This window comes from Syngnathus leptorhynchus, chromosome 6, assembly GCF_054491065.1.
Source record: "Syngnathus leptorhynchus isolate UIUO chromosome 6, UIUO_Slep, whole genome shotgun sequence".
Taxonomy (NCBI): Eukaryota; Metazoa; Chordata; class Actinopteri; order Syngnathiformes; family Syngnathidae; genus Syngnathus; species Syngnathus leptorhynchus.
In genome coordinates, this window is record NC_141200.1 from 7,486,499 (window position 1) to 7,548,493 (window position 61,995).

General features: G+C 39.8%; 1 protein-coding gene across 6 annotated transcripts; it reads right to left on the reverse strand.

Annotated features, from left to right (window-relative positions):
- Nucleotides 1-4,447: 4,447 nt before the first annotated feature.
- Nucleotides 4,448-60,625, reverse strand: LOC147055718 (voltage-dependent calcium channel subunit alpha-2/delta-1). Of its 6 annotated transcripts, none has more exons than XM_085914257.1 (38): nt 60,501-60,625; nt 53,204-53,285; nt 52,516-52,632; nt 40,792-40,851; nt 39,944-39,979; nt 38,944-39,073; nt 32,585-32,716; nt 31,418-31,487; nt 31,039-31,089; nt 30,779-30,878; nt 26,760-26,918; nt 26,053-26,157; nt 25,585-25,663; nt 25,464-25,513; nt 25,287-25,376; nt 24,969-25,043; nt 24,806-24,886; nt 24,470-24,544; nt 22,658-22,729; nt 22,509-22,580; nt 22,369-22,430; nt 22,220-22,296; nt 19,645-19,705; nt 19,439-19,530; nt 18,473-18,554; nt 17,350-17,412; nt 16,121-16,224; nt 15,587-15,682; nt 14,952-15,019; nt 14,820-14,858; nt 14,677-14,748; nt 13,140-13,292; nt 13,004-13,056; nt 12,490-12,545; nt 12,069-12,195; nt 10,426-10,538; nt 9,239-9,321; nt 4,448-7,124 (listed from the first exon to the last, which is right to left on the reverse strand). In XM_085914257.1, exons 1-38 carry the CDS (start codon nt 60,587-60,589, stop codon nt 7,011-7,013), a joined length of 3,240 nt encoding a protein of 1,079 aa, XP_085770383.1. In that variant the 5' UTR covers nt 60,590-60,625; the 3' UTR covers nt 4,448-7,010. The 6 variants fall into 6 exon arrangements, with proteins under 6 accessions (XP_085770383.1, XP_085770382.1, XP_085770381.1 ...); XM_085914256.1 differs by having other exon boundaries at nt 12,069-12,198; XM_085914255.1 differs by lacking the exon at nt 4,448-7,124 and adding an exon at nt 8,767-9,162.
- Between the last annotated feature and the right edge of the window lie 1,370 nt (nt 60,626-61,995).

Below are 61,995 nucleotides of genomic sequence, written 5' to 3' on the forward strand. Positions count from 1 at the left end.
AAACAGTCGCTGGCCAGTAGGTCTTAAATGTCCAACCAAAACCCCTGGCAGTGACTTAAAACAAAGACAAACAACATCCTTACCCTGAAACTGGGCTGCAACTGAGTGTGTGAGCGCGTGTGTGTGAGCGCGCATGTGTGCGTTCAAAAGATTCGAAAGATAGGCAGGATCAGAAAAGCAGCCCAAGGACATGAGCGCCACGATGAAAACAGTGAGCGCTAACCTGCGCTTCCTCATTTCTCGTACATCTGCAAACAGTCAAGTTGTGTTGTCTGCCACTCGCTGCTAATTCGCCCCGTATGACTCACGACTGTGAGAGGCCCTTGAGGCATCATTCAGGGTTACTTCACTATATCAAGCTTGTCATACACACTACTGAAAATCGCTCTCACACACTGCTAAAATGCTCTCATACATTCTGCTGAAATACTCACACATTCACTGTTGGATCATGTTCGTACGCCTTACTGAAACACTCCAGTATGTATGACTGAGCTGCTCAATACATGCTACTAAAGCGTTCTCACAGAACTAAAATGTTGTCATACTGATAATCTCTCACGCACACTATGCTCTCATTTGCATTACTGGAAATGCTCTCATACACCACGAAAATACTTTCATGCACATAAATAAAATGCTCATACCCATGCTACTGAAATACTCTCACACACTACTGAAATGCTCTCACACTAATGAAATGCTCTCACACATACTACTCAAATGCTTTTGCACAGGCTGCTCTCACATTTACGACTGAAATGCTCTCATGCTCAGTCTTAAAATGCTGCTCTTGGACATACTACTAAAATGCTAACCCACACATACCCACACACACACCACAAAAACACTTTCACATACACTCTATGAAAACGATTGCCATTCACACAACTTTAACATTCGCTGACTGCTGAAACTTTCTAACACACACGACGTGATTTTTCTCACGCTTAAATTGAATCACACTCTCACTCATAGTTTGGTTTCGTATTATTCACCTTTGAAACACTTTCACACACAAGCGAAAATTGTTTCGTACATCATGACACACTCATATGACAGTATACAAAAACATGTGTTTCAATAGTGAGTGTGTAAGCATTTTAGCAGTACATGCAAGCAATTTTTTAAGAGCATCAGTGTTTCAGACCTGTGTGAGGGCAAAAACGGTCAGATGTGTAAGAGCATTCAGTGTTTGAGTGTTTCCACTAGGTGCATGAGAGCGGTTCAGTTGCATGAGTGAAAGGTAATCCTGAGTTTTGTCCCTGAGGGCCCTCATACACGGCGGGCTGCACGCACATGAAAAAAAAATTCTGCAAGTATGCTTCATCCAACGTGTGTCCATGTCAGAACTCATACTTTTAATGAACCTGTTGATGGCCAAATTGGCTTAGTGACTTTGGAGCACAGCTGAGTGATTTGCCAGACATCCAGGAACATAAAACATGAATAAACACACACTCACAGACAAACACTCAGAAAATCTTTTTAACCAAACTGTCTTGATGAATTAGGTTGAGTTTTCTGTTGACAAGGTCCCATTGTTAAACCCTGCTGAATACATAGAAACACCCTCGTGTTACCTCATAACCAAGTCAAGACTGAAACAATAAAAACTGAAACCAAACAAAAGAAAAGAAAACAAATCCCAAATCAATTCCCATGATATATTCACTTTCCACCATATTTCATACAGCCTGTCACAATGATCAAATATTCTCTTATGCAAACATAATTAACAAAGTCAAATTTGTGATTCTAAACATAAACATTTATTCGATTCTGCATAAGTGTTACTATCATGCAGCGATACAATTGAATTGGCTTATTTTGTTTGTTTGTCAAGCATCAGTATACCTTTTCGATTTAACTGCTGTGATGGTGTCCACTTTCAAACCATCAAGGGCATCTGGTCTAATACCCATCAAAATAAGTTTTAAAAAAAGAAGTCAAACAAACACACATACTCGCTTACCACATATTACAGGAAAGAGCAAAGGCTTTGATTCTCAAACCATAAACATGACTACAATATTGTGTGGCGTCTTCTTGCAGTGTGTGAGTATATGTTGCGTAATTGCTAACACTTCCAGGTGAATTTTCTCAAAGCAACACAGTCCTGCCTTCCACGTGGTCTTAATTTGTGGATTTAGTGTGGAGCCTGAGACATATTAAGGCATTGGTTCTCAAACTGAGGTCAGCTAATGTAGCCCTGCTGTTAGTGGAAGCAGTGCAGGTCACCTAGAATTAACGGGCAAATATTTCCTACAACATACAAATATTTCAGTAGAAATGTGGCGCTTAGTGGTACACAAAGTGTTTCAAGCACATACTATCCCTTGGCTTTACAAGTAAATATATAAAACTGCACTCCTAATGAATAAAACAACAAGCGCATTCAAGATGCCTTGAGTTAAGCGGCCACTGAAGTCATCAACATTTCCGACTCAATCTTCTTTAACGATTATTGTTTTTCTGTCCCATCAGTAACCCTATTGAGTTTCCAGACTGATCTGAGGAAGATAATGGAGGAACTTGAGGTCAAAGGTGAGATCCATGGGCCGGGTGGCCTATTTGATTTGTCAGTGCTTTGCCAGAAGACAGCGCCCAAAATGATCTGTTAACGTAGGAACTTGATTGATTTTTCATGATACCAAACTTAGAGTTCTTGTAGTCTCAGAACTGAATAATGGAATTGAACATGACAAGTACTTGCATGCAACATCCGGCAGTGTTAATAATACAAAATATGTCGTTGTGAATTTGAACGCAGTGAGAGTAGTCTGCTGCACTGAAGAAGAAACAAAACAAAGCATGCCAATTAAAGTTTTCATGCGCTCTCTTGTGAGCAGATTTCAGGGAAGTTTATCCACACTCGGGTTGATTGCCCCCGGGCGGGGTCACAAGGCCAAGGCCACTGAGAGCGTTGCTGCTAAATTTAGACTCGCACCATCCCTGTGTTGCACTGCAGATAGCGTTTGTTAGTGTAATCTCCAGCGAGGCATATTTTATTACAAAATAGTGCTGATGAACTTTTCAAAGTTGGGGGTTAAGCATGGCGTGTGTTTATCCTCGCCCATTTCGCTGGAATCAGCATCAGTCGCGTGTGTCACTTCCGGCAATTAGCGGAACAGACTCAGAAAAAAAGACGCTTTTTTTGACCTATGCGGCAGTGAGTCACGCGGCTTCAGCCTCTGAGTGAAGTGTTCTCATTTGAGCGGGCCAACATTGTGCTAAATTAAGGACAGCGCAGAAAGAGAGCAAAAAAAGAAGTTACTGATGCAGAGGAACATAAAACTCTATTAGGCTGTTTTTGACATTGAAAAAATAAAATGGCTTGCACTGCATGAGTCACAGCACCACTGGCCTAATTTGTCCATTACGTGTCATTGTTGATGAGTTCCTGCTGTTGTGTAGCCATCAATTATTACTCCACATCAGGTCAATAGTGTCAAAGTTTGGCTTTGAATCTGAGCTGTGGACATCATGTATGGCGTTTGCGTGTTCTTCCCCTGCTTGCGAAGGTTTCTCCAGATATTTCCTCCCATATTGCCAAAACTTGCACGTTAGGCTTGTGAAGAATAAATTGTCCATAGGTGCCAAATTTAGAGTGACATTTTATTTTAGTTTGTTTTTAATTTGTCTTGACTTGTTTGCTATGTAAACATGTGGTCGGCATGACGTCAACTATGGTTGAAGTTGAGTTTGTTTTTTTCAACAATAATTAAGAACATTTCCTGACATTTGTGCAGCCTACTAGAATTATGTTGAAACGAAAAATGATTTTTTTCCGTCATCATCCCCATGCTCAATCAAGGAAATGCAGTCCACTGCCAGGCTTTATTGTGTTTTTGAGCGAATTAAAACTTCCATATATTTGTGTGTTATCAGTCAGATTTTGGGATGTTGCACTGCACCCATCTTTGAGCCATGAGACCGCTTTCCCCGCGTCTGTAACTCCTTAAGTCAGGCATGTTAAAGGCTTTGACCTCATCCCCCGTTTACAAGGGTATCACCTTACGAGATGCCTTCAAGGTGATCACAACGTACAGAGACCTCCCTGTCTGACACGTCTCCAAAAGAAACAAACTCAGGGACAACAGCCGTTGATGCTCTTTTCTCCGGCAATGCATAGATTGGCACGGCAGTAAACACAAATGGCCTCAAACACAAATGCGGTGGTGGCAAATGACAGGATTAGAGTGCAGACTTCCGCTAAAGTTGGAAATTGTGGTCTAATGATCTATCGTACTGAGGATCTGAGGATGTAAAATCCGCAGATATTATATGGCACGCCAAAGGGAGTAAAAAAGAGCCAGTATAACTGCAGTTCAAAAATGTTTAACAGAAATACTTAAGACAGTTACATTGTTATTTTAAGACATAGAGATGCATTTCCTTAATTTTCACAAAACATTTCCCTGGTGTCCTCATAAATTTCCCTCTTTTTAATCGTTTGATTAACTGTCTTGATGCATTAAGGTAATGACGAACAGATTCCCGTCTGTGTCGTTTTATCACTTTGGATTTGACTCCACGGCTTTTGAGTAGAGGATCAAGATGAGAAAAAATATGCCCGCTTTCAAGGGTGTTTATGAAATAAGAACATCAACAACACTAAAATGTGATGTAATGTGAGGTGCTTTCAACAATTAAAAAAGGCCAGACAAGGCCATAACAACACAACACTTTTATTGTGAATATATTTGCACAATAATTAACACCATGTTATAAATATTTTCAATCCTTTCTGTTATCTTTCTCTTTTATACAGTAAATAGTGTACAAATGTATACAAAAAGTTATTCGGGCTAAAGTCAAGTTCCACAAAAAGAGTAAATAATGTACAGTATTAAAGCACAATCAGATATGGAGGAGGGGAGAAGGGGAATCTGCCCCCCCCCCACCTCCCCGTATAAACACACATCAACACTTTGATAAACAGGCATCAGCTGCACACCTAGCACCGGCAGCGCAACACGAAGGCAAGGTGGAGAGAACTTGAACCTCAGAAGGCATGCACGTGGTGACCATGATGCTGATTAAAACGAAGAGGTAAGGCAATGCTGGATGATCACTGATTCTTTGTCCTCTCGTGTTCTCTCCAGCAGGCCCTGATGCCGACCGCGGGGGCGCTCAAAACACAACAAACAAAAAAGCTCAACCCGGGAACTTTGCAGCATTTTCGACGCGCAGGCCTGAAGCCAGCGTCTGCTTCACAGCACTTTTAAGAGAGCGACAACAAAGAGGAAACAAGCAGGAAGAGGGCAGGGAAAACAAAGACAGTCATGTTTGATGTTGAGCTCATTCACAAGTCATCTTGGCTCCTGAGTCAGGTGTTGCAGAGAGAAAGCAAAAAGCAAATTCAGCAAAATGTTGGAGCGTGAATTAGAGTCTGCTTTTGGCTGAGGTGGATGCAAGGACGAAAGTGCATTCTCATCAATCCTTCATGTTTTGGCCCCAACGCGCTTTCACAAGAATTTAGTAGGAAATTGCACATAAGCACTGTTCAACTACGTGCCAGCAAAATGAACGTCACAAAATAATTTGTTGCAACCTTGACATTGTGCTATGAAATCACCCCAAAAAAAGTTTTGGTTTCATAATTGTTTCAGTGCAGAATTTACACAATAAAAAATGAGAAGGTTTTCGTAAAAATGTATTCATTTCACTCCAGTCCTGTAGGTGGCAGTGGTGCACGTTACAGAGCAGGTTCCATCTGGGATGGATAGCACACTTTGCCTCGAGGCTGACAAATCTAATTTCAGAGGAGATTGTGGGCAGAAAACTGGAGACTGAGGAGTATAACGGCACAGTCTCCAAAACTAGGGCACAGCAACAGGGTAAGTTTTTTTTATTTTATTTAGAGATTATGCATATACTTGTAACCTCAACTGAGCAGGGACTAGAGGTAGAACATTGTTTGTGTCAATGTCGAGTGTGCACCGGGAAAAGGGGAATCTGAGTTCAGATGCAGGCACTGGGAATCCAGTGCATCAAAAATAAAATATATGAAGAAAGACCAAATATAGTAAATGTTTGATTTTACTATCACTTGGAGCTTTGGTGTCATGGTACGGTAATTCCTTGGCAATTCTAAAAAGTATTTTTAAATTCACACATACATCTTTTCAGATGGCAAAAGCTCCAAGAATTTCCCGTGCCACCATGGGAAAACAAACCTACTCTGCCAAAAGGCTGTCCGGCGATATTAATCAACTGAGAGATTAACATTTTTGTATTTCTGAAGCTAAATGTAGCCTGGATTGTAAGTGAAACTCAAGAGAGTGCACACTTCAGGTGAACATTTTCCAAATCATCAATAAACCGTCAGGTTTATTTTTGGAGGCAATGTTGTAAAATAAATATTAAATTGGGGATCATAGTTTGCGGAATATTTATGGTTTAAAAATCAACATTTTGGGACAGCGTGTTCATTTTTTTTCATGATAGGGCTTAGATTACTATATTGTCTTTTGCTTGATATAGAGCACACTGCGCTACAATACAACACTGAGCTAGTATCAAAATGTCTGTTGAGCAAGTACAGTACATTTTTTTAAATACTCGACAACAAAAAGAATGACGGGATGCGGGGTTACTCGGGCTTGTTACGCCATCAATACAAACAATAGCAACAACCACACAAATCAACGCTGTCAGTGAGCACACAATCTTGAAAACAAAACAGAATTAAAGGGTTTGGTTTGCGCTTACCCTTGCACCCCTCAGGTAAATCTTTTGGGGCACAGCATGAAAAGGGGAACTGGGTAAGGATTGAGAATGAAATGAGCAAGAAACCTTTGGCATCAGAAAACAAAGACGCCGAGACTGCCCATGGAACAAAATAACACCACATTTGTAAAATCAGCATACCATCCGGGAGGGCATCCCTCCGGCCTCCTCGTGTGACATGAGACCTTTGCTCATTGAGAACGTTTTGGCTGCTTAGTTTCCTCTACATACACTGACAGTCATGCTAGTCGTGTCGGTTTAGACGTTTCTAGGCGTCACGAGCTTGACGAAGGAAAGCCGAGCAATAGCAACAGAAGCAGCTGGAGAGTGAACATGGTCCCAAGGCTCGGGCTCAGGCCGGTTCCTCCGCCACAATCAGAGTCGTCTTCCTGCGGGGCAAATCCTTCGTGAGTTAAAAACACGGACACTGACAATAAACTCAACACTGATGGAAATTGTTTGGCTAAAAATTGTGTTGAATGCAGGGAAATTAAATTGCAATACAATTGAGCACGATGATGCAATACAAATCATGGTTACTTTCGCTAAGGCCATTATCTGCCAAAGTGCTTATTGTTATGTTTGCTGAGTCAATAGAAGCTCATCATTGTACATCTGAAAAATTGCAATCCATTCTGAATGAGCAAATTTAGGGATTCGACGTTACCGACATTGATCAATGGACTAGTTTGCACGGCGGCATAACAATATGCTGTGATGTTCCAAAATGCGTAACCTCAATTGTATTTTCTAAAGTGAGATGAACTATTTAGATTATTTTTTCATGCTGAATGGCTTTACGTTATTGCCATCAATTGTGGCAGCACGAGAGTGTTTACCGTGGTGACGTGGTTTTTGTGACCGCTTTCTTTAATGCTACACTCATTCCTCTAGTAAAGAGGTTGAAGTTCACCACAACCAGATGTTCTATCTAAAACCAAGAGCATTCATGCATGCGGCCTCGGGTTTTGTTTCAAAAGCAGGTTGGGAAATACGCTGCCATGAACCCTTTAAACCCTACAATGACCACTTGCAATTTTAATACATACTGCACCCTGTTAATAATATATCGCTGGTATGGGGAGGGCTTTTATTTGTATAAAAAAAAATCCATTGACAAATTCTTCTTACTAGGTGCTGCTGTTTTGGTTACCACAGCATTTAGTACTAGCCTTACTACAGTTCACGTCTGTGAATGTATGTTAGGAGTACTCAGGAAGCTCGAGCATGCCAGCAGTAGGGTTTGAAAAGGTTTCGGAGTGGCCTGGATTCAAAAGGCAGGAAAGCCGAGCGGGGCTTCCTCTGTTTACCTCAGTGACACAATCTGTCTCTCTATGAGGAGCGCAGCCAAAAGTGAGGAAGGCAAAGATGGAAAGATGAGAAAGGCCCACTTCCTATTTCCTCTTTCGGCATTCCAGGACACATTCACAGACATCAAGTGTCCTGATCTAAGACGCTATTAAAAAACAATGAAAGGCATGGCTAACAGAAATGAGACCATTTTTTAAGACCAAATATTTAGACAGCTTATAAACGCTGGAACGTTGGCTGGTCGGGAACAATATTTTATTCACAGTCCTCCTTTGATTTAGTCAATTTATGCTGATTTATGCAGCACATGAACCGCATCACCCCTTTTTTTTCTTTGGTGGAATCCATGTAATGAATTGAATGCTAATGGGTGTGAACAAAGCAGCTGAAATATTGTTTCCTGGAATGACGTCCTATGCAAAGCACTTTATTATTCGTGACGCAAATGCAACGGGTAAATATTGAAGTATTTTATTTAGAAATAAATATAACAATATAATTATAACAATTATTTAAAAATATTTTCAATTCATAAAAAAACTAACATTTCCATTTTAACCATGCATAATAATAATAATAATAATGATAATAATTTCCAGTTTATAAAAGTAATACGCATAACAATTACTTTTTTGTTCAAGCCTCTTGCTTTTAATGGTTTATTCTCATTTGATGTCCTCAAAAGAGTATATGGTTTAAAATTCTTAGAGTGGCAAAAAACAAACCTGACCCAAAGCATAGTCATTGAAATATAGATACAAATCGGCATAAAATATGTGATATTATTCTGGACCCTTCTACACTACAAAGGCACACTAACCCAAAAGGTGAGCAGCAGCAACAGAAACAAGAAGCGAGTAGCTCAATGAGGACCCTCTGCTGATTGGACACAAGGGCTCATCCTAGCGTGACGGATGAGAGCCGATGCCAATGGAAGGCAGAGACAAATAATACGAGAAGATGAATACAGAAATCATGAAGAAACAACAGGAACACAGGAAAACAGGAAGCAATGCATGAAAAATGGTTGAAAATTGCAAATGTGGATACAATAGATGAGTTGATGGAGTGAGCAGACAGATGACATTGCACCCAAAGGCCAAAATTGATCAGAATCTGACAACGAATGGCAGATGAATTGAAGCTATTGTAAATCTTATGTCTGAACACACATACGGAATCCGGATCTTACATTTTCGTTGTTGTCGAAGCATACGTCTGGCCCCTTGCGGTACCTCGGGTTCTGGGCCAGCTCGCACGGATCTGGACCTTCAGCTGAAAACCCAGTTTTCAGGAAAACTTCTACATTGTGCTGATAATCCAGAATAATATTTATAAACCAAAGTACCTACCATTGCACATGTTATTTTGGTGTCTGCTTAGTCTGAAAAAGTTTGATCAGTATCACGCATGAAGCTATTGCATTTATGAGTATCATACAAAGTGCCAGTGAGCACAATTCAAAAGGCTACAAAATTACATTAATAATTGGAATAATATACATTTTATACATACAAAAACAACAAATGATCCTACGAAATGAATGATCCTTATGCTCTTCTCGGAAAAACATGGATTTACTTGGGTTGTGTATGGAACTAATGATTTCATCACAGGCAAAAAAAATGATTTCAAAAACATAAGAAGAAAAAAAAAATACTGATTGTTATGTCCTCAGAAAAATCAAAACCTGACTGGGTAAGGAACTGATTAAATCGACACAGAAGGCGTAAAACAAAACGAACAAGACACAAATTTGACAGCGTGCAAGTGAAACACATGTCGAGGAGCAAACCGCAGACGCGCAAGACACCGAATCACATCAGGAAACAATAAAGCCGACTTAACACCGAGTAAGACAATAAAAACAATCACAGCTAAAAGCCCAATTGAGACCAAAAGCCAACAAATAGTTCTAAACAGAACTATTTGTCCGCCCGTGTTTAACTGCGCAGGCACCATTACCTTAGTGGCATCAAGTGCGCCCTGCAGTGACCTCGCGGCAAACGCCCGCGATGACACCTTTACGGTTGGAGCAGCAAGAAGCCAAATTTCAGCCACATCTGTCAAACAGATATCCTGCCGACATTTCACCACACAAGTGCACCTCTGCTCTTAACCTTAATTCAACATGATGGCGGCGCACAAGCCAGAAACAAAGAAAAGCCAATCTGGTAGTAATGTGAGAGCACCTTTCATACGCGCCGCATCTGGTTTACTGATCACCCACGGACCTGCTGAAAAGTGCTTTGGTGTGTCCTTGGATGCCCACTTTAAAGCTCTCTGGTCACAACGGCTGATGGATGGAAGAACCCGGGAGTAAACAAAAAAAAAATGTCACCTTCATGTTGACTATTTACGACTTGAGTGAAAGGATACAGGGTTGTTCAGCCTGTCGCAGCGGTCTGGGGTCACATGACAAACACGTGTCCTTGGCGTCGGTGATCAGGAACACAAGGTTGGTGTTTGGCAGCTTCTCCGCTCGATACATCCTAAAAGGCACACGGAGATGATGCAGCATGAATTTAGTTGGCAATCATACAAGAGTTTTATGGTTTGAGGACAATGTTTCTCACTAAATAAGATTGAAAAAACTAACAAAAAAAACTGTGACCGACTTCAATGTGATGACACTCAACAATGGTGACCCCCATGGAGACACAGACCGTGAATGGCTAAACATTGTTTACAAGACCATACACATACATACACACACATATTCATCTTTATTTATTTATGATTACGTTATTCAAAATAACCAGATAACTATTTTGTATAGACGGTGTAAAATTATGCCATTATATCCCTTTATGAATTTGGTGATATGAATGAATTGCTTTGAACATAAGATATTCCTTTATTTATGCACTCAAATTAAAGTTTGTTGGAGGCCAAAATCCATTTTGAAGAACCAGAAGAACAAACAATTTATCGAAATCATCCATCTTTGTTGTTTACATTCGCCTCGAGCGCTTTGAACTGGGACAATCCCAGTGGGGTATATCTGATGACCCACCTTTCTTGAAAGCTGCATAAGTAATGTAGGAGTTTATTTCAAGCCAAAAAATAATATACTATTTCCTTTAGAAAGTGGTATTTCCATCCATCTATAAATTCCATGTCTATCGATCTATGCATATGATCTGTCAAGCTATCAATGCATCCAACTATTTCCCATTATAATCCAACCATGTGCTATCCTTCTATCACATTTATTTAGTCATCATTTACTCTCGCCTGTCCACCCGTTCATTTATCTTTTTCTACAACCACATATGTATCCATTCATCCAACAAACCCTCCATAAATCTATCTATTCAATCTTGTCATCCCCGAAACAGGATTAATTTAAGGTAGGTAAGCTTTTATCCAAGGAGTGGATATTCTTAGTAGTTCAGCTAAAATTACAGTGATTTACTTTATGAGCTGATATGTAATATAAGCAGTCCCATTTGATACATACTGCTTGGACCAATGCAGGTGTGCATGTGGCCAAGCTGTTCTCTTATTGGACTTTTTATGGCCACCATGAGGCTTTGTGTGTGTGCAGCGGTTAACATTGGGAACCAGACATGCGGGACCCATAACATCGGGTAATTACAGCCATATTTAACCTCCAAATTGACACAAAAGAAGGTTAGAGCAAAGTAAATGTGCAGAGGCCCGTGAAGATTGGCAAAATTGAAGAAAAGCCAGAGACTGGGAGAAGTCGAATAGATAAAAGAACATTTGTGCTTTCCCCTGCAATTCCTGTTAGTGACGGATCAAGGTCAAATGGGCCTGATTAGAACTCGTAAGAGAAGCTGCCTGAAGTAAAAACCGAAAAAGGCCCTTCAGGAAGGCAACACGATTCCTAACCTATCCCCACGGATCATGAAACAGAAAAATCATCTGAGGAAGGGAGGGACAACTTTATAGTGTCATATACACTACATACACATTTAGAGGTGAAAATCCACTTTGTGGGGGTGCATGAAAAATGAATATACGCAGAGCATACTCAAAGGAATTAACAGACATACCTCGAACAGTTTCCACAATCCAGGACCCCCGAGTAGGATCTTTCATCGTTGTCAAAGAAGTATTGCGTCTGCTCTGTGATGCAGCTTTCTTTAAACATGGCGTCAGGAATGTCGTCATCGGCTGACTCTGCTAAATGAGGTTTACACAAGTCGTAAATATAGCGCCGCTTTTCCAACTCACATTACCGCAGCAATGACAAAACAGCTTGACATAAAAATCATGACAATGACGACAGCGCTTTACATCACCTTTTTCTTTTCTACTCAACAAGCTTGAACAACATGGTTGGAATAGTTGATCCTAACACTAAGCAATACTTGATGATTAATCGCTGGTGATATGCAAAGCCATTTTGAGCAAGTCGTGGAAGAAAAGCAAAGAGTGGGAACAATAGTACATATAAACAGTTGTGTTGCTCACCTGCCTCCAGTAGATTGGGGAACATGAGGCCATAAAAGAGTTGCTGTAGTACGGACCTACAAAAGGAAAATAATGTAGAGGTTAGGCTGATATTTTAGGGTAAAGGTTGGTTTTAGTTTAACAGAGAAAGACATTTTTACCTTTCAGGCAAAATACTTACTGTATTTCATGTGATCGTTCTATATTTATGGACTATAAGTGTTTTTCAGACCATTATTTATTGCAACTATTGACTTAAGTATTGCTCAGAATATACCCCCAAATCAATCATCTCGCCTGGGTGGTCCAAACATGTTCCAGCGGGGCGGGAAGCAGTGCCCCCAGACCCTGCCAGTGACCATACATACTAATAATCATACTACCTTTAAAGGAATGAAATTGAATCCAACTGCACCAAACAACTTTAGGATTGCACACTAACCCAGCTAGCTTATGAATCTGTTCATTCCCACCAATGGAAATGATTACCATAAAACATGGATATATGCAGAATCTATTGTACAAATGCACTCACCAGGCAGCAGCGGAAGCCCACCAGGCAATACTGAGCAAATCTGCTATGGTTGGCTACAAAAGAAAAATCAGATATAGAGTTTAAAACCCTTTAAAATCCCCCCCACATGGCAAAGCAAATCCAAGAAGCAACCAACCACATAAACAGAGCGGGGACCCGCCGCAGCCTTGCTGTCTTTCTCCGGGTCGCACACAGACTGATAATCGTAGGTCTTGTTGAAGGAATACAAAGAGGTGTTGACCAGGTTGATCATCAGCACGGGATCCACCTCGCCAAAGAACTGACCTATCTGGACACATGAAAGGGACACTCAATTGGGAAAAACTTTTTAAGTGACTGAATTGGGGCTTTACATTGCTGTGGATCAGTTCTGAAGAAACTGGCATCTGCTTTCAACTAATTTGCATGCAGAGTTCAGTCACATGCAGACAATCCTTTTAAGCAGGCAGCTGTCAACACATCTTGTGGAGTGAGATATTGCAATGTCCTTTTCCGCTCTGCTCACTTCTGAAATGTCAAATGTTATGCAACAGTGTTATATTTCTACCATGGCCATATGGCCATTGAGGAATTTATTTCTTTTGCTTTCCAAGTGGTGTAAAAAGTTACTCCAATAAAGTATTTCCATTTTCTGTATTGACAAACGTAGACTAAAGATAAAAAATATATATATCATAGGATTCATTACTTTTTCACAGGCAGCCTTCAGGCATACAAAAAATATTTCAGAACCACTGGCATTTGTTTATTTTGTTCTATTCATGATCCAACCAATATAGGCCTGATCAGAAACAAAATTCAAGCAGATGGTCTGAATTAAGGTGCAAGACAGTTCACAACTGTCTGTTTGAATTGGTTAAGCTGGCGCCAAAGAATCAGAATTTGATTTCTATGTGTGGTCAAGAGCTGATGTTTTTTTTAAACCACAGACTATGAAAACGAAAAGGCACGGACTCAATCTCATGATCCAGCTGAAAATAACAACAGATCACAATGATAATATTCTGTGTATTTTGACATAAGCAATTTATTAAGACACTTTTGGTACAATTTAAAGATACTTTCCCGTGGTAAGACAGAGGCGAGTCTGTTCACCTGCTTAACAGCACAATGTCTCCTTTAAAATCAGGAACATAGAGTATGTCCTATCACGACTGACAAGAAGCATTCCTCAAACCACTACATATCGTACTAACATTGGACCATAGGGACCTGCAGCAGTCTACAGTCAGTATCTCACTGTGAGAGGCTCACACCCACAAGAGACTCACTTCAATAAAGCATCCCCGACTGACAGAACCTGAACTTTGATCATCCTCCTGTGTCTGATGTTGTACTTTAGTAGGGGCACGGATGAACCTACATCCTGGAGGAGCTTTGAAAGAGCTCAGAGCAAGCAAGTAAGCCATCTTTGTAACTCAGACATGAGTCCTTTGCCTGACCTTGGTAGGAGACTGATGCGGTCCCACGAGACGCAATAGTTGACTTATAAAGTTTCTGATGTTATCTTTCCGAACGATATGGCTGAATGATTCATCCTGGGATATTATTTTATAAAATTCCAGTGGTAAATGTGTTTTTCTACCTTCGCACAGTATGTATCGTCTCAGTTGATGCATTTTTTTTAGACATTAAACTACATTGACATGTGTCTTTAATATAAAGGTTCTCACCAAGCTGATGTAATCATCCTGATTGGACATGAGCAGAAAGCCACCATCATCTAGGATCACGCAGTCGACATGCTGTAAAGGGTAAAATAGTTTAGATTCAAATCACATGTGATGTGTGTTTTTTTAAACATGCATTGGTTTACCTTGTCATTCCTCATACAGCCGCAGATCTCATCTTTGCACTGAAAGAATGAATAAAGTGAATCGGGTGCTAACGTCTAAATGTGTGAAAATGAATGATAATAAATACTTAGGATCATATGAACATCACTTACATTCTCTTTAAGTGTAGCATTCATGAAACTGTTCATCCAGTAAGTGACATCGAGTTTCACTCCCACCACTACAAACCAGACCAGCAGCAAAAATACATCAACAATGTTGTGATTTGTTTTGTTTTTCCCTTCAATTTTCAAATGACTCAATTTGGTGGATAGGCACTTGTCGATTCTCAAAATTCAATTCAGAGCAGAACGTGGACTAGTGATTAGCACGTCTGCTTCATATTTAGAGGTTCTATAGGTTTGAATCTTGGCTGAGTGGAGTTTGCATTTGCTTGCGTGGGTGTGCTCTGGCTTATTCCTACATTCCAAAAACATGTTTGGTAGGTCAATTGATGAATGGAAAATTTGATTAGTGTAACATGTGACTTAACATTTGAAGAAATTGACAATAAAGCAGACTTTGACTTTGACATGTGTGATAAAGCCATAATACAGTGATTGGGATATACAATAAACCCTTGCCTTTGAGTCACTCCCTAAATTACTTGTTTGTATTTGTTTTGTTTTTTTAATGTACTTGAATTGAAAGCCTTTTTACAATGAATATTGATTTTGGCAACTGAACCAGGTTTCGTTTGAAGTCTTTGACACAAGCAGCAATCCATGTGGGATTAAACACGACTGACCTGCCGGCTTAAGCGTGACTTCATTGATGGTGAGATCTACGGCTTTGCTGACGAGGATACCAGATTCGGAGACGCTCTCTCTGCCTTCTGCTGCGACTGAGTGAAGGACAGACGAGGGAACGTTGAATGCAATCATTCTACATTTGGCAGAAGCGAGCATTTCAGAACCACACTTCAAATGGGAATAATTGTTATCCATGATGAAGAACGCTTGTAATTCACATTAAGCCTGGTGGAACTCACGAACTCCCCATGTGTTAATCCAGTCAACTGTTAACCCGACTGCTTTACACACATTGTTTGCCTCCCCTGAAGTCTGCCAGAGAGATTAGCAAAGATAAACTCGAGAGGAAACTCAAAAGTGAGACAGAGAATGAGTGCCGACAGACATACTGTAAGGGACAGAGGATAAAAGTCATGATGTCATCAGCGTACAAGTGTAATCTTCGCCTAGAGGGTTTGAGCTGAAGGCCGCTAATGCTCAATGCCAGACCACACTGAACAGACGAAAGTACAGCCATACATGATTCTTACTGTTAAAAGTCGGAGCGGTGAAAATGTACATGTCGTTGTCCAGGGCTCTCTTGTAGAAGCTTGACTCGTACGGCTCTGGGTTCTCCATCCAATCTTCTCCAGTGCTAAAAACAAAAATTGTAGAAATATTAATTGTTAAAACATGTCATTAATGCTTCTGTTATGCTGTGGGTGGAATTGATCTGTTTTAAAAGTTACGTCTTCTGCTGGCATAGTCGTGTTTCATTTGATTATTTAAGAATTTACACTGTGAATTAAAATAAGACCCAGCAGTAACACAAAGGGCTGAATGGTGACAGAAACGTCCAATTTATACACACTATGGGAATTGGAATATCTCTGTGTTCCGATTTAACCAATAACATCCAAATTTATGTTAAATAGGAGTCAGAACACACATGCCATTATTTAAAGCATCTCTGGTTAACCCCAAACAAATTTCAGCTGTTCTAGTAGGCATCTACCGATTTTTTTTCTTTTTTTCTAGCGGCAGCCTGAATATTAAGTGCTAACGTTGACTGTAACTTTTTTTTTTTTTTTTGCTGGAACTTGGCCTTTAGACAAGGTGGAAGAAATTATGAACAGCGGGGTTTCTATTATAATATAGTCTCAAATCGTCGTTGTGCTTTGAATTATTTCAAAGTACGAGCATAGAACAATGTATTTTAAATAACCTTCAAAGAACAAGCGATTTTTTTTAAATTTAGAAAACCCAAACTTGGACCCGAACCCTAATATTGTTACAGATTATTATGAATACTCCCTAAAAATACTTTTTCAGTTTATAAATCAAAATAGCTGAAATATTCCTTTTGAGCATATTACAAAAAATATCAATGCTTGATATGTGTATGTGTCATAAGAAGTGACTTGAAGATGCATCGCTGTCTATATTTGACATATGGAAATGAGCAGGAAGTGATTATGACTAATGTTAAACTCACTTGTGGAAAAATTAGACCGCCCATGCATAGCAAAGATGAAGAAATAGAGGAAAATAAAATGCATGTGGTTCCTGCACGCACACATGGAGTGACCCATGTGCTGCATGGGCCTAATCCTTCATCTTCAAGAGTCAATGGAGCAGCCAGAAAGAGCTCTAACTAAATGTATCACAGCCCCTTTCAATTTTCACAGCACACATTTGCACAGCTCGTAGCTCGCAGGCTAGTTTGGCCGCGTCGGAGAAGAACAACATCAACGACGAGCGGGGAGGGGGGGGGGGGTACCTTCTCGGGAAGACTCTTGTGATTCCCCCATCTGTGGCTACAAACCTGGCCACTGTCCCATTCCTGAGAGGATGGAAAAACACAGTCAAGCTTCAAAGTGGATCATGCTGACAAATACTGCATCTGTGAGTCCCAGCTGGGGAAAAAGACACTCTTGAATTTCACAACCAGAGTCACTTGTCAATGTAGAGGGGACCATTGGAATTCACTACCAAAATGTGGTCAAAATGTCAAAACAGAATCCAGAACCCAACGGAAACTGGAATCAACTCATCTCCCTTGCCTTCCAAAATGTTTTACTGTATTTTCCTTGACTCTTTCCTTGTATGCGTAATGCCAAGCCGCTATTGGAGAGAAGAAAATAAAATAATAATAATTGTCACCCCTCCAGCACATTTTAACTACAGATGTTTATAGTCTTCAAATTTATAAAGCAAACACTCAATAAGAGTTTGTATCTGTATGGTGCATATGTATAACTATTGCTTTCTTAGCTTTACATCTGCAAATAAATTATTCGCCTACAAAAGCTCTCACTCGGTCTTGGTTGCCTGGTTTCATAGTTTGAAGTGTCACCAAAAAAAGCGTCAAAGTCATCGTTTCTTTTCAATCACAAAAAAAAAATCTCTCCACTTTTTAAGCCAGAAACTGATTTTAGTAAAACGACTTTTGTTTTTGTTCCGTATCTCCTCAATAGTGGGCTACACTGAATTGGTTTCAAGGCAGCATGCCTGCCATGCTTATGGAGTATGAGCCTCATCGTGCAAAGGTCTAAGGAGCCTCAACTTGGTAGAAAACAGTCCCAATTGGAACCCGATATAGTATTTAAATTTGTGCACACACACTCCTAATTTATTTTTGTTGAGTGGTTACATGGTATTGAATGTGGAACATTTTTACACATGTTTTGAAAGGATTCCTGGCAGCACTACTTGTGTCTGGTAGCAATAAGCCTTGTTTGTTTTTCAGTTAAGCTGGGTACACAACACACACGCTGACTCTTGGGCCAAATTTGAGCCTTTTTTTACAAAACCAGTCCGCGTGTAACGACCAAAACACAATGAAGCATAGTCCAGTGTCGACGTTTGTAGTATGCAGAAAAATTTAGATGAGTTCTACTCACACTTTCTGATCTTTCCACAAGTCAACCAGCTCAGCTGTCAGGCCTGCATCCAAGATGAGTCGACTCACAAGGGATACATTGCCTGTGATTGGAGACAGATGCAGTCCACATATCATGCATGTCACAACTTCAAGTGCAAGGCTTGCAAACAAACATGAATGGAAGAAAAACCAGCAACACTGTCATTGAAATTAAATGGTTAAAATATTTCTTACTCTAATAATTTAGACCAGGGATGTCCAAACTCCTTTAATTGGGGGCCATATAAAAATGTGATTGGAGATACCGGTACTTTGAGGGATCATGGGATAATTTAAACTTGTATTTCAAGGCAGTGTACAGAATGCTACGTGTAGATCAAAAAGTATATCTTGTAACGTTCAATGTTTTGTCAGTTTTATTTTTGATTGCGTTGTTTTTCAGCAATGTAATTTTTTTTCTCATCACTTTATGATGTGGGCCCTGATTTCTTCTATAGAATATAAAGAATAAACAGGTAACACCTCAGCTGGCCCCCTGTCAGACTTTGGACACTCCTGGTTTGGACACCAAACTTTCCAAAGTCAGCAGCCGAGTGTGACCTTGGCTCCAAATGGATCGGGGATAGCTGCCTCCATTAGCAGGGGGATAATGGCAGTAAGCTATCCCATCCGATGAGATCCATTAGATGACGACCAATCAAACCCGATGAATCACCAAGGAGAATGACAACACTGGGCTTCTAGGAAGCTCAGTCGATCGGGCCTGATGTCACCCTGCTCAGACCTGACTCATCAAATGAGCTGCTCTGCCCTTCAGACAGTCAGCACAAGAGGGAAGATTGTACATCCTTAAAAGTGAAAATTGACTGTGACGCATGCACACTCACATTGAAATGACTGCACGCAGTGTACATTGAGGCTGAAACACCATCAGTGAGAGTATTTATGGGGAGAACCAAAACACTGAGGGAGATGCATGACTCACATGCATCTGGAGTGTTCCTATCAATGTACTGGTTGAAATCGAGGAGAAACTGGGTGTTGTTGAGTGACAACGTCAGCTCTTTGCAGTATTCCCTGAAGAAACAGCAACCGTCAGTTTCACTCTCTGCACCACGTTTGATCCGGCATGCGCAACGTTACGTTCAGAGTCGGGGAAAGTGGGCAGGGGGCGGGGTTTAACCCACTCACCGTGGAGCAATGAAGGTGTGACCAAAGTTGTCAAAGTTCTCCAACTGGAGGGTTTCCATCACTTTGGGAAAAACACACACACACACATGCACGCACACACACACACGTACGCACACACGCACGCCGATCTTAATCTAGATCACTGGACTAGTACTACTTTACATTAGTAAAGTTTTACATTAGTAAATTTTAGGAACTTTTGGTTCCTAAATATTGCTTGCATAGTAAATTAAAATCATATGAAGGGGACCGTTTGACTTGAAATGGACGAATTGAACACGCACCCGCACAGACATGACATATTGGACAGATATGAAGTGTTGGATAATGAGAATGAAGCAAAATACTTGCCTATTTGCCCTGTGACCCCAATGAAGAAGAGGGAGAAGAGGAGTAAAGTCAGAAAGCAAGAAAGTATTAAAAAATATCTATCATACTAGAATATCAGAGCATGCATTGAAACAACACAGTTGTAAACATGAAAAAAACGTTGCTGACGAGCATTCCAAATCTCGTAAATGACAAGACAGGCGTCATTCACGATTGACTTTTTAGCGTGCTGGCGTGGTGGCGCTGTCTGCAAAAGCCATCATTGAATGTCCCACTTTGAACATTGTCATGGAAATGTGCCATGGGATGAAACGACATCCTTCGCATAAAAAGATGACAGGCAGATTTATTGGCTGGCTCCACCGCACCGTATATAGCACCCCTGGGTATAAGAGCGCATGTTTATGCACTTCTACTTGGGGGGGCAGTTTTTCCTCATGAGATGTTATGGTGGTCCGGTTCAGGTGTGAAACGTAAAGGACATATAATGCAAATTGAATTTTGAATAGCTTGTATACAAAATAGTGGAGTGCCTGCCAATCAGTGGAGGCTGGCCAATAGAGAGCGCTGTCTCCCCACTGCAGACCTTGAAAACAAAAGTTAAATAAAATATTCATGATAAAATGATGTATTTTTCTATCAGAAGAAAAAATAGTATATACTAGGTATTGATGAGTAAAGGTCCGTCATTTATGTCTAATTTGGTGATACATTTACGGTATGGATATTGTCAAGATTAAAGACTTGAACAATTACGGGCGCAACATTCCAAATATTTCCAAATTTCGGCCGCCATCATTATGCTATGATAGCTGAAAGATGACGGGGCGATGGCTGTCAAGCCCAAAACCTTTTTGTTGATGGAAAGACTGGAATAGGACAGCTGGAAATACACCTATCGGGAAAATAAAATTTTCCCAACATTCCAGATGGCCAACACAACCATTATTGTCTTCGCAGTCCAACAGGTACAACCCTGGTTGTCATAGTAACAAAAGTGAGAATCTCTATTGGCCCAGCAGTAGAATATAAAGGACCAGTGTCCATGTGCCACATGCACATATAGATTTTTAAATCCTTGGGGTGTTTTGTCACCGACATCAGTGTTATTAAAACAATTGGCAAAAGTTTTAAATTGTCGAGAATAAAAAGCAAAATGTCTCTTTTAAGATTGCTGGACACCAAATTTTAGAGCAGCACGGCAGATCTTTTAACAGCCCCGTAAACGTCGGCAGGCTCTTTACGGCGGCAAGGGAGTGACACAAGAGCCAAAGTACTCTGTCAAAATCTCATCTACTGGGATAACTGCACCATTAGCCAAACGGCTTTGTAGAGACACATCAAAGTGATGAAAATGCACTAGAGGCAGATGTTTTTTTTATGCTGAACTCGCTGTTTTTTTGCCACTAATAATACCCTACGAGGCATCCATAAGCTGTATCCTAAGTAATCGTCAACAGAGGGCTAAATTTAATAATCACGCAAACGTGTGGAAGATAAAAGCATGCAAGAAGCGGAAGGAACATAGCATTAAAAATAAAAAAGGACAGAAGAATGACTACTTGCCCCAAGACGATGCTGTAAATGTCCAGCAGAGAAAACACACAGAGAGGTAGAAGAGAATTAAATAGAAAATTGGACGGAAAGGATTTTGAATTTAATGTGGAAGTCAAAAGTAAGATTAGGACACGTGAAGCCATTGTAGCTTTTATAATACTACTTATTTTTATTAAATAAATTAATATGCAAAACAGCAGGGTTTTTTTTGTGTGCACACTTTAATATTAAAAGTGGTACTCAAAACTAATTGTATGGCCACTTATCATACAACTTATTTATAGCAGAAAAAGAATCACCAACTAAATAATTGGGTTCCTTGAAAAGCTGCAGAAAAATATTCTAAGGTTATTAATATTACTATTAATATGAACGCAGGAAGGCAAAAGTGACAGAAGCCTAAAGAAAAGGAGGAAGGCAAAAACGTTTAGGGAGGATCAAAAGACCTTCAGCACTCGGGCTGGGTCACCGACAATGAGTTCATGTGTTTGACTAGGCCCGGGAGTGCGCGGCTGCTAACCAGCAGGTTACACTACAAAACAAAAATCATGGCAGGGATGCAGCACAAAAAGGAGCGGCCTGTGTTTCCAGCTGGGGAAAAAAAGTGGTGACCTAATGAAGTGTTGATATTGATATTGTTGAGTTGATAGTAAAGGGCCAATAAAAGGTTGGTAGGTGTTGCACTCACACATTGCTTGCTTGATGTCATCTCCCAGTTTGGCTTGTATGAAGTGCTCGCTGTATTTTGGCAGAACCAGAGCCAGGCTGCACAGGAAAGACAAACGACAATCATTGTTTGTTTATTGTTGAAGTGGTCGGTTAGCTCAAATGACTCACCTGTAATCGGTTCCATTGACTGGTGCCCAAGTGTATGTTCTTATTCCTCTATCAATATATCTCTGCAAAGTATCAAAGTGTAATTTAGCTGCATAAAATTGAAAATCTGGTTTCGTCCATTTCAAATCAAAATCTCTGACCTCATCCTGACTTTTCACCAGGGTCTGAATTGTGCGCTCACCCGTCTCGCCATCGATCATCATTCTCCTGATCTGTGGGGTGACAGGTACGCCTTACTTACTTAACCCAACACAAAGAACCACATCAAGGTGCGACTCCACCAAGGTACCTCCACTTTAATGTCATTCTCCAGCTCGGCATCCAGGAAGTCGAGGGTAACAGGCTCCTGAAATTTAGGATTCTACAAGAAAGAATTTTTAAAAAAGACCATGGAGGTGGGATTTTTATTGTGAAACTGAATTTAATGCCTGACACAATGAATATAATCCATATGTGTGCACTTAAATCCAGCATTATTTGGACAACAGATGAGTGTCAATTAAAATGTACATGGAAATAGAATATCCGATACGGAACAGTGCAGATATCAAATTAGGCACTTTGACCATCCCGGTATAGAAAACCATTTAAGTCACAGTTCATTCCAAGTAACGTTAAGGCCTAATCCCAAAAGTCACGATACAATTCATTATTTTTCCATTTTGTTTCAGGTGTCATTTGAAATGATATGAAGACATCAACGTTGCAAAATCACCGCAGCTCTCGAGAATGACATTCCCTGGAAGTTTGGTGTTTTCATCAGTGGTGGTCATAGCAAATTTGTCTTGCCAGATGACAATTTGCAATGTCAATTGGTCAGCGTCTGAGCAAGGGAATGATCGACTTACAAAAACTGCAAAACCTAAGATGCAAAATGTTGATGGCCTAATATTTGAATGACACCTGAAACAAAATAGAACAAAGGAAGGTTATAGTGACTTTTGGGACAGCCTGTAATGAGCTGTGTTTAAAACAAAAAAAGACATCTGTGTGCTTTTATGGTGGTATAAAATGAAATGTGAGCAGAATGACGGTGCTATTCTAGTGCCTGTATATGTGCCAGATGAGACAGTGCCAATGGGTTGAAGGGATATTAATATCTTGAAAAAAATATCAAACAGTTCACTTACATCACATTAAATGCACAGTTAAGACATGTGTGAAATATTCAATGAGACATTGAAATTGTATGAGTTCCTTACGTTTGTCGGTAAGTAAAATAAAAAAAAGTGCAATGAAAGACGATGGACCTCAGCATTAAAATGAGAGAAGGGAGAAAAAAAAAGAATAAATGATCAAGGGCAAGCAACGATGCATGAGACAGAATAAGACATCAAACTTTGAAGTAATGCAGGGAAGGATATAAAACAAACTAATGAAAGAAATTCAAAGAAAAAGAAGAGTGAATATGTTGGAAACAGAAAATATATTTTACACATTAGAGGGGCCTATTTTGTCCTAATTGTCTAATAATAACACCACCATCCTAAAAAGTCACATTGGGAATAACAACTATGAAGCAAACGCTAATGCTAACAAGGGGATGCAAAAAAAAAAAAAAAAAAAAAAAAAAAAATATATATATATATATATATATATATATATATATGTATAAAATACTGTATGCATACTCATCTATGGCTACTAAATCGAATGACTAAGTGCAAAACGCTGCAAGATCTCACCTCATGAAAAGTGACAGCAAACTTATTATATAGCCTTAGATTCCTGTTATGGATCCTTTTCTGGGAAAATCATGATAAAGTGTTTGGTAAAATCGCTTTCAAATATGTATGACGTTTGGTGGGGTATTCAAAATACAAAAGTGGCATAAAAAATAAGGGATAGGGATTCTGGTAATAATATAATACTTGTGTTTATTCCTCAGCTAAAAGCCCATAAAACTTGATACCCTTATGAATTCAATGGCCAGTTGAATTTTTGAAATGTCTGTCTAAAATGTTAGGATATAACTGCAAAGCTAACCTCAAGAGTAGAATGCTGCAAAACATTAATGTAAGGTAATGGTTATGTATAGAGCAACGTCAAATATTTATCTGAAGCTTACCTTAAGTGGACAGTATAATTTGGTGACACCTACCTTGGGCTGAAGATTGGGATGCAACAAAACATAGCCATTTGGATCGATGGCAAAATAGTATCCATTTGGACCAATCTGATGAAGCAAACATAGCGTATGGGAAATTTAACAGTCAGTAAATTACCATGAATAAATCCCCAAAATATATCACAGATATGAATCAAGTCATATGACTTGACTTGCTTGAAATTTGGTGGCAACTCAACTTTCTTGATTATATTCCCCAGTAACTTGCAATTTGCTTGCCGTTCGCACATATGTGACTTACTCCCATTTGTGATGACTCTTTCCTATACTGGATTTCATGCAACCTCAAAAAAATGCACTTCAACTTACTGTGAAACGTGGCGTGAGCTTCTTGATGTCATTCAGTGACACGTCGATGCCCATTACGCCGAGAATGAGTTGATTTTGATGCTGAAATATAGAAAATAAGAAGAAAAACATCAGCTACTGTTGACTCCTGCACATCTGTGATTATGTGTCAATTTCAACACACCTCGCCGTTCCTGTCGTCTTTGCTTTTGGTCTTATTGAAGACAGGAAGAGTCCCGGTAATAACCAGACCGAGTTCCTGAGTGAGGCACAAATACAACACATTGCCGTATATTACGCTAAATGTACTTGTTCATATTTTGTGCCTGCCCACGCATCATGTCTAAGTGATAACTAAATTTAATGGAAATATTGACTGTTCTCTGGACTGTTTCATACTTCCTGTTGAGCAATATGACTACAGTTTCAAGATTCCCATCATTGCCACCTTTGCGTTTGATCATGTGCATTCAGACATTAGAGCACAATAGTAATGTCACACCAGTGCATCGAGGTACACGTTGGTCCACTGCACTTGTTTGGCCTGCTTGTCCGCCAATACCATGGGTCTGCCCAGGACATCCAAGTATTCCTAAAGTGGGGAAAAAAAAAAAAAAAAACACTGACTCATGTCTGCAAATAGATTAGGATGATAGTATCAAGTATGAACTAAAATAACCTGTGTGTTAATTCGTATGGCTCCAATGGAGGGGATCTCATAGAAGTAACCTGGAGTAAATTAAGAAAATCAGAAGGAAGATGGCATATTGGAGACATTTTGAATGTGCACAGCGCTGCACCTTTGTTGGAACAGGCCATCCACTGAATGGGTCCTTTATCATAGTTGTGCTGTCCCACGGAGAAGGTGAAGATCCTCACCTACAGAAAACATCATGATGTGCAGTTTACTTATCAACTTGTTTTAAATAGTGGCAAGTATGCTCAAAAGCTGGGTCTCATTATGCGCACAATCTTGCTACCTTTTCAGTTATCTTGAGGAAGGGAAAAGCTAAAGAACTCAACAGAAATGACATCAAGCTAATTGCTCTTTAGGCCATTTTTGTTGTGTTAGAGTACAAATAATAAATCAACATATGATTTGTATCATTCAGCACAGCCATCAACAGTAGATTATGTTAATGGGATATTTTATAGTTTGCTGTTTAAATGGATATTTTATTCAATTCTGGAATGATCCCTAAAGGCAAACATTACGCACTTTATGACGACAAGAAAATATATCATTTGTTGTCATGTGTGTGACCAACTTTTTTGTCGGCGTTGTATCTCTCCAGTATGGTCCGTGCTCGCTCTTCTCCTCCATCAGTAAACAGCATGATGATCTTATTACAGTTTGCTCTGCTTATATTTGTCTGTTCACACACAAAAACAGGACGTTTCTTAGACTTTGGACTACGCTGTGTTCATTTGTTTTATGTCTTTTGCTTTTTATATTGTTAAAACCATTCTGAGTGATATAATAAGTTAGTCAAATGTCATGCTGAAACCACAGGATGATATCATCGGTGCTAGTTGAAATGCATCCAGCAGATGGTAGCAAATATCAGGACAATACTACAGCTGTCATTTACCACCTTTTTCATGAGCATGTAGTAATACAGCATCATTGCATTTGGAAAATGAATAAAAAATGAATAAAAAACAAGACCCACATCAAAATTAATGCAAGAACTGACTGCATCTAAAAAAGTTCAATTGCAACTCAGAGTAAAAAAAAAACAACAACTTTTTTAACCAGTGTAATTCTAAATAAGATGAAGTTGTGTATGATTAAATACACTGAAATAAATTAAACAAGTGTTTATGCAATATATACCAAAGCAATAAATACCAATATTTTCCATTGGTGAATTTATTTTATTTAGTCCCTGAAGAAAAAGAAAGATTGAAATGCTAAATTGAAAAGCTATTCAAATGACGAAAAATTAAATACCGAAAGGCGGTTAAACATTACCGTGGCGAGTTGCTCAAATGCAAATTCGAATCCCTTAGTGTAGTTGGTGATGCCCTTGGCGGTGATGTTTTGCACAGCATCCTTGAGCAGTTTCTTGTTCCTCACGTTGGCTTGAACCAGATGGTCGAAGCATGCCGTCTTCTTCACCATAGTGTTGAACTGTGAAACAAAAGCTAGGAATTAATAAATGACGCAGACCCGAAAGACACGCTGCTGTAATCAGAGAGAAACACTAGGTCTTATGTGCCAGTTTGGCTCGGTGCAATTTAGAATACATTTTCACGTGTGCAACATATGAAACACACACATGCACGAACACACATTCCGCTCCCACCTGGCTTTGGTTGCAGGAGCCAGTGGAAAAACAGACACATTCATCAAGCCTCACTAATTGCTTCACATCCTTGGAGCGCCACGACTTGGTACCCATGGCAACAAGATCGCAGCTACATTATAGAATAATGGTTATGCAGCAACATTGTCTTGATTTTGTTTTGATTGTTGGTGAATAAAAAATTGACGAAGCCTCATTTCCATACAGCTCAAGAACATCGACACCAGTCATTGGTAAGTGTGGTACCTAAGGGATCAGCGAGCCCTGGTTTGGAAGTGAGCCAAATAATGTGCATGGAGTTGTCGTAGGATGTTTTTTTTGTGTGCATATATATGTGCAAGTTTAGTCCAGCATGTTTGGGGTCGTGTTGTGCTCATGCCAGCGCACAAAGCAGCCTTGCAGGGCATTATCGCAAGTCGTTTCTGCCTTACCCACTTGGGTGGTTTTTGTTTCCATTATGTCAGGCAAAATGTACTTTGGTTTGCGCTAGGTGGCCGGCCTTCCCTTAACTTAATGCAAATGAGGGATGCCACGAGGGTTGGCCGTGAAAAGTCTACTCCCATCCCACAACAGCGCACAAAGGCGCAAATGTCTCGTTATGGCCAGTTTTACCAGCAAAATACTAAAACTACAGATTTGATAGTTTCTGTGCCACAAAACGCAATTAATATTCAGAGATTCTTGAAAATCAATCGGAATGCTGTAAAATTGTTTCGCCTTCGAGAGATTCTCTTTTTTTTAAAAATGGCTGGCAGTGAAAGACGTAATATCATAATATTACGACCTTATCTTGGAGAAAGACAAAGTAATAAACTTTGTTATGACAAAACAAGTCTTTTATCTGTTAAACATGATGGCTTCATTCCTTTATTTTTTTTCAAAACATTCCAACTGATGTCTCAGAGATATGTATAGTGTGATTCAAATGCCATTCAGACGTTGTTTTGTTTAATTAGTTTTAGTTTTTTTTTTTTTTTACCTAGATCCACAAACCCTGTTTAATATTTTCATGCATTTGATGCCATGCAGAAACAATCCAAAATACAGTGTTTGTGTGTGTGTGCGTGCGTGTGTTCGCCTGCGTGGGTGTGCGCGTGAGTTTGTGCATGCACTTGTCCAACGGGAAGCCTTGAAGCAGCATCTCCTTTGACAAATACAGACAAACACATTTCTATTGGACTGAAAGGCCATGATCACATTGTCTGACAAAACACACACACATACAGGCACACACGCACCAAATCAAGAAGACAGCAAATAGATGAAGACAAACAAAACAGAGTTAGGCATAATGGCCCATGTTGCCGCAATCTATTAAAAGGAGGAGGAGGAAAGGGTGCGTGGGTAGTAAATATGGGGCAATTGGGAGGGTGTCATAGTGTGCCGAAATAAATGAGATTATGTTATGAGATATGTCATGTTTACACAGATGGTGACTATGCAGTCAGGGGTGCAGGGAGGGGTGGTGTGTTTTAGTTTAAATGCAAAAGCAACCATCAGAGACCTCATCAGTGGTTTGTCAAGCATGACACAACAGTTCTAAAAAACTAAATGTCAGTGTGTTGGACTCAAACATTTATTAAAACTAAACTGATTAAGATAATGTGTCGGATTTGAAGAAAATGTATCTACAAGCCCAACATCCTGACACTGGTCGACTGAGTTTTAAGTGGCAATTTGAAGGGAGCTATGGTATATTTTGATAGGAGATGTTTGGTTATTTATGATCTGATAATTATTTTATGTTTTGTCTTCAGTGCTTTGTTACAGCAGCACTCTATAAACTATATAAATAAAGTTGAGTTAATTTGAAACTGACAATGTTTTCCAAGTGGATCCAGGTACCTTTTTATCAAGCAGCTGTGTTTTTTTTCATGATGTGTCACTAATGTGTGGATGGTACATATGAATCTTCCGGGACTATATAATGTATTTAACTACTTTGACTAGATTTGAAAGAGTTTAGGAAATCAGGTTTCAAATGAACAGACGGTATCAAAAGTGCGAAGAGAAAACGTGTGAAAAAGAAAAAAAAATGAGCACAAGAACAGGAAGGAGTAGCCAACAGGCGTTCCTCTGACCTACAACAGCTGTCGAGGGAGTGCATACGTGCATATGTGTGTGCGCGAGTGTCTTCATTGACCAAATGCCAACTTGGTCCCTTGGCTGCTGTTAATGAGAGAGAATTCATTGCTACCATTCGAAATTAATGACGGCATGTCAAGTCCCGACACCTCCAGGTGGCACACACCAGTATTAAAGGTTTTCGAGTAACCCCGTGAATGAAAACACAGACGCACTAAGGACGGTAACTTACAGACAAAATGATGACTTCTGATGTGTGTGACCTTAGTTAATTTGCTGTTTTCTAATAGAATTTGTTGAGGGGGAGTGGGCAAGGGCAAAATATCATTTATGCGTTGCGTAGCGGGGATGTTGGGTAATTTTATGACTAATTGTCTTTATTTTAGGTTGAGTTTCACAGGAACTCAAGAGTGCCATTCAACAGATTTTGGAAGATATGTTCACTGTGCCAACTTACTGGGGCGACTTGCGGCTCATATCAAGATAAACTTGGAAATGCAGTCACTTATATCTTGAGTCATTACTACTTGGAGAGCTCAGTATTTTTTACTTGGTGTCAGAAGTTAAAGAACTACTGATTTAACATGAATAGTTTCCTTACTAAATAAACTCAAACATCTGCGAGAGAGCTCAGATGAAACTTTGTCTGCTCAATTCTTAGAAACACAAAGAACAGCAAAATGGACGATAAAGGTCTTCACAGAATCAACGTCCACTAAGAAGCACGACATGTTTTCAGAACAGCAAAGCTTCCCAGTGGGGGAACAAAGTTCCAATCTGCAGGCTTCATCACAACAAGCACCTCATCTATGGCAGCCCACCACTATTGACAAACCACTCAGGCTCCTGATTGGTTCTTTGGCTGCTTAATCGCAAGCCTGGAAGGTTCCGTGAAATGAAAATACAGCGAGTCGTGGGAGTGATTGCTCGATGACAAAAGAAGTGAATGGATATAATGGCAAAACATGAAAAAGGGAAAGTGGCAGAACGGTACATGTGCACAGTGCACATACATACATATATTGATGCAAAGAGATAAATGTGCAGACATATTTGAGATGACAAATAAATTGCTCCAAATTGAGGTTTAATGAGTTTAGTAGAACGCAAAGGTGGCAGGGAAAGTTGGCTAGATGTCACAATACTTTTGTACATGCAGTAAATAAAAAGAAGGGGTGGCGAAAAGAGTGCCAAGTTTCATCCAGTACACCAAATAGAGCAGCAGGACTGTTTCATTAAAGGCCTGCTTGAAGGTGGCCAGACGTGGCAAAAATCTATACTTCATTACAACTCATCCATCTCTGGCAACCACTTGCGTGTGTGTGTGTGTGTGTGTGTGTGTGTGTGTGTGTGTGTGTGTGTGTGTGTGTGTGTGTGTGTGTGTGTGTGAGACAAACCAATAGTGGGGTGGAGTGGCTTTGCTTGCGCGTAAGCTTAACCCTTAAGAACCCTTAAGACAAGACCATTCTGAAAAATATCAGCATTCCATCTTGTACAAACAGCACCTTTTTTTCCATTCAATTTAGCATAAATCGGAAAAAAAAATAAATGACAAAAAAAATTGTCCCCGTGAATTCAAAGCATCTGAATCAGAACTCACATAAACCACGTTGACGTAGTCGTCGTCCGACAGAGTCTCCAGCATCTCGCTAACGGACGTCCGGATCAGTTTGAGTGTCAGGCCGGAAACGCTGCCGCTCCTGCAAAAGTCACAAGACAACATCAGTCTGCTGCACTTGTCAGATAAGAGCGATGGAAGGCAAGAGGGTAGCCTAGAGGGCATGGAGAAGTCGAGAAATGAAATATGATCAGGGTAAATCATAAGGGGACAGACAGATCAATGACATCAGCGTAACTCACGCGTCAACCAGGATGAGCATGTCTTTGGGTGAGGCGGCTCCTTGGATGTACCTGCACACACACTTAACCAGTCAGCAAAGTGGTAACTTGATTTACGAGATTAATTCACTTCCTAGCATGCCCGTAGCACAAATCACACCTATCACCAATCCTCTTTCCTCAGTGCAATGAATGGAAATGCTATTAAGCGCTCCAGCTACCAACATATTGGGTAATGTTTTTTTTAAACACAACAAATGGCACATTAGTTTTTTTCCAATTCCACTGAACTTTGTCTTTTTTGTTATTGTGTGAATGCTGGAATCAATCACATAGACAGAACATTTTATTTGAAATTTGAAATCATAACGAAGCACAATGAAGTTGTGCGATCCCTTACCACGGTCTCCTGCGTACATCATACAGGTCAATTTTACTGGGTGTCTTGCGAGCATCCATCCATGGAGATGCTGCAGAACATGAAAAGTGTCTTGATTACACCTGTCTCGCAGCATTAGATAAAACCACTAATTGCTCATTTTATTTAAAACAATCTTCATGTCAAGATGTGCCATGGTTACAAAAAAATGGCAGATTTCTGGATGCCCTCTCGCATATCATTAATTTGTAGAACCCAGAATATAAATCATGACAGGACGTGGAGACTTCATTTAATTGCTTTGACAATCACCAGTTAGTTTAGTATTAGTGTGGGGAAGCATGGAAAATGAGCACGCATGAGAGAGTGAACCCGCTCTTCATGCATGCAAAGTAGTATTTAAAAACACAGGGTAATAAAGTAGTCAAAGCCGGTGATCATTCCAGAATATTGCACATCAACCTCTCTCGTGAGGCCGCACAGACGATGTCATGAATAGAAATCACTATGAAGCTTAAGCATGCATGATTGTTTCAGATTGAACTGTGTTTTATAAGGGATTCTCCGTTGAGCCTTTGTGAGCAGTAATATGAGCATATTGCAGACATGGTGACTGGAGGGTCAAGGTCATCTGAATATAAAAACAAACACTCAAAATGTCAGTTGATTTGGTGTCGGGAAAGAAAATCAGAGTAGACCCGTTTCCCGTCTGAATGGAACAGAGCCATATCGAGTAGGTCAGGCATATGGCTACAATCCTGAAAGATTTTGAGTTGTATTTGGTACAATGGTCTCCACCATGTTGGGAATGAAAATTTGGTACCAGGAGGTGCGATTTAAATCTTATGCTTGCTTAGACCAAGTTGAGTATCTGTGCAGGGTTGACAGCTGGTCTAGCACATATTTCATGACCAAATATGTCAACAGTGGGCATAGGAATCACTGGATAATAATTTTTAAGTCATCTCACTGGGCAGCACACAACTTTGCCAAAGTCATCCTAAATTGAATGTAAAGAGCCAGTTTGATTGGCTAAGACTGAAGTCGACTGTGGCCGCTCCCACAGCACCGCAGCCCTCCCTTCTCGTAGATTTGCCGGACTGTGCTCATCAGCAAACCTAACAATCCTCAATACCTACCACATTGCTCTTAATTTAAAGACCTCTCAATAAATTTTTTTTTGCCTACCTGGGTAGTATCGGGCCAGACCGGTCGCGCTTCCAAACACCTGCCAAAGAAGTGTGGGATCATCCTCTCTGTTTTTCTTAAACACGTCCTCCAGTGCCTCGGTCCAGTTCAACTCGTTCAGGACAATGGTTGCTAAAATCAAAGGAGACATTGTCATGGACACTTTGTTTGTAAACAGACACCAGGATACTTCCATGACTTGAAATGAAAAGAATGAAAAGAAGGTCTCCAACGAACAAACGTGTCAGTAAGGACAATAACCCAAAAATATGTCGTAAATAATTGGACAGAGAAGATCCAAGACTGCCTCCAGGGACAGAACTTGATGCAAACCTTCCACAGGATTGCGAAAGACAATTCCTTACAGATGTACATAATGTAATAACGTAAAGTTGTAAAATAACTTATTTTTGAGTAATTTAGCAAAACAGTGGCTAGCCTGCTTTCTAGCGTCAGAAGTGTGCTTTTCATTTTCCGTATGACTATAAAATCTTTTAAATGGAGATTTAAGGTATTTGACATCATCATTCAAGTCCTTCACTGTTTTCTCAATTTTTCCACTTTGGTCAAAAACGATGTACTATATATATAACTATATTTTTTTTTTATATTTGTGGTGCAATTGAAGAACAATTGAGCTCTTGGGTATGTCATGTTGAAAATCTCAGTAAAAATACACATTGTTTGATGAACACATTTGTATTCCCACTCAAAAATGAACCTGTTCATTTCCCACCTTGAAATAACTTATAACCTGTGTGTGAGTGGGTGTGCATGTGTGTGTGTGTGTGTGTGTGTGTGTGTGTGTGTGTGTGTGTGTGTGTGTGTGTGTGTGTGTGTGTGTGTGTGTGTGTGTGTGTGTGATAGCGGCTGATTGATCGTGTGTGTTGTGGGAGGCAACAGGCATTATGGATGCAGTGACACAGCACTTGGACAGCCCAGAGCCACGTAACACTCACAATGATGGATGAAGGGGGCCGCAACACTGGGCACCCCCAAAATGGATCAGCCGCTCACTACACCCCCCCCCCCCTTCCATTCGTCTTCATTTTTAGTCTCCTTACTGCCACTGAGGATATGATATTTGCACATGTGCCTCATTTGCCTGACAATAGGGATTACGTTAAACATTGCATTGTTATAACCAACACTTCCTCGCAGAATCTCAGACAAGAGCTGTATCAAACTCTGTGCCTTTACAACTATGATAGGTAATAATCAGCATTGTTCATTTTCAAAATAATATTCAGTTTCTGTGATTCATTTCTTGATGTTGTTGAGATGCATGGATGGAAAACATGAAAAGAAAACATTTTCTGTGTTTTTGTTGTTGCCAAAATTAAACCAATATGAAGGAAAATAAATGAATAATCTAATTTCAATGAATTCAAATATAATATAATAAATTAGATTGTCCATTAATGAAGCAAAAGTGATGTTAAATATTTAATCCCATTTTTTTTTTTTTACTAATTCAATGTAATTTGATAATGGTCCTTTTTTTAATGATGATGTGACGTATTGACAAATGTCATTAAGGACACTCTCAGATGTTATACCGTATGCGTATATCTTTTTATTCTTAATTTTGCCGCGGACAGCAATCTCCATACAGTAAAATGTTATTTTATTCCTTCTCGGTTTTAAATTAAAATTTTAAAGTGTACGTGAGTGAAATTGATGGGTATTTATTGTATTGATTGTGACGTGGCTCATTGATGTGGCAAACAGCAACATTTGCATGCACGCCTCACAAAACAAAAGTTAATGAAGCCTCGCTTTGCCAAGAGTGGCAATTGCATTGTTTTTAAATTGAAACATACGTGTGTGTGTGTGTGGGGGGGGGGGGGGTCTGTGTGCGCATCAGTGTGTGCATGCGAATGTGCACATTATGCATTTACCTCATTAAGTCCGGAATTTTAAATGGGGTGAGATAAAATATCACTACAGCCAGCAGTGCATAATGAGAAAATTTCAAATTGCATGAGGCTAAAAGTAACAATGGGGCAATAGAATAAAAAACCTTGGCATATAATCAGGATAACACGTACTCATTATAATGCATGGATTTTGCATTGAAGCCAGGTATTAATTCAAACCATAAGTGACTATAATAACATGAATTTAATGACTAAATGACTGAACGTGGTTAATAACTATGACGGTGTCTGCCAAATATCTCTGTGGAGCCCACCTCCCACTTTAACCAGAAAATCCAATTTCACCCCCCTGGCTGAGAAAAGCCTATTCCTGGAACATTTATGGGGTGGAGATCAAATTGAAGCCTCAACAGAGTACAAATGTCTTCTTTTTCCTTCAGAGGGCTCACAAAAATGCATTCTGTGGTGAAGGTGAATGTTTGGTGCAAAAAAAGAGAAAAAAATATATGCAAGGACAGCAGCCAGACTGCATGCAGACTAATGTGTGGCTACAATTTGTTTTCATCACAAGTGCCAAACGCCGCACCTGTAGCCTTGGGCTCCTATAAAAATATTTACAGAGTAAGAAAAAATGCAGTTGATAACAAAAAATTCCACCCACGAACACAAAATCTTCTAAACTCCCATGGGAATCCACCAATGAGGCAGAATCTCCGAGCAAAACGAGTTTTAGACATGGAAAAACACACTGCATATAGTACATTCAGAATATATTCTACATTTATATCAATGCATTTCTCTGATTCATAAAATAGTGTTTACTATTTATGTCGTGATTTTTTTATCCCCACACTGAAAGTGGGTCCCACGATGTAGACATGTAAACCACCGGTGTAAAACTCAAGGCCCGGGGGCCAGATACAGCCCGCCACATCATTTTATGTGGCCGGCGAAGACAAATTGTGCATCACATTCGTATGTCATTACTAGAATTGCAAATTGTCTTCACTTTTAATGATATCTTTTTTTAAAATATATTTGACCAGTTTTTACTCATCTGATTTGAAAATGAGTTAGTTATCAGTTTGTTTTGTAGCTTTTACTGTATATAATATGAGGTGCTCATACATTTATTTGGGTTGACAGTCATAATGGCCCGACGAAAGAAGCTATGACTACAATGCGGCCCGCGAAACTAAAGAGTTTGACACCCCTGCTGTAAACAATTCGCCAACCAAAAGTATTAATAACAGTAGGTACAAGGTATCCTTCAACTTCACAATGGGATTTAAATTGAACAGTGATTTTAAACTGTGTGAGAAAATTGGCGCAACGGTTAAGAAAAGCTTTTTTTCCGTCTCAGGCAGCTGGCAAAGTTGAAGCTTTGCCTTAAGCTCGCTTCAAACCAAAGGCGAAATATCGCTTCAGCTCACATGTATTTGTGGTTACCAGAAGGAGATTTGCTTCGTGCTGAGAAGAAGAAGGGGCTTCTCATTCTTCTCTGACAGAAAGAAAAACAAAGTTTGCACAAATCTATGCGGCTGGTGGGGTTGCTAAAACTTTGGCTGAGGCAAAATGCTACATTGGCTACCAGTTCAACAGCTCTAAACAAGTCAATACTCTCACAAGAGGGTACCCAGCTGCAGTTTGAAACAGTAATCCATGCCCTGGATTATTTAATGTTTGTTTTCTTTATCTTGTTATTGTTTTAGTGCATTTACATTGTTGTTTTCAATGTTATGTTTTCATGTTTTATTCATATACAGTGCTGTTGTGATTCTTCAAGCACAAGCCACATGGTGCATTACCCAAAAATGTTCTACAGGGAATCTCATGCATCCATATCATTCAGTTCCCCTGATTCAGAATATCAGATGAATTCATGTTATGTAGTGTCCTTGAGTTTTTTTGGTCCCCACACTAAAAAAAAATCTCATGATGTGACCATGTAAACAGACTTTTGTCCCCATTAAGCTCGGCACATTCCTCAGTCCTGGATGGATTCCAGCAGCTCTGATATTCATTACTCGCAAGCAATGCATGGTATCTTTGCGTGTGAAGTATTATGGCACCTAGCACGGAATAGAACCAGGGATTTGACACAGAAATGAAAAAAGAAACTACAAGGTCAAGACAGGTTCAAGTCCGGGCTAACACACAAGGCCTCTAAATTCCAAAACGCACAATGAAAGATACGTGCCTCCATATTTCCTACTAAGTGTGAAGTCTAACAAAAAAGGTCAGGGCTCTAACCTCGGGGCCAGATGCATCCACAGCAAGACGGTCCCCTTCCTTCGTGTGAATGCTGACACATCGCAATTAACAGAAAACTCATTCATGAATGCTGTAAATCCCAGTGCCGCAAAGGTCGCTCACACGTACATTAGGTCACATGCGCCAAGAAAAATGAATTTCCTCCAACATGCTCCAAAGGTTTTTACAGGTTTGGTGACACTCCCGACAGAGTGCTGTTCGACAATGAGGACATGACTCAGATGTCAAATGTTCCCAAAATAATAGACCTTTTTCAACCTGACGTCACACGCAAGGTTATTTCAGTAAACAAAAACTAACAAAATAACAAAAAGTAAAGTAAAAAAAACAATTGCGTTACTGAAAACGGAAATGTATTACGTTTCCATAACTAAAACTAGTATTATAGCGAAAATGTCCTTTGTTCGGCAATCAATCTTCTATGACATAAGGCCTATGTAAACCCCAAACGCCAGTTACTCCTTTGTCAGGTCGTCCCCTTATGCCCCCCGTTTGCTCCATGTACTTGTTCTCCTGTGCTTGCTTCCAGTTGCCGACCGTGTTTCAGCCCAAACTGACCAACCACGTCTGAACACCGCCTGCCCCAATCGACCGCCCGCCGCCAACAACGTCCGAACCCCGCCTGTCCCAACTGTCCCGTGATAACACGTGGCTTTGGGAATGGGTTTAGATGTATTTATTTTGATATACGTGCATGGCCACTAGCCAGTAGAAGTGAAGGTCAAACAGTCGTCTCTGAGTTGTCGCCTTCTTAATGTGTAGTAACGTTATCGAGCAGCCGACAGTAAATAAAGAGCCACCTCAAGACATTGTTCCTCAAAGACGAGTTTGCGTGAACTTTACAAGTTTGCCAGGTAAACTGATCATCCGCAAATGCTGATGATTTAATAACAACATAAACACTTGGACGCACTCCTGCTTCTGACTTTAAAGCTGCAGTGTATGTAGCTGAAAAATTCATTTTTGCTCTTCTTTTACTTTGGTGAAAATATTGACGGGTGGTGTGTGTAACCTTGATACACCACGAAACTCAAAACAGATGGGGTGGAGAAATAAAAGATGATAACAAAGAACTACTCTACAGTGTAAAGAAAACAGAGAGAGAATATAAGAAAGCATCAGACCGGAGCCTTCCCATACCCAGTGAGCTACTAAACATTGAAATAGTCGTCATAATAGGAGATATGCCGACAGTAGCTCACCCGAAAGACTGCTCAGAGGCCTGAATGTAGTGTGTCATTCACTAAGGATGATAGGTGCACCTATTGTGTTAAATTATTAAACGCAATGTGATTTGCCCTTGGACATTATGAATTGTGATTATTGTTGATTTTCTTTGTATATTTTCTACAATTGTTGAATTCTATTGAAGCTTTTAAATTAGAAATGGATTCGGTTACAGCTAAAAATATAGTTTTGTCAAAGTTTTATCTTTCTTTTAATGTACACATTATATTGATAGATAAATTCTTAAGCAAGTCATGAACTGATCTTGTTGACTTTTTAAAAAAATTAGAATTACCGTGATTTCCGAACCATAAACACTATTTTTTGCACAAGCTTTGAATCCTGTGGCTTATACTCCGGTCCGGCTTATCAGTGGATCTTTCATAATTTTTATGATATTGTAAAATTATTTGTTTGTTTAATACAGGTAATAGAAATGAGGACATTATATTTAAAACATCTGTGGCTTATAGTCCAGTGCGTCCTATATATGAATAAAAGTCCAAATTTTAGGATGAATGGATGGACCTACTTGTTTTTTTTCCACCTGTTCTCGTCATCCATCGTCTGCATGTATGTCTGCCTGTATTCTCTTGTTTCTGACAGTCTATGTCGAGTCATTGTTGGTCATCATGTTGAGCTGGTCCTGTTTCCTTTGGTTCAAAATGTATTCCCTGAGTTTCTATGTTACTTTGAATTTTGCTTTTTTGTTGGACTTGAATTCACACACTGATATCAATAGTAAGAACGAAATAACCCCAAATAAGGTGACTAAAAATCCACAAACAAAACTCAAAAAACCCAGTATCATTATCTCCAGCTTTGGATAATTGTCATCTATGAAGCCAAAAGCAAATTTGGCACAGGCATAACCTGCAATAACATCTTTGAAAGCAGTTTTTGCCTGTGTCAGCTGTATCCATGGTTACACTGCGTGCGTGTACGTACGTGTATGTGTGTGTGTGTGCGTGCACTCACAGCCATCATAGATGTCGGTGGGGATGTGCACGGCCGTGTGGCTGTGGTCTGTGAGGCGTCGAAACGACGGATCCTCCTTAAAGTCCGGACGGAGACGGGATTTGCGTCCCTCGGTTTCATTTGAATCCAGCTATTGAAGAAAAACACGAAAGATTAAAGGATTGTATTTTCCTTTATTGGCTGGGTATGGTTTATGTTTGTATGACTTTGCTTAAGATGAGGAGACAAGATGCGGTATTGCATCAATGACAGCCTGCATTGAGATGTGGAGGACGGCTTATAAGACGGGAGGAAAAAAGAGGGAGTGCGGGAGTATGAGTGTGAACACTTGCTTCCTAATAAAGCAACAATACAGCTGCCTCATCTATCTCATCTGTCAATTAGAGGGGAACCATGGCAGGAACCTCTTCACCTGTAAAATAGAAAGGGTGCAGGCGGGGGGGTGAAGAGGGATGAATTAGAGGCAACAAAAGACAAAAAGAAGAAAGCCTTGAAGGAGAGGATGGTACATGAAAGTGGTGCAAGACGAGTGAAAAGCGCAAAGATGAAGGGGAGAGATGGAGGATACCAATGTGAAAGGTTGTTCAACCTCTTGACTGGCTCGCATCAGGATTGCTTGAAAGAATGACCACTTATTGATATCATGGTGGGATTGTTTGTTTTCTTTTTTGAATGAGTCTTTGCATTGCTTGTGTTCTGATTTAACACTATATTTCTTCTTTTCCCCATTATTTTGCTGATGTTACGATTGATACTAAAATATAAGTGATTGTGTAAAGGTTTTTGAAAACCTTGCCCACTCAGCGCCGTCACTTGTCTCTATTTAAAATATGTGTGTGTTTCTTTTTTTTTTTTTTTTTTTGTAAATCATATTTTTGGGTCATTTGAGTAGAGAACAAACTCCCACTGTCCAACATTCTTTAGAAGGTCTTCCCTGAAGAGTTGTCTTAATATTTTAGTCCTTGTACAGTGTTGATCGAAGGAAAAAAAAATCACTTACGTTGTCCTTGGAATTGTAGTATGCAATTTCATCCTCCTGCAAACAAGCACAAGAGAAAAACAAAAAAGGTCACCATAATTTGCCAAGAACAAAATGATGGCCTCAGTTATCGTAACGTTGCACACGGACGCGAGAGCGCTCAGAACGAGCGTCCTAATGCGTCGTTATGTGCAATATTTACTGACGGGGCTGCAATCACTGTGTAAGGCACACACTTAGGCTGCCATATTAAAGCAACTGAGATGATGAAATAGAGTCCATCCGTAGCGGTATACGAACTGGGTCTTTTTTCTTTGGTGTGCGTCTTTCTTTTGAGATATTTGGTTGTTTGAATGTTTATTTTGAACATGAAAACAGAAATTAAAAAGAATTGTTAGGTGCAATAGATAATAAAACACGTCATTTCTCTATTCTGCTTTGGTGATGACTAATGTTAATAGTAATTGAAATGATTTCTGGGATTCCGCAAGATTACATTTTTGGACCCATGCCTTTCTTGGATTTGCTGTCTATGGGTTCCATCTCCAACCATGGGATTTCTTATGCTGATGACAATGGTGTGTTTGTTTCACTAACAAAATATTACTTCTTTTTAAAACCACTTTTATCATGTTTTGAAGATATTAAAGCATGAATGGCCTAAATTCTTTAAATGAAAAGGAGGCATAAGTGATGGTGGTTCTTTCCAGTAGTCTTTGTATATTCTTTGTATATTGTACTTACATTTACTTTTTCTGTAAATATTAGTGAAATGACTGAACTTTTGAAGTTTTTGCCACAAATCTCTACACATTCTCTATGCATGCACAAATTCTAATCATACAAAAACTGCCACAATTTTTCCTCACCTCATACTCATCCTTCCACTGATGTTTCCTCTGGAAGTTTTCGGCAGCTGTAGCCAGTTTCTAAAAGAGAAGGTGGGGTGGGGGGGTGAAGGATGACAAGGACTTCAGTCTGGGGAACTACACTGACATTGGTTTGCGTAAATATTGGAAAAGTGCACAAAAAGCTGCAGACACAGACATATTACTACCATCCCTTTCTTGCACAACTGTCCACGCTATCAAGGTCTTACAGGAGTGTGGGGCAAAAGGCCACGTCGCATAGCATAATAATGTCAGTGTGAAAAGGTTTTACGTGCGTGCGTTGCAGCCTATAAAATGGCACGTCGCTGAATCACGTCACAGGTGAGTGAATTACTGACTGAGCGCTTGTCACTCAAGTGGGGCACTGCTAAATAAAGGCTGGGAGTGCCACTCCTGTTACCCATCCATTTTCCACTTATCCTCACTATCGGGTCTCAGGTGAGCTAGAGGATATCCCAGCTGACTTAAAACTGGAGGCAGGGTATACAATAGGCTGGTTGCCAGCCAGTTACAGGGCACGTGGACAGAAGAACTCCCATCTGTATTCACACCTTGAGAATTCAGTTTTTATTTAATCCAGCCCTTCTCAAATATAGTGGAGCGACCCCCACTCAAAGGGGGGGCTTGCGTGACCCCAGGGAACATGTTAATTAGAACACAATGTTATGCAGTGTGTGGAACTGTGTAGGACTGGTTAGCACGTTCGCCTCACAGTTCAGAGGTGCAGGGTTCGATTCTGGGTGGGTTTCCTTCCACATTCCAAAAACATATACGTACGTACATGGTAGGCCGATTGATCAGTCTAAAGTGTCCGTGAGCGTAAATGGTTGTTTGCCTTTGTGTGCCCTGTGATTGGCTAGTGACCAGTTCAGGCTGTACAAAGACTGTGGGGAGAGGCTCCTGCACACCTGTGAACCTCGTGGCGGTGAAGCAATTCAGAAAATGGATGGATGGATGTCATGCAGTGGCGTACCTATGCCAATTGTAGAGACAAAACTATTTATAGTCAGACAATATTTTCTTTTTCCTGGGCAGTTTAGCTGAACTGATTTAGAAGCTTTATCTTGGGCCAGAAAATATGCAATTTAGGATTATTGTGAAAATATCAAATGTGGTTGAGTAACAAAAATGCACTATGGCTAAGCAGATCCATTCATCATATTTCCGATGGTATCATTTCCATCCTTTGTCATTTCCAACAGCACTCTGCTTGTGTTTGTCAAATCCTTTCAAACAACTTCACGCTTCAGTGACTGATCCAAAGACAGACGGGTGGTGGTAGGGGGGGATAGAAGATTACAAGGCACACTGCTGGCCCAGCTAACCCCCGAAAAGCATGAGCCTTTTACACCAAACCAAAACATACATTTACAACACTCCCAATCCAGTATTCAGCTAATGACACGATGGCACTTTTTAAATCATACGTATTGATAGAAAGAGCTTGTCTATCGGTAGTCCAACGTCAAAGTAATCAATTACAAAGACTGCACCACAGAGGTTGTCTTCAAATATTCACCAATGTTTTTGTAAGTGTGCAGATGGTTTATGAAATAGGCCATGGAAGTAGGATGGAACTAGATGATCGTATAAAAATCTCACTTATTCCTTTTCATTAATAATTCACTGCACAGACAGTTCAAGTCAGAAAATATGCCTGAGGATCCACAGATATAAAATCATAATACACATATATGATTTTGATGAAACATATAACTACTTAAATGTTTCAGTTAATTCTTATCCTCTTGCTGCAAAAGGTGATGTATACATTCTATCACATGAGCTTCTGATTTATACGTTGTACTAGAAACAATAAAGCAATCTTTCACCTTATACTGCCAAATGTATGTGCACATGCATGTTCAAATCTGTACAAACACGCCTCAGTGGAGAGCAGACGGATATGATTGTTAAAAATTCATGACAGGACTTCTGGAAGATATCAGTGAGGATGTGTGCGAGTGTGTGGAAAGATAGCCTAATGAGTCTATCCCTCAGTATATCTCTTTGTTCAACACACACAGTTTGAATTTGATTAAATCTTGTCCACATTTTCGATAATGAATGCAGTCCAACATTTTGGTACTTAATCAAACTTCTGTGGAAAAATGTGTCACTCCAGTGGCACCAAACTTCAGAGTTCCAATCGATGTCATGCAAGGCAATTCTACATCTCTTCTGGATTTTTTATTTTACACCTACTGGGCTCCTTTCACTGACTACCAAGATCACTGTCATTAAAATTTCATTTTCAAAAATTACATGTTTGCATGTCATGCCATTTTGATGGATATTTTGATGTTTTTTATCATATTGAAACATTTTCCCATCGTAAGATACTCAATTGCAATCTAATCGATTGTGTTGTTTTTTATATTATTTTACTCTTTGACTAGAATTTTAACTTTTGGGCTATATGGAAACAAAAATAGAGACCTTAAGGGTGATAAATCTGTAAATGGACACTTTAACCATCCCATCTATTTTTGTCCATCAAATATGTTGATTCTTTAACCAAGGTTCATCACCAGTATAATATGCCGTTTTTTTTTTCTCTATAGGAAACAGTCAGTGTCTTTTGGAGTATTATAGATTGCCGAGTCATGTTAGATTCTCCAAAGAAATCCTATAGCCGATAAAGTGCTTTCGCAAGCTCCATTAGACCGAAAACAAGTAATTGCAGAAACATCAAATCTCACTTTCTGACATGGAGAGGCTGCTCCTCAACAGTTGTGGAACTTGTTAATTTGTGTAATAACAGCAAAACACACCGTTCTAAATCAGCAGGCCCTGAGAGAGTTATTGCAAGTTGTCATTTACACAAATTGACCAGCGCTCGCTCGCAAGAAAATAAAGCAAATTTCAGCAGAGAAACAATTGAATTAATGGCTCTCCCTAACTGGCCGCTCGCAACGATCTCCCTGTAACTGCTCATTAGTCTTCCTCTGTCTGTTTGTAGTGTAGATGGCTCAGCTCCTCCACTGTAATGAGTTCACACCGTGAACCACCATTGCTGACCACTGGAGACCCAAGGACGAGCCAGCAGCTTGGCTGCAGCTTTAATAAGGGAGGAGGATGAGAGCTGGATTCAAATCTATGTCTGTTTGAAAAGAGCGAGCAGAAAATAAAATCTCTTCAAGTGGGAATTCTAATGTGATAATCACAGTCGCTGAGAGAGACACATGCTTTGTACAATGCTGCATTTCAGTTTTCTAGTAGTTAATGGACACGTGAACAGCTACCTTGAGTTACTTTGTGTATGAAATGCAGGATATAAATAAAATCGCCTTGCACTCGCTGCTTGAAGATTCATTTGACAGTCAGTTTCAGAAAATTCTCAAAATCCTCAAAAATCATTTTACCCAACATCATGAATTTTACCACCTATTTTTGCTCAACACAGGCTTCAGATCTTCAGTTTACTTCAATGGCACAAAGATATTCTACGATTACATTACTTTAGTAAATAAAAAAAAAAGAAATATTCCATGGGCAGCTCCCTGAGCATCATTCCCATGCTTTACTTTAGACAACAAACACAAAAATGTATTATCTTGATAATGATATACATATTTCTTGAATGGTTTGTCATATCAAAATATATTTTAAGGTACATCGTCTTTTCAAGCTCGTTTTGCTAGAACATAGTCCGGTTCTCATGTTTAATGCAGTGCTTATCTCTTTTTATACAATTTTTCACAAAATCCCCAAAAGACAAGCACGTATGGACTGGAAATACGAGATCAGCTCGACTAAAGCCCAGACTCTCTTGTGTGTGTGCATGCAAAAAAAAAAGGCTCCTAAAGCCTGAAATCAATGGTCCATTCAGAGCATGCCGCTTTCTCCCTTACACAACAAAGCAATACTCACATAAAGCAGTAATGGCCTAAAAGATCATTAACACACAAACACTTGTATAGCCTCCACCCACTCACGTCAATCCACATTTGGTAAGTTTTGTCATCATGAAGCCAACAAGAAAAAAAACAGAACATAGGAGGAATAAGACAACGAGTCGGGGCCATCAATATAAGAAGCTGAGTGAGTCCAGGAAGAAGAGAATGAAGGTTTATTGATTCATGCAGACCAAAGAGGAAAATACCTCATTAAAACCTGAGAACAAACACAGAGAAGAACTCAATAGTGTAAATATCTTTTTCTGCATGGTCAAAGGAACAACACAACTGGATTATTCAATCATTCAACAAACAAAGGTTGGTGCAGAAACTCACGAGTGTGCCGAGCAAGCGCGTCGCTTATCAAACGCTAGACGTGGAGGTCGGGCAGATAAAGAACATGTTGATTTTTATATTCCACTTTGATAGACTGGCATGGCAAAGGGCCAGCGAGAACGCCACAGTGGAGGGACGGTGATGAAAAAAAAATATGAGAGGCGCTCTAGGTGCCTTGTGGCAAAGCCTTGCTCAAATCTCCCAGAGGAATGTCGGCAACTGCTTCTGTTTCACGCTCCAATGTCAATGCTATCTACCCCTGAGAACATCTTGTGGCATAAAATGTCAGCTGAAGACTTATTTAAAAATATGTATCCATGTATCCATCCAATTCCTTTACTGCCGTTCAGGGTTTTGAGCGTATGCAACGGGTGAAAGATGGACTACATCTGCACCAGTCAGTCGCAGGGCACATATGAAAACAGACAAGCATTCACTCTCACCTTCACACAGTCATTTGGTGAGAAATGAACCAATGCTGCCTGCATTGATGACGGGAAAAAGCAGATTCAAATGTAGCGGTTACCAATCGTCCTACTGGAAGAGCCTTTTCGCCCATTGATCACAGGAAACAAACACCCTCAGCAACAAAATCATTTGGCTATCTAAAGTGGGTATGACATTGCATATATTGTTTTTATTTTGTTTTGTTTTTTATAAGTGAATAAAAAAAATGTTGCACTTATTAAATGAACTGCTTCAGAGAATGTTAAATTGTGTTTCTGAAGCTGTGCATTAAAGGAACAAAGGGCATTTTGGGGGCAAATACAAGGTTAGACACAAAAATGGGGACAGCAGGTATTGAACAAACCTCAATGAGGGACCTCCACGGGTACACTTTGAAAAGGGACGCTTGCACAGTTGTAGCGTACTTTCAAAGAAATAGGTTAATGTCTATTTGAGTCCTCTTTTAGTCGAGAAATTAAAGTCAAATTTATCCATCGGCATTAAAATAAAAATGCTGCCTGCTTTTGCATTCCGTCCTGTCATGATTTATGACGCCTGCAGAGCATGCAGTCGGTTGTCAACTTGAATTAAAAAGAACTACTTCACTCAACAATACTATAAAATAAAGTATTTGTAGTGATTTCCAATTATGATACTGATTTGACCTGATTAATGTGTTTTTTTTTCTAATGAACCCCAGGACTGCAGACATGACCTTTGCATCTGAGAAGGAGAGTGATGTTTTTAAAACAAACAAAAAAAATAATTATCTAGCACATAGCATTAAACCTTCTGTTTTATTCAGATAGTTTTTCTTTCCTTGGATTTATCAACGGTTTGCCTACCAGGAGTCGTATAGCTCAATAAATCTTGCCGCCCAGAGTAGCAGACACATCCTATACATAAATGAGAAGACTTGTCCACTACCTCTCTTCTGAGCTCATGAAAAATGTCCTTTTCCAGCAAAAGTCAAATTGGCTTTTTGAGTCATAAAATCTAGGCAAAGACATAACTTCTCGCATCGGGGCTGTATAATAAATTATGCGCATAATATTCCTGATTATTATTTTCTGGACATGTGCTAGTGTGCGAAACATGTGTTAGGAGGGAATTTTCTGCGAACAGAGCTGGTCATTGATATAAATTGAAAAGAGAATATGTGATTATAACGTGATGATGCTGTCCATAGTGCTTTTGGAGAGCGAATACAATAAATAAATAAATATAGAAATATTGTATCTTCGAGGTTCGCAATTCACCCTCAATTTATTCTCTGATAAACAGTTTTGATTTTTTTTTGTGCTCTTAGATTTCACCAAAGCAGTAAATTAGGTGTTTTAGTCAACTATGTGATTAAAGTGAAGTCAAAGTTGATGAATAAATCATGTCACTAAAAGTTTTTCGCTGCAGGACAATATTTTTTTTTGCACCGAAGTGCTGTTTTGAAGGACCGGAATAGTTGCTGAATGATTTAGGGATGATAATTTAGGTCAATATATATATATATATATATATATATATATATATATATATATATATATATATATATATATATATATATATAGATTTTATATATTGTATATATATTATATATATATATATTTTTTTTTGCAGAGGGTGTCAACTATCTCCGTAATCTGCCATATGCAATATTCTCTAATTGTTCTATTTCCGCAATATCATCTTGGTGACTCCTTTGCTCATGCTCCCTATGTGCCCCATGCTCATTTATTGTATTTGTCTCATGCAAAGTGTATCAAGTGCTTTCTTGTGTAATGTCTGCATTTGTTTCATCGTTGGCACACACGTGAGTGAGTGTACGGGGGGAGGGCGGTATTTGTAAATCTGTCGCCTTCTGCCACTGTTTCCAAATGAGCGCAAGACGTGACCTTATGCGCATCGATATAATGAGCTGAGGTTATGATAGGATCAGAGATGTCTCAGTCTCCAGAGCAGATGTTTCTCAACCGCCTATCTCCGCTCTGCACTGATTATATTAGAAAGACGAGAGGTGTCTGCGTGTAACAGACAGAAAGACGGAATAGGAGGGAGCAGCGCAGATGGGGAATTGTAACGAGACTTATGGTAAGCCTGGAAGAGGTGTTGCATACAAACCTTTTCACCATGGTGTCACACCTACATCCAGGTGGCAAAAGCTCAAGTGAGCCCCTTTATCATTTGACCACTATGGTTTGAACGTGTGGTGTGTCAGTCAAAAAGACGATGTGATGCTTGGTATATTGCCTCCAAGGAAAACAGAAAATAGACACAATGGACATTGACACAAATTTAAGATGATGATCATGCTAACTGACTTTTCTATTGTTCAGATAAATAGCACAGATGTGGTCTTTTATCATGAGATAACATGCTTTTGAGTTAACGTTAACTAGCGGCCTTATGATAAAGTAATACCAACCACTCGATATTGCAGCTTTTAATACCGTTCAGTAGTGCACTGAATTTATAGACAATGGTAGGACTGCTGACAATATACTTGGACAATATTGTGCCCCCAATGTGACAGCTCAAAGTCCATCATGATATATGTCCGTCCCTAGCGTGCCATAGCAGCAGTACAGCTTTTCATTTGAACACAGCATGTGCGCAGCAGCAATTGTGTCTTTTTTAACCTGTTAAATACCTTGTGCGGGATCACAGAGAGATTCTTGGCATGATGCTTTAGGTACAAAAGCCCACATGAGAAAAGTGGGATTTACATTGCAGGCTGCATCCCAAATTTCCAATTTGGATTTAATACATGTGCAATTTTGAGTGCGTTTTAAATTGCAAGATTAACCCTTAATTTGGAAATGGGAATTAACAAAACTGCAAATAAGTAATTAAATAAAAATAAATGTCTGAAAATGAACAAAAACAGCATCGTCCGTAAAGTTAAATACAACTGAACTGGATTTAACAAATGTCCTGTATTGTTATATTTTATGTTTCAGCCATTATACAATGTTTGAATGTTTAATGATTCTTCTAAAGAAAACGTTTTTTTTTTTTTTTCATATTGTTTGGCCAGTATTGAATCATTATGACGATGCCATGCTGGCATCGGTGACGTATATCCCATCTGCATGTTTACGCTGCACTCACACTGTCAGATATCCACTTCCATCTAATCTAATTTTAAATTAGATTTAGATTAGATTAGATTCATTATCTTTGCAGTGGAAGGTGCAAAACAATGGCAAGCGTCAGCATCCACCATGTAATAAAAGAAAAAAAAAAAAAAACCACCTTCACACCAACAGTAAAACTATATGCAGTACATATACCACAGTGAGGGCATAAACAGCAAGATGCATGTTGTTGTAAAAGCTTATCTGTGCATCGAGCAGCCACTACTCCACTTAGAAATAGTAAAACAAAAAAATCTAGGGCAGTAGGTGTGCTGTAATGTAAATATATGTGTTGTTATATTCATATTAGAACACTACTCTGCCCCAGATCTTTACTATATAGAGCAGAGCAAACACCCATAAACCTTGAAATTATGTTTATCGTCATAGTGATTTACTGAAAGCAAAACGGTGCATACCAGCTGCAGTTTATGGCCATGGCTTTAGGTTTTACATTAAGCGGTGTTCCAGACCAGGCTATATATATGTCACCCAGTGCTCATACCAAGTCATGTACAATATATGCAAACATACAAACGAGCCAGTAATGCTCGCTTAGTGTGTATGCATAAGATGTCTGCCGACAGTTTTACGACTTTGCCTGCATTCTGCAGCATTAACAATTTAAATTTTAATCAGTTTTGGGACCCCTTGTGCTTTCACACTGGCGGCGTGTTCATCCATTTTTGGAGCAACAACCTTTTTTGTGCTCTCAAAGCTGCATTTTTTTTTTTTCTAACTAAAATTCACATGGCTTTTGTGAAGTGTTCATGGAGTTTAATATATTCTCTGACAGCCCCTGAGGGTAGTAGTACAGCTATTGCAGTAAAAGTTTTAGATATTGAAAGTATAAAAGTGAGTTTTAAAAAATATTAAAAATGTATGTGAATATATCTGAAAAAATAAAAGCCTCACACATTTTGGGAAGATTCAATTCTACAAATGGTCAAGATTGTTTGTGACATAATGATGAATAAATGCCTCACCTCAAAGACCGATGTCATCGGGAAAATAATATTGCTTGTGTTGCAGAAAGTAATACTCATTAACACAAGCATTTATGGTTAGTTTTAAAGCCTCATTTCTGATAAATGCCTCTGTAGTTGAGTAAATAAATTCTCTCTCTCGTAAAAGTGTTTTGCTTTCCGACTATCATGAAGACAAACTGTAACGTGAATGATCGTGAGAAAGAGTAATGGCCCCATCCAAACCCTTTGGCTTTATTTTGATCTGGTTAGGTTCATTAACCTCGTGTAACAAGATCACTGCGACCACAGCCAGTCAGGCGAAAAGCACCGCGACAGCCACCATGTGTAAATGCGCGTGCCCGCTGGATATCAAGGCTCGGCGAAGATCGTAAAACCTTTGATACTGTGCGCTCTCTCCGAGCAGCGTGCTACCAAGTGCGCATTAATAATGCATGCCACGCTCTTCCCACACACTTATTTATGGAGGCATGAGTACACATGCGTAGCCACACACAGGTGGCTGGTTAAACCACCGCCTCAGTCTGGGGCTGTGAGGCAGAGACAGTGAAATAAAAATTCTCTATGAAAGATGGACTTATTGGATGTGTAATGTGTGTGCTTACATTATGTGCGGGTGTGCATGCGTGTGTGCCATTCACTCATTCATTCATTGTCCTCAGGCATTCCGAAGGCAACATCAATATACCCTGAGGTCACTCACAGGGCAGGACGAGACAAAGATGTAATAAGCAGCAAGGGGTGATCGATGTTTGGAGGAAGGTTGGACTATCTGACTTGAGTTTTCTGACCCGCGGTAGATGGATAATATTGGTTAGTGGCAGTAATGAGCTGTTTTGCTGGTTTGCCAACAACTGATAGAAAGTGAATTGGAGAGCGAAACATTTGTAACAGCAAATGTTAGAGCAAATGTTATGACTGTGTGTTTTTATGCAGGCTACACTACTGTTTCGTGCTATTTTTCTTTTAAAAAAAAATTACAAAAGAGGGTGGTTTTATTTGAGGCAACCGGAATACATTTGATATCTTATTGAAGTAATTTGAGTTACGAGCATGCCATCACAAGCCAAAACGTAGCTGTTAGCCTCCGACTGAGTCAATTTGGTTTCCGTTGCTTACTTAAAACACGCCAGACAGACACTTGGCAGGAGATGTGTTCATGAAGCGACTGTCTGCATTACTAATTAGACAACGAGGAGGAAGCTTCATACAGGAGTCGGTCAGGATGCTGAGAGACGAGTGCAATCAGCGCCCTCTGAATCCACAAACACACATGCCAGCGTCTATTGATGACCCACTTCTCTTCTTAGAGGAAAAAAAAAAACAATCCTCTGGGTCATAGCTTTCATTATGGCACTATATCTGCTTTTATGTTGATATGACTTGTATAATGAAGCCAGTTCTCATGGATTTGAGTAGAATTGTGTTGTATTACTGCTCTGACGACTGCTCAGAGTGACGAATGAGCACGCACTTTTTTTTTTTTATGGCGAATGTTTTACTTGCCAAGCTTCATCCACTTGAAATGGTGAAGGCTAAAAGATAGCTTTGTAGTTTATTGACAGCAACCTGTGAACAATGCCAGCTTTTAAATGGCTGCTGACACCCAAATGACAAAATTCTTGTTTAAATTCCTACGTGGGTCCTTGAGACTTTTTCATGCATCCTTAGATGATGCCCACATAAAATGACTTTTGCCAACATATTACAAATCCTTTCTTTTGTTATGGTTTATTCCTATACAAAAGACATCAGTCATCTCTGCCATTATCCTTAGAAGGGTTTTGGGATATTGCGTTTGTATTTTGGTTCCAATTAAATATTGGTTTGGCTTCAAATGTGTTTGAAAACAGACCAGGACGGTTAACACGTCCTGGATGCTTCTTTACTTCCCCACTGTGAGCCTTTAGTTGCAATTGGGTGTAATGTTGATTTATTTGGAGGAAAACGTTAGCTGCCAGAGGATTATTACAACATGGAGGAGTGTGACGGCTTCCTCTAAGAGCACAATGGCGCTTATGTATCGCAGGAAAAAGCAAACAATCCAATTCAGTGTCCCTTGGGATTGCAAACACTCAGCCAGCCAAACAATTCAACATATGATTCTGTTAATTAGGAGCCAGATGGCACTGCTAGAAACCGAAAATTAGATATTTGGAGAAAGAAGACATTAATCAACTCAAGTAGCGGTATTTGTTGAACGCTGTTTAATAAATGTAATTATGAATATCCCATAAATCAATTTCAATTCACATCATTAGAGCACTTTTCCTATTTGGAAGTGATCAAAGTAATTTGATTAAATGTTGTTTTGGTACACTTTTTGAATAATTGCTGGGCTTTAACAGAATAGCATAGCATTGAATCGAATTGAATCGAATTGATTAGAATGCAGGTAATGTACAGTAGAGTTGTGCTATTCGAGGTAAATAAATTAAGCAGCTTTTATTCCATTGTATCAATTCAATGGACATTGCACTGATCCTTGTAGGTTGTACGTCTTGGCGACCTAAGCGCAGTATGATCCATAATATGGATATAATATAAACGGAGTCATTATCAGATCCTCAGTAAACCACAATAGCCATTCTTCGCAGGGAAGAAGAACTAGGACAGCGTCGATACGGTCTAATTTTTACATTCATATTCTGAATTGGACATTTGATCATACTATTTACAATTTAGATGGAATAGAATGTCTCCAGAGGTGGCACAGCTTGGTAAAATACCGAAAAAACGTGTTTGAATGTTCCCTAGCTTGCTTCAGCGATGGTACATTCCCCGTGGGAAAGTGCAAGCTGTCGATTCTTTGCGCTTGGCCTCGTTATTAAAGATGTCAGCATGCACGAGCTGGCGTTACACTTCCACGCAGATGCTTACTTGGTACATTGTGTCCAGTCTTACCTCCAAGGCCGTAGACCTCTTGCGAAGCAGCTGTTCGATGTTCCTGGCGGCTCTGGCCACCAGCTCCTCTGCATCATTCTGCTCCACACTGTAGAGGTGCTGGTTCCTTAAGAAAATCTACGGAAACACACAATACAAACACACAGTCATGCATATAGGAACTCCAATGTTGGTTACTTTAAAGCTGAGATCCGTGATCCCTGATCCCCATCCTTTTTAGCACCAGTTTGATGACGTCAGGATTTTTGCAAAGAAAACTTCTAAAAACAATTCTAGAGAAAACATATCAAAGCGAAATCAAATGTCAAAAGCATCAATAAAATAAATAATCACCGACTGCACATTGTTTGCATAAGTTTTCTTCGCAAAATCGTCCATGTTTGAATTACGATTGCATTTCCGCAAAACAGACCAACCACAATCTTAAACCTCACCGTACTGTCTTGGACTTTTAGTGAGACAATTACCGCAATTCAATTTTGTTCTGAACTTCTGCGTCAACAGTTTTTTTCAGGGTCTCCTTGAGGATGCCAAAAGACCAGAAATTTTGCCAGGATACATGTTTCTTTTTTTTTTTTTTTTTTAAACTAATGAAATTTTGAATATGAAGAAGTCTCCACTCCCAAAAGGAAAAGAAAGTTGGTTAAATTGTCCCAACCAATTATTTGGATCACTGGTATGTTCTTACCTGGGTGAGGCTCTTGCCGGCCATGGCAGTGTCTGCCAGAGTGATGAGCTCTTTCTGCATCTGATCAACCCATTCTTTAATCCTGCCATTCAGAAGTCAGACACATGGACAGACATACACAAAAACACACACACATAGAGCAATCGAGTTAAGACACTTCAGAGGCAACATCACCAGAGCAATTAAGCTGCCAATCACATCAGTCCTGAAGGCGACAGGCGAGCTGCTCAATCACGAGACATCAAAACAAACAAGGGAAGGTGTCACCAAACTGGTAGATCAATCCGATTGAAAGGACCAGGGTGCAACAGACCTCTCATAATGTGTGTAAACAAAAACTAGGGTTCTCACAATCTACAATCATAATTACAGCGATTTTGATGTTTTTTGTTTTTTTTTATCTATCATCTATCACCTTGTTCAGCCGTGTCCAAACTTTTTGCAAAGCGGGCCAGATTTGGTTAGATGAAAATATATAGGTGCCGACCATTCGCACCGACATTCCTCGAACCATTACCATTGTAAATGAACTCGCAAATACGTAACTATATCCTTTGCGGTCTGCCGATAGGTTGATACTGCAAATGAGAATCTGTTGTCAATTGCACTACCAGAAAAGTTAAAGATTAAAATAATACGAAATTAAATACAAATGAACAATTTTATGAAAGTTGAATGATTAGATGTATTAAGTTTGTTTTATTATTGTTATTGTTGTATTAATCAAAAGGGTGATATTGGTGTTTGTGACTGCAGTAAACAGGCCAGGTTGCATCATGTCAGATTTTTAATCTAAATTAAATCATTCTCCATTTTATCTTTTTTTATTTCAACTTCATACGCAAAAAATACTTCATAATCACAAAATAATAATCCATAGTCTTTTTGTTGTTTGCAATTACTGTGCGTCGGCGGCGCAGACGCGTATTAGTGTGTAGAGTTAGTTCAAAGTAGACAAGCTCTCACCAGTAGTCCGTGTTTTTGCCTTTCCCTGTGCAGCGTCACTTGCAACGTGTCTGATTTTAGCGTCGCCTTAGTCCTTGGCGCGTGGACATTTAATTGAGGAAGTGTCACTGATTATCTTGCAAACGGACACTTGTGCGCGCGTGAACTGGGAAGGGATGGAGACGCGCTCGCAACCAATCATGTGCGAGCGCGTTCCCGTTTGGACGAGTTTCATTTCTGTGGCTCGCTCTGGGGCGCGCAGGTCCCTGCGACAGTGCCAGCGGGCCACGTATTATTGATTTTATGACACAATGCTTCGGGCCAGTTTAAATTTAGACGCGGGCCGCATTTGCCCGCGGGCCGGATTTTGGTTAAAACTCTTATTTTGTATTTGTGGTTTTAGTAGAAACTCATGACTCTTTGGTGCTTCTTTCATTGCTATTCAGTTTTTTGGTGAAGCCCTTTGAGATTCAGAGCTATATAAATAAATTTGACTTGACTATGTAGCATATACAGGCTAAATAAAAACGGGTGAAAGAACTGACCTTTGTCATATGTCATGGTCATTCAATCAGATTCACAATTTCCAAAGGTCATCAAACAACTCCTTTCCAGTAGGACCTCTACCATTTTAGGACTGTAGAATTTAGTCTTACACAATTGTCCAACCAGTTTACCGTACGAGCACTGAGACCCAATAAGACGAGCACCAGCACCTTCCCTGCATCAGTGATCAATATTGATCATCTTATATCATTTAGTATTTTAAGATGAGCAATTGTTTACAGATTGAAGATTAGAGATGTGTCTATAGTTTTCTACAGGGAATAGTCTTTTTTTTTTTTTTACCTGGCTTTCTGGCAGCACATTTCAAGGGTTTAGGAAGCTCTGCTGATTTCTAGCGGCACAATCAACATTTTTACCACCCCCAAGTATGTGTGACCTGATGGTGAAAAGGTCTATTAAGCTGTCAATCCTAGTAGGCGATGGTGAACGGCTTGATTGTGAGACATCAAAACGAATAAGAGATTCATTGGGTGAGGTGTTGCCAAACAAGTCAGTCAACCTGATTGAAAGGGCCAGCATTCAATCCAGTGTCATCAGGCGATTTACCAAGAAGTGGGCCAAATGGGCTTGATGTCAGTGACAATGATGGTAATACGAGTGAGCGAGCCGGGAAATGGAGAGAAGACCCATCTGTTTAATTGTCTGTAAGAACCCCATGGACTTCAGGTCTGAAAAGTGTGACGAATAGACCTTTTGGCCATGACATCACACATGAATCTCAATGACAAAAGACAAAGCTTTACAAAAGTAAATAAACCATGTTACGTATATCCCATTATACCGAGGCAGATTGATTGAGAAAATAGCTTGGATGATACTCATGGCCATCCTTTCCTTCAGTATAGATTGAATGTGCAAAGGTCAAGGTAGAAAAATGTCACATAAAGTAAATTGCTTTCAAGGGAGACGTAACTTTGGCCGTGATTGCTATGTCAGAAGTTAATTCAAAAGTGATCCCCTTGCGCTTATTTTTCACAAGTATTATGAAAAGGTCTCAATTGAAGCTCCACAATTGTAACCACCATCTTGCCCAACTGAAATAAAATTGGCATGAAATAATACACAAAGTCGAAGACCTTGATTTTAATTTGCACGCACGGGTGCCAAATGTAGACCTGAAAAATTATCCAGTCGCCTATTCCCCTAGTTAACGTTAATGCTAATCAACACTTTTAGTAATAAACGAATCAAGTCAACCAAAATAATCCACAAAATCAAATGATAATATTATGGGCAGATTCTATGATTGCTGAGCATTTTTATTAGCGCTGTCATAGTTGAGCTACCCCCAAGCAAATGCACATCACACTACACATGGCAGAGTAAGCATGGAAAAACCAATACGCTCACCCACAGGATATTTCCGAGTAAGCGTTAATGGTCGTTGTGTAGGAGCAATATATCTGTCTGGCTCCATGCAGCTGAGCAGAGTATGCAACAAGTAAGATAAATCTTCTCACTGACAACAATTCTCAAATCAGGATATGCAGAAAATATTCATAGCAGCGATAGTAAACAAGATGAGACCATTTGGACAGCAACAGGGGAAGCACAAAGTGGAATTGTTCAGGAAAAAAAAAAGTCAAGCTTGTCTATTGGGAACAAATTGCAGTGCAAAGCAGCTGCTTGCCTTAAATTCCCAAAGCCAGATGGTTATAGACAAGCAGTGCAGACTGAGCAGAATGAGCTGCTTTATGAACAAAAAAAAAGTATATTCTGTTCGGTAGATGTGCAGCCACAGCATATTGTGCAATGCTCACTATTTAATTCCATTTTATATGCTGACTGGGATAGAAATTCTGCAAGGACCTGGCTGGTAACTGCACATTAAATCCCAAACTTAAAACTTCGTAATAGAAATGCATATAAAACAGATGCTACAAGTGCTGCAACTGTACTTCTATGCTTTTTTGGGGAACAATAAATGCACTTGTTTAAACTTCCATTTTCACTAGATTCCAGTCAATAAAACACAGTTGACGTATAAGCCTACTACCTTGAGAGCATACCAGCATCCAAGCTTTGCATTGTAAAGACACAATAAGTATGACGTTTGACTTCATCCATCACCAAAAAGCTTCTAAAAAGTGGCACACAAACCAAATCACAAAAGTGGCTTGTAGTACTTGACTTGATTTGACATGATCTGACTTTGTTAACCCAAATTATAACGTAGCTTGACTTTCTGGGATTTTACTGGACACTTGACGTGACGTGATTTGTTTCGACTTTGGTGTCATGAGTGAAGAAAGATTAAATGGCATATGATATCATATGATATCTGTGAAATACATGACGGTTTGCTTACAAGCAGCTAACAATAGCGTCATTTCATACGTAAAGTGGAGACAGCCACTCCAGACTCAACAATTCCCATTAAAGCCATTAGAAAGTAAATTTTGCACAATATGGCCCTTTTTAAAAGCAAGTGCATTTGGGAATTGGCTAATATACTTTGCAGCAGTAAATGTCAATGCAATCTAGTAATTTTATTCCCACTTCCCACTCTGTGACATATGTATTTGAGACTTCCGCTCAGCTGCCACATGTTTTTGGGATTCCCTGATTTGATTAAATTATTCTTACCCGAGTAGTTCTCTTTTATGCTCCAGAGTGTGCTGATTATAGATGTCAAATTAGCATTTGAGAGGAGAGCAATTAGTCATATTCCCAGTTTGTTTCAGCTTTCTGGTGAAGTCATCTCTGTGTTACACATTTGACATTTCCAAGCAAGTGGACATCTCTCCAGAGTGCAATTCATAAACCTGATCCCTTAAATCATGTATTTCCAACACCTTGATTAACATCTTGCCGCACATCAAGACTTCAGACTATATCATGTGACACATGACTGAACAACAACAAAAAAGATGGGTTTTTAATTCATTTGCATTTCAAAACGCTCATCTTAAATCACCTTTCCCCATGCCAATGATCTGTTCCAGCCTCCCCACAAAACAAACAAAAAAAGGTTGTGTAAAGTGGCGCCCTATAATATTGTAGTACTTTAAAATGTAAAGTAGGGGTGTCAAACTCATTTTTTTTCCAGGCCGCATTGTAGTCATAGCTTCTTTCAGAGGGCCATTATGACTATCAACCCAAATAAATGTATGAGCACCTCATATTATGTACAGTAAAAGCTACAAAAAACCTGACTTGTTTTCAGATCAGATGAGTAAAAACTGGTCAAATATTAAAAAAAAAAAAAAGCGATACGATTAAAAGTGAAGACAATTTGCAATTCTAGTAATGACACACAAATTTGATGCACAATTTGTCTCCGCGGGCCACATAAAATTAAAGAGTTTGTGCATCATAATCCATTGTGACTTTGCAGCTTCTTCTGGAATATGTGCATATCTTTGCTACCTGGGGCTAGTATAATCGCGCGCTTGTCTTCATAGGAGTCACTGGTGGGCTGGAGCTTTGAGCTACTGTACAGTATGTGTTCATCTACAAAACCCCTGCGCGGCTCCACTTCAGAGGCCGACTTTCTAATACACGCCATTTATTGGCTCTCACATAATGTTGTGGTGGCTCTTTCATTGTGTAGAGGTCAGCTAGGGGTTAGTTGCAGCTGATTTCAACCAACAGCATTAATTGTACGAACTAGTAATGTATGAGTAGCAAAATCATTTTATTGCTCTGATTTAGGGGAGGCATAAGGATGCTTGTGTAGTTGCAAGTTGTTGATGATTAAAAAGTATTTAGAAATGCATGAGAAGTATGAAAATAATTGACATTAAGCCTAGGTGAGTGATATTCTTTCAGCTCAGCTTTCCATGTTTTTATTAGTCCTGCCCCTGGTACAACAGCAGCAGCAGCACACAATTAAACACTGGAGTTCTCAAGGCAAGTGGGTCAGAAGCTGTGTTGTTGTTTTTCCAACACAGGAAGAGCAAATGGGGGCAAAGAGGAGGAAATAAGGCAAGACAAACGAGAGACAGATTTTGTACTATCAGCGTCAGTTTGGAGGGAATAATGAGCTGGCCAATGGAATGTGCTCAAAATTCACCCAGAATTCAAAACAGGACAAATGAGAGGTGTATATTTTGTTTACATGGATGTCGCCCTGATTATATTTGGATTCTCATACTTCAATAAATATTGTGATTTTTTGTGTGAATAATATGCATTTTTTTGAGGGGTGGGGTCATAAAAATAAAAATCCTGCTTCCTTTGTGGTGGCAGCAGACCAGCTAAATAAGAGTGTTGTTGCATGGGCAGGTAAATCATTGTGCTTCACATAATTAAATGCACAACATTTAAAAAAAATTGAAAACTAAAAGAGGGAAAGAAAATCAAAAGCAAACTAAAAAATTAAAAAGTAATATTATGAAAAGAGCATAGCTACCGTGCAAGAACAAGATTTTAAAAATTATTTGAAGGACTTTATTTAATCATAGGCATGGGAAAAGTTAGAAAGGCATAGTTTTTAGCTACTATATTATGCAAATAAACCATCACCAGCTGCCATTGTTGAGACAGTACCCCCCACCCTGCCGCCATCAATTCCTTCAAGGCAAATTTAATGACGGATGAACTGATGCTTGCGACCGCCTCATTTTAATTTATTTTGCTCTGTCTCTTGTGTGGCTAAATGATCCATTTGTATCTCATCAGGATGCGCGTGGAAACAGGCTTATATATTGAGTGATGAAACCTCATCGTCATGGTGATAAAAGGATGGGAGACTCGCTGGAGTCATTACAGACATACTTGCAGTTACTGCTTAACAATTGCTAGAGACATATAGTCAAAACGTTAGAAAATTTAAAACGAAATGGACAGATTCGCAACAGTAGAACTGTCAGTGAATGTTAAGTATGTCGTACCCTATATGCAAGTCTTGATGACATGGAGTCACTATCAGATTTCTCCTGCACTCAGTACAACCAGGAGGGAGTGGCAAGAGTTTCCCAGACTCTCCAAGAACCCCCCCCCCCCCCCCCCCAAAAATAAAAATTCTCTAAATTTGTTTCTAGTTAGCTTTTGGAAAACAGGTAAGTCTCAATGATATGAAAACACCATTATGTCAAAGCCAAAATCTGCGAGAAGGAGCCCCGAGAGTCTCCAAAAATCTCTGAAATGTTCCAAAAATCTTGGGGGCTTGCATGCACTTTGCAGGTCATAATTGCTTTCTTAGACAAATAGCCACGCCCTTATTCTTGCTTACCCAGTGTGCAGCGCCTGTTTGGAAATTTTATCAGTGTTGAAATGCAGCATAATGACAGAATACCTCGTTGTGTCCCTTGGTAGGTTTGATGTGTGTGTTCAATGCATTCAACAAATGGTGTCTCCACTCAAACAAACGCTTACCCCATATAGATGCCTGGTCCTTTCTCCAGTTAAGTAAAGCATGACATGTGCAGGATGAATAGTAACGCACTTCCATGAGCAACCTGTTATATCCAGCACTCCAGCAATTATGATAAGTTATGTATCCAGTTTGAAAGCACAGCACTTATCCACGATCCATCTATATAACGTCATATTTAACACCGTGTGTGTCCACCCCAGTTAGTCAAACTGATGCAGGACACACAAATTGAAATATAACTTGATGATAATGACAAAAGAAGACACGCGCGCGCGCGCACGCACACAAGAGGTGGGTGACATCCTCCCAGCCCACGCGCGCATATTGATCGCGCATGCAGACAGACAACCAACGCCACGCGAACGCCTCATATAAACAAATAAAGAGCGTATTGGCAGGAGGCCACCCTTGATGACGAGACAAGAGAACAGAAAAGAGAGCGGATCAATTGGATTAAATACTTACAGGAGCGAGGAGGGGAACTGGGAAGCCCGTGAGGCACTCAGGAGGAGCAGGACCTGGAACGTCCAGGCGTGCGCCCTGCAGGTATCCATTGGAAAACGATGTGGGAGGTGGATGTGGGTGGGGGCCGAATGTGGCGCCCCCCGCCGCCGATGAATAAGAGAGCGCGGCGGCGTGTCAACCTGCGGGTGCCTCCTCAGTGCTCGCTGCTGGAAAGCCTTATTCTAATCTGATCAGAGCGACAACAGACTCCACCGACAGGACAGGTAGCGCCGGAGCTCCTCCTTCTCTCTCTCTCTCTCTCTCTCTCTCTCTCTCTCTCTCTCTCTCTCTCTCTCTCTCTCTCTCTCTCTCTCTCTCTCTCTCTCTCTCTCTCTCTCTCTCTCTCTCTCTCTCTCTCTCTCTTAGTGGATGTACACTATGGGTTGGATCTATCTATCTATCTATCTATCTATCTATCTATCTATCTATCTATCTATCTATCTATCTATCTATCTATCTATCTATCTATCTATCTATCTATCTATCTATCCATCCCTCCCTCCTTCCCTCCCTCCCTCCCTCCATCCATCCATCCATCCATCCATCCATCCATCCATCCATCCATCCATCTATCTATCTATCTATCTATCTATCTATCTATCTATCTATCTATCTGATCGATCGATCGATCGATCGATATCCATCCATCTGTCATGTTCCACAGTGAGCTGGAGCCTATCCCAGCTGACTTTTGAAAGAATGCACAGTGAAGTTATTGCCAGCCAGTCACAGGGCACGTACTGAATCAACAAATAAGCAATCACACTCATATTTACACCTAAGGAAAATTTCACATCTTCAATTTAATTAACACGGCTGTTTTGGGATTGTGGGTGGAAACTGGAGTACCCAAAGACAACCCACGCAAGCACAGGGATAACATGCTCAGTCAGCTCAGAAACTGTCAGGCAGATGTGCTAATCACTAAACTCAGTGCCACATTAGGATAACATTTTTTGGGATTTTGAACTGAAAGTGTCACGATCTGGTTTTGTCGATTTAGTTTTGATTCGATTTAGTTTTGTTTCTTATTCGGTCCCACTTTTGCTTCCGATGTCTCTCACACATATGTGATACATATTACACCAACCCGATATTTTCTCTGGGAACTTTTGAATTAGAAGAACAGCATTTCGATTGGGGAAAATTGAACGTGGTTGTGCGTGCGTGCGTATAATGCAGCCCTGGAGGTGGGAAGCGCGGCCACACAGGCAGGATGCTCAGGGACTCGGTTATCAATCGTTGCCTGGCAACCACGCACCATCTCCGGTGTCCTCTCACCCTCCTACTCCTCCTCTTTCTGTGTCCTCCTTCCCTCTTTTTTCTGCTTTGTCTCCCCTTTTTCCAAACACTGTTGCATTCATCTCAGCATCTCATCTGCTGAGATACCTTTTCAGGCACTCTTGGGTTTTTTTTCTCTTTTTTTTTCTCCGATTAGTTCACAGAGATGAGGATG

Coding starts and splice junctions, on each gene's coding strand:
- LOC147055718 (XM_085914254.1), bottom strand. CDS start 60,589: ATGGATACCTGCAGGGCGCACGCCTGGACGTTCCAGGTCCTGCTCCTC. Junction 24,545..24,805: donor AGCTCACGCCACGTTTCACA/GTAAGTTGAAGT, acceptor TTGCTTCATCAG/ATTGGTCCAAATGGATACTA. Junction 19,531..19,644: donor CACACCTTCATTGCTCCACG/GTGAGTGGGTTA, acceptor CTGTTTCTTCAG/GGAATACTGCAAAGAGCTGA.